This window comes from Tiliqua scincoides, chromosome 2, assembly GCF_035046505.1.
Source record: "Tiliqua scincoides isolate rTilSci1 chromosome 2, rTilSci1.hap2, whole genome shotgun sequence".
NCBI lineage: Eukaryota > Metazoa > Chordata > Lepidosauria > Squamata > Scincidae > Tiliqua > Tiliqua scincoides.
The window spans coordinates 52,444,321-52,505,268 of NC_089822.1; the positions used below are offsets into that span (position 1 = coordinate 52,444,321).

The 60,948-nt window shown below is 42.0% G+C and overlaps 1 protein-coding gene and 1 pseudogene across 1 annotated transcript; both read right to left on the reverse strand.

The window, feature by feature from the left end:
* Positions 1-9,442: 9,442 nt before the first annotated feature.
* On the reverse strand, positions 9,443-59,265 carry DTWD2 (DTW domain containing 2). The gene is made up of 6 exons (XM_066612561.1): positions 59,234-59,265; positions 57,757-57,847; positions 50,090-50,184; positions 41,116-41,305; positions 14,442-14,570; positions 9,443-10,620 (listed from the first exon to the last, which is right to left on the reverse strand). The coding sequence occupies exons 1-6, from the start codon at positions 59,263-59,265 to the stop codon at positions 10,450-10,452; spliced, it is 708 nt and encodes a 235-aa protein (XP_066468658.1). The 3' UTR covers positions 9,443-10,449.
* LOC136642532 (5S ribosomal RNA) lies at positions 32,985-33,104 on the reverse strand (annotated as a pseudogene).
* Positions 59,266-60,948: the final 1,683 nt, after the last annotated feature.

Here is a 60,948-nt window from a genome sequence, read left to right on the forward strand (position 1 = left end):
CCTAGCAATGCCACTGCACATAGCTATACCCAACCTTCTCCAAATTGCAAAAATTTGTCTCCCCTCTGATCATGCTTTTTGCTAACCAAAGATGCACTCAGGCCATTTCCTTTGCTGCTGTTGATCAACGTTATTTGTTCAATACAAGGAAGTAAAAGTCTATTCAAATGTGCTATATTGGCATTATCATGTAAACCTAGAATGAAAACTGTAGGAGAGATGTGATCACCAGACATTTTATTCCTGGTGTGATGGTGATCCATTCATAAATTGCCAGTATTATGAACAGTTTGCTGGCAGGTAAAGAACAAAGGATGAAGAGCGACTTGTAAATCTTGTGTTGAGCACAGTCAGGACTTTGTAGGGCCCCATCAAATTTGCTACTTTGTGCTGACAAGGTGCTTCAATGAACTAAAGAAGAAGCTTCTCCCAATGGAACTCCTATAATGATAGTTTCTGACAAGCACTGCTGTTGTGGCACTTTAAGGTCAACACTGCCTGGATGGACTTTCAACTTTAAAAGTCCCAGGTCTAACCCACAGCAATAAGCTGTTTCTAAAATAACAAATGAAAAAATTTTCAGCAAACAGCAGGTGCCCAGTTAATGAGTTACACAACTGTGAACTGCCGCAACTTTATTCATCTATTTTTAGATTTACACCTCCACCTTTCAATCAAAATTATCCCCGCGGCTGCTTACATGATGACCCAGGAGCACCACAGTTCTTTTTCCAATGGCAGAGTGCGCTCCCCCTTGTTTCTCATTCTTGGGCAATGTTTCAGCGGAAACAGAATTATTTTCAAGGAAGGAGGGGGGAAGCAAGCCTTGCTGCTGCTCCATTCTTTGGCCCATGGTGGCGGCCAGGCTGATTTTCCCCTTGCTGTGGTATTCATCCTGGGAGAGAGAGGGAGCTGCCACCCACAGGCTCTTGGTCTTCTTCAGACATACAATTTCATCAGGATATTTTAATAAAGTGCTGCAGGATGGAGTCTTCCCAACACCTTTGTCCAAAATAGAGCCATATCTAGTGTGCTTTCTTGAATTAGCAGGTATCAAGCTTGCCTTTGGCAACCAAAAATATACAAATCCACACCAAGAAAGTATTTCAGAACACCTTCATTATCAAGAATCAAACATGTGAATGCTTATTAGTGGCACCTACAGTTTTTCTTAGTCTTGAATAGAGTCTAACTCTGGTGTGTGACTCCTTATTCTGGAACCTGGACTTCTTATTCCAGTATAAGAGGAACGGTGGATGCCACTTGATACTCCATTATTATAAGTTTACAATGATCACATTGCTATTCTGGAGTGCAACTTGTTTGCGCTCTCAGTTTGGTTTTCTATCACCATCCTGACTTCTGTCCAGAAAGCAGGCTTGATATGGAAAGCCAGAGAGCCCCTCATTTTGGAGGAATCTTGTACCAGCCCTGCTACCAGTCAATGGGAGACAGCAGATATACAGCCCAATCCTAAATTGCCCAGTGCCCAGAGCAGTGGTACCAAAATGGCTACCATTGCATCCTATGGGTGCAGGGGCAGCTGCCAGAATCTCCTCAGGGGGAGGGGCATTTATCCCCTTCCCTGGGATACGGGTGCTGTTCCCTCAATGGGTCTCCTCCAGTCTGCACCTGCTATTTTGCTGGCACAGACTGGAGGGGCTCTGTGTCAAGCTTTTCAGCCGGACATGGAGCATGGGATCAGGCGGAGCAGATTCAACCGGTCCCACCCCCTACTACCCCAGATCTGCCGGTCTCACCCACCTACTGTCCCAGTTCTTCCCCCCGCCTTGCCCTCACTGCCCTCTTTCCACCCTTACAAACCTTACCACTGCTCTGAGCTCTTCCCTGGCTCTGGGCAGTGTCTGTCCAGCATTGGGCTCAGTGACAGTGTTCCCTACGTGGAGGATACCATAATGTGCTTTATGGCATGTTTATGACACCTGGCGCTGGTGGTATACTTGTACCACCAGTGCTGAAGAGTTCAAGATTGGACTTAGTCATTTGTAATATATTGGACTATAGTCATTTGTAAGTCTGATTAAGTCTACTGTTGTTCAAAATTCTAACAGCTAGTGTGAAGTATGGGTTATAAACATGAGTTTATGAGCTCAGCAGCAAACTCACTGGATTGCCTTAGGTATGCCAGCACCTTTCAGCCTCAACATCCTCATCCCACATAGTACTATCTTATGGGGCTGTTCTAAGAATTTTTGGTAATGTCTGAGAAACTCTTTGAAATACAAGCACACAGGACAAGCACAAGAATTTTCAGTGCTAAAGTGTACCAAGATTTTGAACTGAATCAACAGGTAGCATCCATAGCTTCAGTGCAGCAATCCACCAACAGGAGAAGCACCTTCCATGAATGTAAGGAGAGTTCCACTTGCGCAAGAATACCTTGCATGAGCAGGACTCGCTTTCCATTCATGGATAGTGTTTCTACCAACTGGGTACTGCTGTTGTGAAGCTATAGATGCCAACTATTGAACAGTGCAAAATCTGTGTGCACTTCAGAATATAAAATCTAGAGGGCATAACCCTTAAATGGTTTAGGGCTTCAATACTGTCTTATAAGAACAAAACAATCCAACAGCAAGCCTGATCTTCCCTTCCCCTGGTGATCTTCCTTGGAACTCTTAGGTCCCACCACAGCTTATTGAGGCTCCTCACTGAGAATATTGTCAAAGGTGGACAAAGTTTCATGACATGTCTCCTGAGGTACTACTCTTGTCTTGCAATGTGCAACCACAGGGAAGTGTTGGGTGCACTCTGGGACACATTCAGGCTAGGCGTACACTTGCAGCAGAAAGATGTGGAAATGAGATGGTAGACTAAACTATATCACTTCAGGCTACTGTTGGACATATCAATTTTGACTTCTTTTCCACATTAAAACAAAAACAAAGCACTTTGCAAATAGAAAATTAGCACATCATAGAGAGAAAATCTAGCCTATCCCTCTGCCTTCTACTAGTTTTCTTTTGAAAAGGTTACTATAGAGGCCCGCTCAAAAATGTAGCCTGAAGTGGCTCAAGCCATTCTACCATCTCATTCTGCTGAATGTGTAGACCAGGCTTCCGTTTCTGTATGGTGACAGTGTTGGGCCAGATGGATTGAGTGTGCACCCTGGAACATGTTCAGAAACCTTTGGCAGACAACAAGAATTGGCAGCATTCGTTGGCAGACAAACCAATGTGAAAAGGGTTCCCTGGTGGTAAAAAGTTTGAAAACCACTGCACATTCACTGATGGACAGCATCAACACATTCAGGAAGAATGCCTGGGGTTTCTAAATCCTTAATTCATTTACTTTAAAGCAAGATTTGTTGTTTTTACTATCAAGGGCACTAATTTCCAAATGTGCATATGATAACCTTAACATTATAAAAGATTTGCTTCCCCTTTCTTTTCATGTCAATCTATCACTTGCTACCACTTCAGGTGAACTAACAAGACTCTTTTGAATTCCCTTTTATGACTAATTACTTAAAGCAATTCTAATAGCTGGTATACCCAAAAGATATCTGGGAATACGCACTAACAGTACCTCTTGCCTGCCTTGAGAGACCAAGCCAATTAAAATTTAATATGAGCATTAAGTCTAGCATGCATTTTACACAGGTTGTTTGGGTTCTAGCCTGCTTTTCTCATTGGAGTCATTGACTACTCAGGCACTTGGTTGTACTTTCTCTGAATTATGCATTGGGTGTTTTCATGTAGAAATTACTCACGTAACAGGAACAACCATTCCGCAGGAAAATTATGTCAACATTTTATTTCTTTCCTTGAATTGATGTTAATCAAAATGCACACATTAATTTTCCTCAGTTTTACACACACACACACACACACACACACACACACACCCATAGATAAGACATTTATTCATGCTTGGTGGTTATCTGCCACATATCAGAAGTGGCAGCTTGAATTAATAAGGAACATCACAATTTCTTCTAAAATGGTGGTGGCCAAACTGCTTTGCTGGAATAAGCTCTATTAGGTTCATGACGGTTGTGCCAGAATAGTACTCTGAAGGCAGCAAGGAGTTCATTAATTAAATGGCAAGATTCTTAAAGAAATAGATCACAAAAGGAAGAGAGGTATGAGGCTAGGCTGGTATCCTGCTACAAAGTAACCAAACTACAAGATAGGACAACATGACGTGGGGTTAGGGAACTCTTAGGACAACTCAAACCTGAAACCCCATCTGGAAATAAGCATATGATGGTCTCAAGCAGCAAAGGAGTCCCTATCATACCAGAACCAGCAGCCCAGATTACCCAACCAGCCATCTAAGAAGCTTTCTCACCAACACATTTGATCTGATTTGACATTTGGTGAGAAACACATTGCTCAACACATTTTTTTATTCTTCCACCATTAAAACACAAAATGAAGTCCTGAATCCCAAAACAGAGTAAAGGTTCTTTAAGAGACCTTTTAAATAAATAAAAAAGGTTATTTATCACATTGTCTGCCTCAGAGCTCTCAAAGTTCTATAGACTTTGTACTCAATGGACAGTCTCACCTTGTCTTTTGCTTCCTACCTTAATCAGCCAGATCCATAATGGATCTCGCCTTCAGTTACTGCCTCCTTTTGTCTGAATCTGTGCCTTGCTCCATGGGCTTCAAACATCCCAAGACAAAACATCGACACATTCCTAAGTCAGGCAGTGCAAAACTGTGTGGGCAGAGGAACATTAGCAGGGATAGTTTTCCATCTTCTGTAACATTGTGACAGGGCATGGAAGGCAGCACCTATAAAAACTTCCTCAATATCCAAAAAGGCTCTTGCATTTTGGGCTACACAAGAGCAGTCAGCCTCTCTGGCAGTGGGCAAGGAGGCCTTCTAGACATACACTCACATTTCCTTTATTTAAAAAAAACAAAACTTGAATTGTATTTCACATTCAAAAACTGAATGAAAGAAACCAAAGCATAATGTGTAAAGTGGAATGTCAATAGTATGCTCTATGAGAGGGAAGAAATTATAGATAATGAGACTGGATATTATGGAAACCTACTGAGTTTTAATAATGGAAGAAAATTTTAAACCAAAAAATATTTCATGAATCAAATTGCTCTATAAGTGATCTACCCATACTGTCAAATAATGAAAGTGGCTAAAAGAAAATGGCTAATAATATTTCTCCACCTACCTCTATAAAACTAGGCATGAGTCAGATAAAATACTGTGAAGAGTCAAAGGAGCCATGGAAGATGACCAAGGATTTAGGCTGCAATCTTATACACACTTTCCTGGGAGCCCTACTGAACACAACTGGACTTACTTTTGAGTAGACATAGGATTACTCTGTTAGTCCAACAGCATATAGATATGACTGTGACAAACACAGTAAAGAACATTAAGAACTAAGCAGGTGTATAATGCAAGACCTTTTATATAAAATGCAAAATGAAGAGTGACAATTAAACTAAATTTTAAAAACAATGGGCAGCCCAATCCTGAGCTGCCCAGGGCGCCCAGGCTCAGCGGCACTGAGAATGGCTGCCGCCGAATCCTGCACGCCCTGGGCTACCGTGGGGGGTGCCTCGGAAGAAAGGGACTTTCAATCCCTTCTCCCGGGTAAGGTAAGCAGCCCCGCAATGGGGCTATTCACCTTCTGGTCAGCGGTAAAGGCGCTTGTGTAGGTCATGGAGCCCTCTGACTGCCTTGGATCCTGCGGAGCAGAGCTCTGCGGATCCACCTCCCTCCCTCCTCCCAGTATGCCTCCAGCCTGCCCCCCTCCCCATGTCACACCTCCTCCCCACCCTCTCTCCACCCCCCACCGGCCTCCCCCCTCCCTGCCCATCCCCGCCCCACCTACCATGCCACGGCTCACGGTCCAGGAGACCGCCGAGCCACGGAAGCTGGGTGACCGCCCTGCGCTAGGCGTTGCGCTAGCATGGGCGGGAGCCCGGCGGTGAGGCTCGCAAATGTGCCTTACTGCACATTTGTGACAGTCACAACAATCAGAACCATGCCACCGAGCACAGGATTGGGCTCTAAAACACTAAGTTTATAATTAGCAGGTCCAGTTGGAGCAGCCCCTCCTCCTCTTTCCCAGAAGCTAATTAAAATACTTATATGCTTTGAAGGGGACACAGAGGAGAACCTCATGCCAGGAAGCTCTTAAATAAAGCATTAATAGCACTAGACCAGGGGTGCTCAAACTTTCAACTTTAGGGATGCTGGACCTTTAACAAGTGTATAGAAGAGAGAATTTCAGCAGGTGCAGCTTGTCATCCCATACCGCACCCCTGCACTATACAATTCTGCTGTTTTACTGTTATGTATTTTAATGGCAAACTCCTGTGAGTGCCTATGCAGAAAGGTGACATATAAAAGAAATAAACAATATACCTGCAAGATCAACATTATTTAGGGAAGAGGCCACTGTGAAACAACACTTGCAGGTACAGCTAAGATGATCAGATGAGGGAGAAATACCTTTCAAATCTTAAGATTCAGTGAATGTGCAACTGGGGACAAATCTATTGGAAAACAACTAGAGTTGCATTATAAGTTAGTTAGTAGTGACAGGCAACCCAATCCTGAGCTGCTTGGAGTGCAGGCTTGTAGCGGCACAGAAAATGACTGCTGCTGCATCCATCATGTCACAGGCAGCCACCACTGCCTCCTTGGGAAAAGAGGACTTTCATTCCCTTCCCCCGGGTAAGGCGAGTAGCCCCACAATGGGGCTAATTGATTCTATGACAACCCACGGGTTGGCATAGAATTTAGGGTCTCCATGTTGGGTGTACGGCCCCGTCCTGCCTCCCTTCTGCCCCGCTCCTTCCTGCCAGCATGCATCCTCCCTGCCCTTTACCCGCCTTCCCCCCGAATGTGGCCCATGGGCTGGGGTTGGGAGACCCCTGTTCCAGTGCATTCAAATACACCAAATTAATCCCATTTATGTTTTTCATTATAGCTAATTGGTAATAATGCTGAACAGTGGAAAGGTCAAAGTTAAAATACTTTATTCAAGTCACAAACTCTTAATGTTCATCAATAAAATGAGACTATTCTTTTCTTAAAAGTTTTATTTTAATACAATTTAAACAAAACAAAATACTGCAAAATCCCTTTTTATACTCTGTACAGGAATTTCAGACATACACACACACAAAAGTTAGAACAATCAAATCTCTTATCAAATCAGAACAAAGTCATTGACTATGAAAAGAAAAGCTATAATACAAAACATACTGCTGATTTACCGCCCAACTTGTGGGATATAAAAATTGTTTTATGCAGATACTATATATAATGGGCATGTTGTACATGCAGAGACCCCACAGGTTATAAAAGAGCCCTATTTCTCCAACTCAACCTCAGTATGCATGTGAAGATGTATAAAGGCATTACACTGAGCTTTTTGGAGAACATCAAGTCTCTGCATATCTTCCATATCTCCACCAAGCCCATCTCCCTATTCAGTCAAGCAACACAAGCTTCTTGGTCACTTACAAAAGTCAATAAATCACAATGCAAACATACTGCAGAACTACAATGTTAACCAAATTATCACAGTGATTTCAGTGGACCAAAATGTATTTATGTTGTATGTTCACTGTGTCCAAGAGCACTCCAGAATGCTACTATAAAGAGGCATAAAAAAACCAAACTCTGCCTGTTTAAAGTTACAAGAAATTTTGAGAACAAAATAAAAGTAGTTGCAAACCTGTTTGATAAAATTAACACCAGAATTTTAGAATATCCTAAAAACACCCATGAATATTAAACAAAATGGAAAAACAGGTTTCAACGGATTTTTGTTTGAACTAGAACTGCCTATTGCTTCACATAGAGAACAAAATAAGTACCAGTTTGATTCCCTGCTGTTAGTACTCATATTGGTAGGCTAAGAAATTGGACTGGATTGAAACTGCCCTAAAATTATGAATTGTTTCAGTAGGTCTTTGAACACATAGTATAGAGAAGACAATGGATTAATTTCTAAGTTTTACTTAGTTATGACTAAGTCATCACAAGCTCATTGGACATTACTGACTTCTTTAGTCATGACTAATTCAAAGTTACAACACAATCCAATAATGAAAAACATAAAAGCAGTCTTAAAGCGTAAGTTGAAAAAGATTTCCCAAAATTTCTCAAAAAGCAACCAAGAAATATTTCTATCTCCAAAATAAGAAAACAAAAATTAATAAAACCAAGCATCAGACTGGTAGGAAAAATTAAAATGAAGAAACAAAATGATCCAACTCTTTGTATGGCAAACACAGGACAGTATCAAGCCATTTTTCAATGTTTGTGAATTTCAGGAATTAGATTTTCCTCCCTTCTTCAGTTTGAAAAATACTTTAATCAAAGAAAGATTTTGCCTTTCTGGAGGTATAGATAACCTCTATAATAAAAGAATTGTGTTGTACTGTTGTGTTATCAAATCTGAAATAAGTCATTTAAAACAAAGGAAGCAAGGCCAACCCCAGTTAATGGGAACATGAGGTTTGCTTCGAAGCCTAATTGCTAATGCTTATGGTTCCATAAGAACTATTGCTTCAATCAGAGTACATCTACAGTAGAACTGTACTATGGGTTTCTTTAAAGTTATTTTCTAATAACATTGATTTCATGTATCAAGCTAAAATACATAGTTATACACTACTGATGGCTGACATTCTTTTTTAACTTCTATCACATGCCCAATTTCTGTAACAATGGTCAGAAATGTGGGAGAAAGAATAAGCCCACTCTGTTCAAGACCCAATTAGTTTTTGATATATATGAATGCCACTAGCAACAGATAGCATAAACAAAGGCCATGTGACCTAGGAAACCATGAGTATATCGTATTTGCATTGCCAACTACAGAACCACCAAAATCTATCCATTCCTTGTTCACAGTCCTATGGGAAAAGCTGCAAATTCCACACATTTGTTGTTTGCTGTAGCAAGGTCCAAGACATAACTTTGTTATATTTTTATGAGGTGGATGATGGGCGGTGGTGATGATGGAGGAAGGAGACCCTGGACCACAAATTCTGTGGTTTAAACAGTTTCATTTTTTGCAAAGAAAGTAACAATCTTGAATTCTTGTTTCTATTACATCTTGCACAATTGACTGCATCAATATACTTCTATCCCTTGTGCCAAAATAGGAAATTTTCATCCTAGCCTATCAGTTCTCAAACTCTTGTGTAGAGTTTGAGCCGCTCTAAGTGTTTGCAGGGTTGGGGGGATGATGGCAATAGGATCGAAACCAGAAGCTTGGTTTGTACTCACTTCAATCTGCTGTGACATCCGGGTGTGTGTGGGGAGCTCTGCAGAGCCCTCTGCAGGGCTACCCATGCCTCAAAATGTTGAAGAAATGTAATTGTGACCCACTTCCAGGTTGCAATCATAAAACCGGAAGTGGGTCGTGATTGCATTTCTTCAATGTTTTGAGGCACAGGTAGCCCTGCAGAGGGCTCTATGGGGCTCCTCACACTCCCCCACATGCAGCAGACAGGGGTGAGTACTAAGCAAGCCCTGGGTCCATGGTGGCAGCGTGATCGTTTCAATTGTGTTGGTGCCTTCCCCCTTTCTGCCCTTTAAAGGGGCAAAGGCAGAGCTTCTCAGACTAGGGTGTTGTGACACCCAGTTTGAGAACCTCTGTCCTAGCCTGCAATGTATTTACTTACAGATAAATCCAATGAAGCTGGCATGAGTTAGAGTTGCTTTGAACTTTGTGGATACACTAATGTATGACAGTGCATGAACAGTATGAATGGAAGTATATTCTAAACACCATCATTGTCTGCAACTCTAAAGCTCAAGTCTGCTGATAGTTTGAAGAGGCAAATTACCCTTTCACAATTTACAAGTTTAGTGTATTGAACATTGAACAAATACTGGAGCATCTATTGTGTTGTGTGAACATCATTCAGACAGACAACTATTTTTAAGACTTGGCTATTAGTTCTATAGTTATGGATTCATTATTTTAACATCTACTATTTTTTTTCCTAAACATGACTGAAAGTCAAAATGCAGACTTTAAATACCTGCAAATTGTTTAACCAAAATCAGAGGTAGAAAATGCTCAAATTGTAGTTAACAATTAACAATTGTCTAACAAGTCAGAATGAAAAAGCCTGAACAATTCTCTGTCTCAGTTACTAAATTCTTATCATAGCTTTATAAAAATTTATTTTCCTTTTTCAGCTATGCTGAAACATGCCTTAAGAAAAATGATACTAGAGATCACAAACTGAGAAGCAAAAAGAATAAAAAAAGTAACCATGCTTCTTGGTCATACTATGGTCTAATGCAGAGAACTAGACATTCTGACTGTCATTCTTGAACTCCTGGGCAAAAAGCCACCTGAACTTGGTCCATTATCAAAAATATCGTTGTTTGGATTAAATCCATATGAAACTTCACTTAATTAGCTAAAAGGAATTTTTTAAAATCTTTAGTACTTATGTCTGCATGGCATTTTTAAATTTTAACATTATTCACTAACAGTTCCATTCTCCTGAGCTTGCGTTTATTTTTTGGCATTGGTTTGTCATATAAGCCATTTTTCAGAAGATGTTCCTTGCTGTGATGGACTTGGGCACCATGCTGGAGCTGGAAAGAACACAGGGCTTGAAGAGGACGGAGTACAGTCTGTTAAAAAAGAAAATGAAAGAGAAAAAAGGCTTTTACATATAGTTGTCAGATACTATTTCATAAAAGGTTGTAGGTGCACAAAGTAAATGACTGACAGCCCAATCCTAACTAGCGCTAGCTTAGCCAGGCTGCATGGTCTGTGCTGTATACAGCACTACTTGGGAGCTGGCAGGAGATCTATTTCCCCCCTTACCTCAAGTAACGTGCCAGCCAGCCCTATGGGGCTACTCGGATCTCTGCCAGCTTTTTAGCTGGTGCGAGTCTGAGCAGCGCCACAAAGGGCTGCCTGGCCCAGGAAGGGGGTTAGAATACAGCAAAGAAGGCCTCTGATGATCACACCCCTCCCAAGCTGGATCCACCCTGTTCCATCCTTCCCCACCCAGAAATGCTCCTCCCCGCCTCCCTCCCCACACCCTTGCTGTTCACACCTACCTGTTTGTGCCAGAGCCCAGGGGGCTTTGAATGCCGCAACGGTGGAGCGGTGCAGGCCTCCCCACCAATGCAGCCTACTCTGTGGGTGCCACGAACATGTTTTATGGCATGTTCTTGACACCCTCCGCTGACGCAGCATTTAGGATTGTGCTCTCAGTATATTTACTTCAAATTCACATTGATTTCAAATGGAAATAATATTCAAGTAATATGCTTAAGCTAGCAAACCAAGTTTAATCCCAAATTTGAATGAGATACTGAAGATTCTAGAAAATATCCTTGGTATAAGAAGGGAAGCAAAGAATCTCAATTTTAATGTAGTTAAAGCTGTAGCTTCCTGCTTGTGTGTAGACCTGATGAGTTTGCCACCATGTTTCATGTCTCTTCTTCTTTATTCCTTTAGCTGGCATTTGGGACAACAGGCCGTCTTCTAAGCCAATACACTGCTGTGAGTGCCACAAGTTTTGATGCATTAGTCACAACACGCTTCCATTCACTGAGATCCATGGCAATGATTCTGGCTGTATCAATGGGCATTTGCTGGTTCTTTAGATCTTCTTCCACGTGTTTTAGCCATGTTTTCTTTGGCGCCTTTTGCTGTATTTTCTGGCTGTCAGGTTGCTGTCGCCAAAGAAGTTTGTTTAGAATCCGGATGGCATCCATTCTGCAAACATGACCAAACCAACAGCCTCTGTGTTTTTGAATCTGTTTCATGACTGTTGGTTGATGATCACACTACATCCAAATTATTTAATTTTGATGGCAATCCTGGTGAGAGATCCCAAGTATCTGCCTCAAGCAATGCATTTGGAATGCATCTAATTTGTTGGTGTCTGGTTTAAGTATAGTTCATGTTTCTGACCCATAAAGGAGAATCGGTAGAATTAATGTCTTGAATAGGCATATTTTAGTTTTAATGGAGATGTTGGTTTTTCTCCAAAGACACCATTTCAGTGATGCAAAAGCTGTAGTGGCTTGACCAATTCTACTGTGGATTTCATTAGTAGATGCCAGTTTCATGTTTCTTATATCCCAATATGTTTTTAAACATATTTCTAGTGTTCAGGAATGTCTATAAGCCCTATCCTTATGAAATTGCTGCAAGCACAAGTCCTGTAGCATAATAAATTAAGTTTCAAATTGCCCAGTAGCTAGGCTGCTGGATAACCTTTTCAGATTCCTATGCCAGGAAGCCTCTCCCATCAATGACTACAGTCTTGGTGCAGCACACACCATGCCATGGTTTTTGTCTCTCAGGAACGTATTCAATTTGGGTGACAATCAGGTCTCTGTGCACTTCTGGAAGGACACACAAATGCAATCAAGTCCAGGAAACATATGCTGCATACCCAAAGAGAAACTGTATACCCAGAATTGTTTTTGTTTCTTTGGGCATTGTCCTATAACTATTCTTGCTCTGGAAGCAGAACCTTGTCACTTTGCCATCCCTTGAAGGTGTCCACAGTGTTCATTATTGTCACTTCTAAACTCTCTGGAGGCATCCATGATGCATATTTGAAGGTCTCTTTCCCAGTAGAAACTTTATCCATTCTAGGTCACTTTTCCTGGCAAAGTGTCCATGCTACTGAGCATCTTCCTCAACTTGCCATTCGCCAAGATGCCCATCCTGCTATGTGTTTTGAGGGTCTCTTCCCCACAGAGACTCCCTCCATTTTAGTTGTACTTTGACCCCTGCTGCTGAATTTGAATTCTCACTCTAGAAAATAACTAATTCTCCCAATTTGGTTCAGATTGAGTTATTGTGAATGCATGCATGACATGGTAGGAACACACACGTGTGTGTGAATTAGCAGTCTTGACAAGACACCTGTGCACCTGATCACAGAATGAAGCCAGGGGCTGTGGGATCTGGAGGAGACAGGAATGAAAATGTCTTACATATAGGCATCCTAAAGCCTACTTATCCTCAATGAGAAATACATAAAATGATACTATACATTGTTCTCACTTAAAACACCAACGATCACATGGCATTTCCAGTGATAGGTGAAAAAGTTGAAAGTACATTGAAGGCATTTTAGAATCTTGACAGAGTCTTCCATCACAGGCCAGTGTGATCGCTTGCAATGCAAAGGCTAATGTCCGATTATTATTCTCTGACCTAGTAGAACAAACCTAAACTCCAGACCTGTCATGTTCCAAATTCTTGTAATGCCACCTGACAGTTTTAAGCTGATTAGTAGATTGAAATAACCTAATGGGTCACACTTCGAGGCAGGAGAAATGCTTCAAATCAGTGGGATGGGCTTACAAATACATTTTAATCTTCAAGCTTGCTTCAAGGGTTGCTCAGGTCATCTCTGTAGCATGGTGTATTCCGAAATGATTTCCATGTAGAACTATTAATTGCTTGCTTGAAATTGGATTGGCAATGCCTTAGGAGACTTCAAAGTTCACCAATGATACCTTTTGACCACAGGGTAACTGTTTAACCTATCTACAAACATTCATGTATTTCAGGATCATGAAAGATGATAATTGCTTAATCTGACTTCAATGACCTTCTGTTAGGCATGCAGTGCTACTATATGTAAGAAAAATAACCTTCTCTGATCTGAAAGTGGGGGGAAGGACACAATTTCCAAACTTCAACAGCAACAGTTTCTTCATTTCTCTTTTGCAAACAGCCTCTGCTGTTACATGAACCACTGCCAGAGTATGTATGAAGTAATCAAGGTCCTACATTCAGTGTGATACATTTGTTTGTGATTCACTGTAAAGCACACTCATTTTGTTGAGCTCAGGTCTAAATATTTAGCATTTATATATAAATATGGAGTCCAGCAAGTTAAGACGAACAATCACTGTTGATTTAACAGTGCCAGTCGCCTCCCAATTTACACTATGTAGATCACACATATCAATACTATGTAGATGTGAAAACTCAAGATCATTTCACATATTTTATATAAGAAATATTTATAAGGATATGTAGCCAGACCCCATTTACAAACTATCTTCTTCAACATGAAGATATGAATAGCATACCAGAGGTATAGGTTATTCAATTATTTCTCTGACACATGTTTGTCTTTCCCCTCGCTGCCTTTCAAAACAAATTTCCTAGTTTTAATCACTCAGCTAATTATCATACAACAGCTATGATGTAACTAGTAGTTGTACACCAATTACTACTGAGGAACAACAGAGGTATAGTGTGTAAGAAAACAAGAAACCTAAGAACACATTGCTCTGTCTTTTTAATTGATCTCCAAAATGATCAAATTGAAATTCTTTATTGTAAATTAGCAGATTTTTAAAAAAGGATTTGGCCCTTGGTCAATAAACATGGTCCTATGGGTTAAATAGCATTGCTCCAATTTCTATTATTCCATTAGCAAAATAAATTACTTTAAACTACCTACCTCTTTAATAACATCATTTTTTTCCACAATGGCAAGAGTAATAGCTGCACATTCAAGTGTGGACAGACATGCATTTGTGGGTTGTGTACGAATCACATACTGACTTGACAGGCTAGTTCTCAGCTGCACCTGAAAACAACAACTGCAGGTTAAGAAATTAATATTATAACATAAAGCATTCTCTCTTTAAAGTGTTTCTTTAAAATATGTAGTATTTGCTTTCCTTATTAGATGGAAGACATAAAAAAGACACTGTGCAGTATCATCAAGTCTATTATTTTATTCATTTATAGTATTTTTACCCTGCCTTTCTCTCCAAGGAGCCCCAAAGCAGCTTACAAGCAAGTACAAAAGGTAATGAAAGTCACAATTAAAAACCAATCACATTATACTGTAAAACCTGATGAGCATAAGCACTTCCAATGTATTAATAATGCTTTTAAACATTCATTAATTAACAGGAAAATAAACAGAATTTAGAATGAATTTGGTGTCTAACTGGAAAAAAAATCTAAAAATGGAGAAGTATACCTCAAGACAGCATAATAATGCTGTTGCTGAAAGACAGATGTTGAGTCTGGTACAAACTTGCTCACAAGAAATAACAATTATGTCAGTAGCATATTTAGTATTCTTCACTGTAGGTTTTCTTCTAGTATTCTTATTAAGAATATTTGTACATCACTTTTCAATAAACAAGTTCACAAAGTGGTTTGCAGAGAAAGTGAAATAATTTAACAGTTTCCTTTCCCAAAAGGGTTAAAAAGATGCAGAAGACCACCAGCAAACAGTCAGAAGAGAAAGTGCTGGGTAAAGAGGAACAGTTATTTTCCCTTTGCTAAATATGAGCACCAATTAAAAAAGTGCCTCTTTGCTCAGTTAGCAGGGTTCATGTTCAAATGAACAGTGGGAGGTAGTTCACTGCTAGTTGCAGCAGCATCTGATGTTTTTTCATTCATTCCACCTTAATTGGCATAAAGATCTGATGTTCTGTAAACAGAAGATTCCTAAACCACTATAGGATCTGATCTTACAACATGCAATGAGAATTATAGTCCAATCCTACGTCGGAATTACACCACTGGAACTAGCATTCTGGCAGTGTAAGGTCTGTTACAGCTGTCACAAAGTGCGACATGCTGTGTGCAGCAGTTGGGCTGCTGTTGCGAGCTGTGGCCTGCTAGTGGATTATGCACTTTCCCCAGCATGGATAAATCAGCATGGGGTGGGAGGCAATGAGGCAGAATGGGGGCAGATCATGGCTTGGACGGGGTGGTACTGGTGCTGCAGATATTCTACCCACTTTCTTGCCTTGATCCGCTTTCTTGTGTCCACTCGCACTTCTAGAAGTGAAATTGCTTGTGCATGTCCAACAAGACTCATTCTGGTACTGGAGGCTTACTCCGGGGTAAGGGAACAAATGTTCCTTTGCCTGGAGGAGTCCTCTGGGACTGCCCCCCCCCCCAAAAGGATGGGTTGCATTGGAGTGGGGGAGAAAAAAGTTAGGATTAGGTCCTTCGAAGTTTTAGAATTAAATTATCTTGTAGAAATTAATATAATACTTAACATTTTGGACAGCACTTTCTAAACATGTAAATCACTTCATATGTAGTATTATGTAGTTCTTAAAGCAACCGTGCGAGATAAGCATTATTATTCCTGTATTGCTGCTGAGGAACTGAAGCTGGAGAGAGAGGCTTGCCTAATACCACACACTGAGTTCGTGGCAGAGGCAAAATACAAACCATGGAAGTCCTGATCTGCAGTTCAGCCTCTTAGTCACTGCAAAGCAATCAGTTTTGTTTTTTTTAAATGGATGATGTCTAAGTGCACATCAGATTAAGATATTGTAATGGATTATTTGCATTTTTTATATAAATGGAAAATAAAAATACAGATAGAAACAAGAAAAAAATTAAACATACTTAGACCTTAAGCTTGAAATTTATCTCCAGTCTTTAAATATGCTTGAAACAGATTAATTAGTTTTACCTAAGAGATAAGCATGTTATGCTATCTTATAAGTTAAACATTTTTCAAGACAAACAAATGCCATCCAACTATTAGGCTGGGTGTTTTATCTGCACAGACTTTATTTGCATTTGGTGAAAAATGGTATATCAGCCTTTGTGACAGTGTTCAGACATTATTCATTAGAAAGTTTCTTTAGCATCAGACAGAATCTGAATGATGCTAAATGGCTTCAGAGTCAAAATAGCACATCCTCCTAATATTCATTTCAATGAACATAAAAGAAATGACTGAGAGACTGTGAAGTATCAGAGACATGAAAAAATTTCTTATCTTTGAAGATGTTTCTTGAGCTATAACCTGGAGAGGCTCTGAATTTTAGCTATAATACTTTATCAAAGGCCACAACAAGATAACGCAGCTAGTTAAAAGCAACCTAACAGGCCTAAATGAACTGAAGTCATTTGGACCAAAAGAACAGTGAGTACTTAAAGAACTCGCTGATATACTCTCAGAAACACTGTCAATTTTCTTTGAGAACTTCTGGAAGATGACGGGCATGCATAAGACTGGATCTGGGCTAATGTTTCAGTCTTCAAAAAGGGGAAAAAGGAGGACCTGGAAACTACATTGCCACAAAAATTGCTCAGTTATTGTCAGTCAATGCTGAAGTCCTGCCAATAGATTAGGAGAAATGTTATTTAAAGAATTAGTTTATTGTGTCCTTTATCAACTCTTTTCAGTTTTTCTCTTGGCTTGCCTGTTCCAGGGCAGGATAGGATTGTGTCCAAAATGACTTAGGAACAGACTAACATATTTGTACATAGGAGAGTTTCTGTATACTTGTCAGAATGCTGCAGCCAATCCCAGAGATGTTGCAAGTGCAGCTATAAAGAACATAAGTTTGTCATGTTCCTATACTGCCTTTTCACATATATACAAACAACATTTTATGTGCACTTTCAAAACATAATGTATTCAGAGGCAGCACAGCTCAGTGACAGAGTACCTGTTTTATATGAAGGTAGTTCTAGAGTCAATTCCAATCATTTCCACTAGAAGCACAAGGACTTAGACACTACTGGACTATGTGGTTCAATGGTCTGACAATATAAGGAAACCTCCTATGTTCAAGAGACCTTGACCCTTAATTTCCTAACACAGAGCTTCCCAATCTTTTTAGCAGCACAATCCACTTCATCACCCACATTGGCTGGGTAACACCCCAGAATGCCTTGCGGTGCCACAGCCAGCCTACAAGTATTTCGTGACCACCAAAAATTGGCTCGTGATCCACTGATGGGTCACAACACACAGTTTGGGAACTGCTGTCCTAACCTGTTTTCCCTCCATTCCTGTGGTATTTGCCTTAATCTAAAAATATTATCAGTTTTCTAACTTTCCTGCTATTTGCACAATTACAAGGCAAGTACTAGCTGCTCAAAACAAGGTAAGTAGTATTTGGCTGCCAGAAGAAAACATAAAAGTGAGAAATGATGGGGAGCTGCAGAGTTCTTTTGTTTAGTTGTCCTTTAAAGTCTTGTAATAAGGGACAGCTATTAAATTCTGTACAATTCTAAAACTCTGACTTACTTTACTTGCTGGTCTCCTCAAAGTTCCTTTTCAAGTAGAAATGACATTTTAGAAAGGAGAGGCAGACAAACGAAGGAGGAAAAGCCCTCCTTGCAGATGTTTTAAAAGGTCAGTATCTGACCCACTCCCACTGTGACAGTGAATTAGAGCTAGGTGCAAACTGGAAGCATTCTGTCTACATCCCCAACTCACAATGTATTATCAGACTTTTTTTTTTTTAACCTTCTCTGTGTCAGAATAAAAACACACTCCTTCACATGGGATAGAACTGTTACTAGTCAGTCTAGTCTAGTGGCAGGCTATAGAATGGACCATAGTCGCTAACTGCGGAGCCTTCCTAGCCATGTAGTAAGTTAGGGCCCAGCCCTATTCAACTTTCCACCCCTGGTGCAGCCGCAATGCAGCCTCGTGGAAAGGGAACTAATGTTCCCTTACCTGGAGGAGGCGTCCATGACAGCTCCCCTACTGCAGGATGCAGTGCATGCCTCAATGGCATGGCTGTACCAGCACTGGAAAATTGAACTTAGTCATTTGTAAAGTCCGACCACATAGTAAGGAAAATTTTAACATCTCCTGCTACTATTCAAAAGTGTAGGGCAGTAAGGCTGTGTTAATACTGCCCTTGCTACATGGCCACATTCAACAGAAAGCCAGGTTTCCAAGTGGTTACATACCACACTAATACGTACAATAAGGGGACACAGTGTAAATGGTCATCTATTGCCACTCATATACTTGCAAATGAACAAATACTAAGCAAATATTTAGTGAACATCTTTACTGAGTGATGGGAAAGTAGTTTATTTCATCTTACAAAAATTCAAAAAAATATTTAAATTACTCATCTATTTTCTATCAAGTTGTTGGGTTTATTTACTGAATTCACAGACATGAACCAAGCCTCCAGCAAACTGTTCCTTGACCAATCCAGAATTTCCTTCCTGAGACATCAAACTATAGTCCGCAAAGAATGACTACCCAGTTTGTGCTTCATTGACTGTCAGTCAAAAATGGCAAAGGGCTCTTCTTACAGAATGAATGCCATTCATAGTGAACATTGTTAATTGTTTTTTCCCATTTCATAGGAGAAGTCCAGAAGTGGAAGTGCTCTTGCAAAAACTACTACAAGCTTGGAATTGGAGCAGTGGGAAAGGACAGCAGTGTTTAGTCTAATTCAAGCTACAATGAGCAACATGTGCTTTTATTGAGATAAGGGATAAGGACTGTAGGGAAAATGGTTTGAAATGGCTCTAAAGTATCTGAAATTTGAAATTTAGAAATTTATTGTATAACCATAGGTCATTACAATGTATAAAAGCACCATGCTACAATAAATACAAATAAACAGACAGAGACATTACAGCCTTCCAGACACATAAAGTAAAGCAAAAACTTCAGCCACAATCGGGATCTAAAGTATCTAAATCTAAATTATTGACAACTGTTGCCTGACAAGCATTTTAAAATTTATACACATGTGTATTCAGTGCTGGTCAACTGCCAGGAGAGCAAGACCAGGCAAATGTGGTAATTTAAAGTGGGAATGACAGCAAGAGGTCTTGATCAACAGGCCTAGAGAAAGACCACACTTTAAATTGTCAGAGCAATCCCCTCCCTGCCCAAGTCTATTAAAGTAGATTAAGAGGAAGCATTGCCTGATTCCTGGAAAATTCCATGGGAGGATGTATCTTGCTTCCTTAACACATTTTACCTATGAAGAAACAACACATCATGGGAGCTTCCTGACTTGAACAAAATTTACACCAAAAGAAGGTCTTCCGCCCTAGCTACGCTTTCACCAGTTCCATGCCAAACTCAATCAGGAAGTGCAAGATAACAAAGCAGCCAGCCCCTAGTGCTTGTCACTGAGTTCTCTGTTGTACTCTTGGTAAGGTGCAAGACAATAGTAGGACCTATTTAGGACTGGAAAGAAGAAAACAAGAGCTATCAGGTCACAGAAGAAGGCCTCTTGATGAGCTCACCTCACAAAAGATCCCACAGGACTCTATGAGGAAAAAGTATAAATATCGTGGTTACAGGACCCAATATGTCTTTGTTTTATGTTTGTCCTTTTTCAACCTTGCCATTAGTTTTCTTTGTTTATCCACCAGTACTACATTAAGCAACCTCCATTTCAGTCGCATCTGAAGAACTATGCCAAGTTGGCACCCAGGTAATAACCCTATTCCTTTCCAATTTTCTTTCCTGCTTCCCTTCTCAATAACCTAAAGTCACTATGCCAGTGTGGGCTGGACAGCCATCTTTTGTGCACTCCCTTGCAATGTGCCCACTGCTCCAGGAAAGTAGCTCCAGTTTCCTTGTCCTTCTTACCTCCTTCAACAGCTATGGCTAGAGCGTAGCTCTAGGTTTGTTTCCTTTTCTTTTCTGCTTCACTTCTAACCCAGGATATTGCTTGCTCTTGGAATTTGAGCTCCGTGACCCATGGCAACATAATGCACACAGACCGAAAGATAAGATAGTGTAAATCTGGACCTTAGGTGCCGCCTCACCATTGAGTCACAAACCCTTCTATCTTGCAATCAAATTGAGGACACACGTAGCATTTTTAGTACACTTTGAAATCATTTTAGTGGAAGCTTGAACCCAGTTTCAGGTTTCTTAATCAGGTAGATTCCTGTAATCATCACACCAGCTTCTGAAAAAACTGGGCTGCCCATAGTGGACCCCTGCTCAGCTGGTTAAGAGTGATTTGGTGGAAGAGACTAGCAACTAAGTGCAAAGATTTCACAGCTTGCCAAGGAGCTCACTCCCTCCTTGTATCCTTTGGTTCAGGCTACAGAGAAATGAAATAGCCAAGGCATTTTGCTGTAGCCAGAATCATGGAACCACTGGCATTTCCTTCCCTTTTCTCCCCTAGTTGTATTCCTCTTTCCTTCAGCCTCAGCCTCCGCCCCCCTCCCAGATAACCCTTCCCCTACATTCTTTTCTCCTCTTTCTTTACCCCCTCACTGTTTGCACCATCACACACCCCTTTTAAGAATTTCTTCTTCCTTCTTTTTCTCTTCTCTTTAAACACAGGAATCATATAAGTTTCAGATGTAGCTATATGAATAACCAAGAAATATTGAATTTATAATCTAAGGAAATGTTTTAAAAATAAAAGTATGTCCACAATAAACATTTGTTTGTTGCATCTTCACCCTTGCCTACTTCTCCTTTCCCCACCAAACCAATAAGCTAAGCCATTGGACACTGCACTAGGTTCTCAGCATAGAAAACAGATTCCCTCCCCCATGTGCATATGTTAAGACATGTTTAAAAAAACACTTAGTAACAACATGACACACTTAAAGGACTCAAAAAAAGGTGACTTTTGTGAACATTAAAGTGAAACACTTTTCTGCGGAGACAATAAGTAGAGGAAAAAAAGCTTGAAGTTTCTTTCTGCAAATTCACTGGCATTTTTACTTAACCATCATTTTCATCTACAGCTGCTACTCAGCACATTTCTGCAAATGGATCAACAGAGCATATGACTGATATTTTAGTTAATGCACATATTACAACTTTATAGTTAGCCAGTAAGAGATATATTACTAGTAAGTGACTAATGATCTCAAAAACAGAATACTTCATTTCTACAAAATCAGAACAAGCATCTCAGTCTTTGTACTAAATCTGTCTTCACAAAAGGGCTTGTTGCCTAATGATTCATTAACAGATTATGTTTGCTCCTACACTATGCTCAGTAGCTTACTATAATATATTAAAATATGATTTCCATACATTGACAGCTATGTGTCAACTAAAGTGAAAGAATGGTTAAAAAGAAAAGTTAATTGCTTATCTGGGGAGAAATCCAGCCCCTCCTTAGTGAGAAGAATGAATGCAATTTCAAAATGCATCTATTCAAGGGGTCCACATACCTAGTTTGAATGGAGCTATTCAGTGAGTCATTTTATTTACGTCAATGGGACTACACTCAGATAAAACAATGTTCCAAATAAGTAAAAGGGGTGGAATACAATTATTGCTTAGGAAAGACACATTTGAATATTTCTGAAAACTTTATAATCTCTCTTATAGGCTTCTGTAGGGTCATGATAAGGGCACACAAGGTTATTACAAGCTTCTCCACCTAATTGACTGGACTATGAACTCTCTTCTACTGATGGGCAATATCCTCCATGATTGATAAGGGTTGAGAACAGGACATAGTATGCAAAAGTGGAGACTTGGGGGGATCCCCAGAGTTCCAAGTTCACTTGTATTTGCCAGCCCCAATCAATCAAATCAATTTTAACTAGTATACCACATTTCTGTCTTGACGACACTCAAGAAGGTTTACAACTACAACAAACCAAACAAGTAAGAAAAATACACTATGTCAATAAACCACCATGCTTTCTCCCTTGCACTGCCCCCCCCCCCAAAGGTCAACCAAAAGGACCAACCTAAAGATGCAAAAAAGAAAGTGAGCAGTTATTCCCCCTACTCTGCAGACTAACTCTGACTTTTCATCATAGATCAAGTCAACAGGTCAAAAAGTGTCCTTTTTGGTCATCCACCAGGAGATCAGATGCAGGGCCATCCCAGTCATGAGGCAAACTGATGAGGCTTGCATCAGAGGCAGAAAGCAAGGGGGTGGCAGATTCAAAGTGACCTTCACCTCAAGTCTGCTGTTGCTGCCTCCTTCCAGCCACCAGAGACACAAGTCGCAATTATTCATCTCCTGATCACTCAAGCGGAAGATCAATCATTCCCCTTTCTACCATGCTCCTTGTGCAGTTTTGGCAAAACCAGAAATGCAGGGCTTCTGCTTTTATGTGCAGGGGACATATGAATGAAGGGACTCCATTGTTTGTATGGTCCTTTTAAATAAAGCCTGAAGTCCTGTCTTCCAAGGTTGAGAAAACCATCAAGGTAAGACCCAAAAAACAAGCCCCAAAAACCTTCAGTTAAACTGCCTTCTCTCGACAAGGAGATCCTTATCCTCCCACCCCACGTTAATGTTTAGTTAAGATAGAATTCCCAGTGAAAGGAAATGGAAGTTTTTTTTCCCCCCTTCCTAAAAATAGCATTGGGGAGAGAATATGGATCAAAACTCAAGAAGGGGCATTGTCGGAAGCACCCTTACCCTCCTTGATTTCACCACATTTTGAAATCCCCATTCTTTATTTATAAATAAAACTACTCCCTCCACCTCAGATGCATCCTTAGATGCAAGGGAGGGCACCAGGATGCAGGTCTCTTGTTGTCTTGTGTGCTCCCTGAGGCATCTGGTGGGCCACTGGGAGATACAAGAAGCTGGACTAGATGGGCCTATGGTCTGATCCAGCAAGACTGTTTTTATGTTCTTACCCCCTATTTAGGTTATGTGGTGCAATAAGACACATTTACTTTGACCATGAGAAATCTAAGGTACGTTCCAAAATAAAGGTATAAATAAACATAGATTTTGAGTGTCCTTGTTTTACAGGGGCCTGCACTGTATTCAGCACAAGATAGGGGCGAAAAGTGGCTCAGTTGGAGGTAAGGTAAACTCTTCCCCTTATCCCCGTGTAAGCCACCGCAGCCCCAATGGGTCTCCTCAGATCTGTACCACCTCTGGAGGTGGCACAAATCCAAGGAGGGCGAAGCTGCCTGCAGTCACTCCAAGCTGCTCAGGAATGGGGGCTAAGATCCGGCATATCTGCCATGTCCCAGACCAGCTGCTTGCCTGCCCCCAGGACTGCTCTCCACCCACCCCGGAATGCCTCTTTCCTGCCTCCTTCCTGCTCTCAAAAGACACTTGCGCTGGCAGAGCTCAGCTGATACAAGCCTCCCCTTTGAGGTTGGCGTGGAGGCTGGATTGAGTCTCTGCAGGCCGGTGCATGTCCCTGCTCTGGCCCAGCTGACTCTCAAAGAGGTGCAAACGTGCCTTATGGGCCAGTGTGCCTTAGTACTGCGCCCGTTTACGTTAAAACTCCTTTTCCACATGTTCTCATGTTTCTCCTTTTGCCACAATTGTAGTTGGTTATGTTTAAATGTTTAATTTTAATATTATTATTAAAATGAGAGAAAGATAATTAACAAGATATTTGTGGTGCTTTGTGGAAAAAAATAAAACCAAGAACACTTACAATTCTCTTGGCACAGATTGCTCAGGGAATAGGAAATACTGAAGTAGTGCAGGTGTTAGCTATTTGCAAGTGGCATGTATTGTTCAAAAAGAAAGCTATAACCATGCATGGTAAATATAATCTTGTTAAATATATTCTCTAAATGTTTTTTTCTGAATTAAAAGACAGATTGGAATGAATATTTTCTCTTTTTTTATATTCTATAGATCTAACCTTTTCTCTGATTGCTGCTAAACAAGTTCTACCAGCTAGCTTCTTGGCAGAAAAAGAAATGCACAGCTAAAATGAGGTTGAGCCCATTGCTGAAATTTACATCAAGAACATAAATAAGTTAGCCATTTCAAACATCTTTGCTTTAATTTAGAGTGACATTTTAAGAGCTCTATGTTTTCATATTCTACAGGGAATAACTACCATGCAACTGTTGGGAACAGATAGCCAGAAAAAGTGAATTGATGTCACGAAATCTCTCTTTTTTTATGCTCTTATGCTTGCATATGTGTATGTAATCACGCTATCTTTGCATACTAAAAGGTATTTCAAAATTGCTCACAGAGAAAAAGTACATTTTGTACATCATCTGATCTGCGTTGAAGGAAACTGATGACTTTCTAGCAGCTAGGAAGAAAACCTCTGATTAAATTTCCATTCCCCAATTTGGTCATAAATCCATTTCCCCCATAATTTCCTACATGATTGCTACTATCAAGGTAAGGAATCTGTTTATCTCATCATATTAAATGTACTTCTTTATAAAGGGAAGTTGGCATTTAGATAAAATCCTGTATTAGAGCCAATGCATTACTCAAGAGGATCAATGGGAAGTATCTTGCTCCAAAATTACGGTCAAAGAAGGATTATTAGTAAGATGGGCCACAAGAAGTGTCTTACTTGAAGAAACTTATATTGAAGCAAACTAATTCTGACAGATACCTAAACCTGCAGAACAGAAAATATACAGAGGCTGATCCTATTGTCTTGGTGGGCAGAGTTAAGGCTGATAAAAACGTAATCACAATCCTATGTACTCACGGCAGCAGAAACAAAAAATCAATGTACTACTATTGATAACAGAGTCCTGGAAACTCTAGTTTCACTCCACTACTCAAGATGTCACTTGCCAAACATACCACAATGTCATCCAATTTTACACACACACCTTCCACATAACCAGACAGGAAGAGACCACAGTGTTTCCTGAATGGTTTCGCTGCATGAGCCACCATAACTCTGCAACTACGTAGAAGGTCTACACAGGCAACCTAGGAGACTTCTTTGGAGAAGTGCTTAAGATCCATTCTGAAATCAGCATCACCACACAAATCCACAGCATGTTTGTAACAGCATTTAAGAAGTCGCTTGTTGGAGGAGATAAGGATGCCATCAACACAATATTAACCCATCCATCTCAAGGACCAAGTTCCCACTCTTGGACATCACCTCAGGAGGGTCTCCTCAAGGTACCCCATCTACCGAGGGCAGACAAGCAGTAAACAAAAATGAGACCTTCTTTGTAATGGTGCCCTGACTGTGGAATGCTCTTCTGTCATGGTCTAGAGAGGAGATTCCAGTGACTGCAAGTTGATCCAGGGCCTAGTATAGCATGTTCACTCCCTTTCTGTACCCCTCTTTTCCCCTTATTTGGACATGCAGCTTACCAGGGAAAAGTCTTGGTAGTTTGAATATGCTGCCACCAGCCCAGGAGATCAGGCTAGCCAGAGGGACTCCCTGAGCAGAACCCCCCTTCTGGAACAATACTGAACCTCAGGAGTCTCTATCAAAATCACTCTCACAGTAGCATCCGCAGAGCAAGATGTGACAATTCACTGATTTTTTCCCTTAAAAAGGCAGAATATGCTGAGTTTAATAAAATGCTGATAAAAAGGAAGAGAAAGATAACAGAACCAATTGAAAAAGAAAAGGAATCAGGAGGATTGAATTTGACAAAAAAGGGTTAATTCAAAACAGAAAGAACATTGGAGCAAGACAAGAATACCTGTCTATCAAACACAGAAATGACCAGAAAATGGTGCTGAGATGAATCTCTTGTTGGCATCCTGCAGTCTCGGAAGACTATGGAATCACGCTCTGAATAGTGGTTCTGGAACAGAGTGTCCTCTCCAATGCGCGAAGCCTCGGTAAAGTAGATATGGAGGACTGTTACCTATGCAGCAAATCCCCCCTCTCCACGTCGCTGGAATGGTCCAATGGAAAGGCAGAAGCCAATACGGTTGGTTCCAGCGGCGTCGCAGGAGTTGCCAGAATGTGACTGTGTTCAGCCATGAACTGCCTCAGGGACTCCGGCTCCGGATTTTGCCTGGAGGTTGACTCCTGAAGCCTTTTCCATAACTGGATGTAGCCACAAGGCAGTGGAGGTTTGGGATCAGAGTTTTCCTTCTCTCAGATGAGCTGCCTTCCCAGGCTAACGTGGCTGTTTAGTTGCTTCTTTTGACAAGTACAGCCAAACTGAGGGCCTATTCTTAACCCCAGCCCCCAAGGGATAGCAGCAGCAGCTGTTATCCTGCACATGCCTGATCTTATCAGATCTTGGAAGCTAAGCAGGGCCAGGCCTGGTTAGTACTTGGATGGGAGACCGCCTGGGAATACTGGGTGCTGTAGGCTTATACCATAGTCTTTCAAGACTGAAGGTTGCCAACCATGAATCTCACATATGCATGATTTAACTCAGTGCTAACCAGGAGTTTTTTGAATGAGCTTATAATGCACAGAAAGGACAGACTAAAATTTTAAAAAATCCTTACAGTTTTGACTAAATACTGTTCCTTAACTGTTTGTGCCTTTGATGATGGGGCTGCCAGCTCTTTACACTTGCATCCTGTGAGGATCTCTTCTCCTAGAGTTGACTGAGGGCGCAATCCTAACCCTTTATATGTCAGTGCTTTCCAGTACTGACATAAGGGCAATGCAGCTCTTAGGTAAGGGAACAAACATTCCCTTACTTTGAGGAGGACTCCATGAGTGACACCCAACTGCAGGATGCAGCACATGCCCCATTGGCACAGCTATGCCAGTGCCGGAAAGTACTGACATAAGGGGTTAGGACTGTGCCCTGAGTGAGGTTCTTGGGTTGCTGGAACAAAAGAAGGGCTGACTTCCTTCTGCTTGGGAAGGAAGCAACTATATCCTCAGCTGTAATGACATTATTTGTTACCTGATCTCAGCCTGGAGGAGTGCCAGCTGCCTGAAACTTGATCAGCCAGTTTGACTAGTCTTGGCTGCTTTGAACCCAAATTTGTATTTTCAGCCCACTAAGCCTTTGGCAATGGAATTTCAGCTCTGGACCACAGGCTGAATTCCAAGCTGGCTCCCATGTTTAAAAAAAAAAAATAGACAAAACCTACACAGAAATGCACATAAAATATCACAATTTTATGACGCCTCCTCATATACCTGCTCTAACATGTTTCTAGGGCCTGCTGAAAATGACCTTCATTTCTTTTTGTTCCCTCTGGGCTGTTTGTGCAAAGTGCTTTATTACCAGGTTCCAATTGCCAGACTCCACTTGTGAGCTCATAGTTCTACAGACATAAGGACAGCATGATGTTACTTCATGCTGCGTGTGTTGATATAAGGAAATCTTTGATATCTCTTTGATGTTCTGGCCCAAACGAGGAGCTCACACCATTACAAGGCTGGTGCTACAGCTATGCCCATAGAAACAGCATTGCTGTATAATCTTTTACCAACATCTTTTATCTTTGGAAACCACTGAAAAAAATTGGAATATGTTACTTTCTCAAGGACTGTGCCATGAAAACAAGCACTGCTGGTGAATCATGAGTACAAGTTGTGTAAAAACTATTTTCAACATTGAGACAAACTGACGGTAGGTACGTTTGTCTTTATAATATGCTGGATCACTCCTAAAAAACATTTTCTGCCACCAGACATCACCACCATATCTATAAGCAGTCTTGCCTTATCCTCCATCCATTCTTTCCAACAGTTGTCAAATGATTCAGGCTGCACGTGTCCTACTTTGTAGTGCATCAAATACCTCTAGACAGCCCTCATTTTAAAGTGTCTTTTACATTTTTTGCCTGGCCAAAATGTCAGATCTCAACAAAAACCAGCTTCTTCCTGAAACATGGTTCTAAACCCCTAATGCATTATGAAATGCATAATTAATGCATAATTATGAAATGCATAATTAATAGCTAGTGAAATAAAATTAACATTTTTTAAAAAATATCTTTTCATGCATTAGGAAAGTGAAAAAGCAAGCTCCTGAAAAGGCTCCTCATATTACCTTTTTGCTCTGCATATATTTCTGAAATGAATGTCAGGCAGCAGATCAATATTTTATGCAGTGCTATTCTTTTAATAATTAATGGACAGGGAAAGTGCTGCAAGGAAATGCAGGCACTGAACAGAATAAGGATCCTAAGACAGGGTCATGAAACGAAGAAAGAAAATGTAATTATGCACACTGCCACAGTCATTTAACTTTAATTAACTGTAAATATCAGGAACTGAAATACACAAGCAATACGGAACTCCCTTTAAAGCTACTAATGCTTCAGTTTCTTTAAATCATTCGTTAAGGGCACTTTTGTTGACCACCAGAGAACAAAAATTTAAAACAATGTAGAACAACATTTATAAAACAAAATACAGAAGATTGCTTAAAAAGAAATCTCAGAATTATGAATAAACTAACTAGGATCGATGGCAAACACATCTGAAGATAGGATTAGACTGCCAAATCATCTTGAACTTGTTCATTTTGATTTAGATAAATAGGAAGCATAGACTGAAATCAATAAAATGAAATTCAGTGAATACAGCTGTGAATTACGAAAGGCAATCATGGTATACGTATAAAACAAAACGGATGAGGCAATGGCAACATTGACCAAGTTAGCCGAGTTTAGTGTGCTTTCCAAACCAAATGCAAGAAAGCAACATACAGTTTGTTTTTGCACCATCCAATGAACACTCGAGACAACAGATATGGGAGAAAGGGCCACTTTATTAGCAGTTACAACAGAAGAGGAGACTGAGACCTGCAGCATCCGAGGCCACGAAGCCCCCCTGTGGTGCGGAGGTGGGACCACTGGGTGGTACTGGAACACATCTGCCCCCAGGCGGGTATGCACCCGACTCCAAGCCGCTCCCTGCTGTTAGGCAGCGCAGCTCATCCAGGTCTGTCCCTTAAGGGGAAGGCAGCCGGACTGTGGGTTATGCCACCTCGAGCTGCTGAGCCTCTGAGGCGGACCCCGTGGTCCCGGCCAGGGCCCCATCTACGTCCTCGTGTCGCCGAGCCCCTGAGGACTGTAACTGGGTTCTGCCCTGCCTGTGCCGCCTGAAGGTGCATGTCCGAAGTCCTTTTCACCCCTCCTAACCCGCACCACCTGCCCTCTTAAAGTCACCAATGGCAGCTGGAAGGGAAGAAACCCCTGGCCCCGGACAGTTTGGGGTAGGCGAAAAAACTGCCTGACCCTTGGCCAATCTTGGCAGGCAGCAAAAAATTCCTACCCAGCCCCAAATGGTGACCAGCAAAACTCAGACTGCTTTCAGGGCAGGCGGGTGGGTGTCTACACAGCGCCCACATGTAAAGGAGGAAGAGGGCTGGGCATTGTGCCCTTTAAAAGGCCTCTGTAGCCGCCAGTTCCAGCCCTCCTCCACTCCCCAACTGGGAGGAGACTCTTCTGCTCCAGGCCAGACTAAACAAACTCCGATTACCCTTTAATTGGGCGATCAGGATACTTGACAAAAATCAAAAATTCAGTGTTGACTTGGAAGAATAGCGGTGCCACAGTTGCATGTTATGATCTTCTACATCACAACTGAGATAGTTAGAATGTGTATTTTTTATACTTGATGGCTTTATCTGTGGCTATAATTCAAAATGCATATTAAAATCAAAATACATACAAAAATAAATGAAGTAGACATCTGCAAGTGTCCTGTCTAACCACACAGTGTCACTCTCAGGCATGGCACTCCTTCATTTGGAACTAAACTATGGAGAGCATGTATGGAAAAGATAAAAAGCAAGTCACTGCCCTTCCATGCAGAATCTTCCTCCATCCGTTATGCTGTTTAAGATAATCTCTTAGAGCAGGGATCTTCAACCCAGGCCTCGGGGCCAGATGCAGCCGGTGGCAAGCTTCTACCTGGCCCGCGGCCATCCTCTAGACCCTTGAGAGCCTCTGGCCCACTCAACTGAACACGACCGGAGCTGTGTGCAGCCTCCCCAACCCTCAGAACACCTTATAAAGGCCTAAAAACATCACTTCCTGGTTTTCCCAAAAAAACCAGAAGTAACGTTTTTGCCCTCTGAAGGCCTCAGAAGGCTTTCTCAGGGCTGGGGAGGCCTCCTGGCCCTCAGAACATGCTTTGAGTGTTTCCTGTGATGTGCTGGTTTTGAGGTATTTACGTCTGTATATTTAAGTAAGCTGGGAGGTGGGGGAATAGGGGTACATTTGAGTGTGTGCTTAATTTCTGTGGTATGTTTTCGTGCCTGAAGAAATCCTGCAAATTTGAGCCCATTCATTTATTCATTCATCTAAGTTCCATCTCTAATTTATTTAAATTTTATATTTAAATTTTTTTCTGGTCCTTGAGATTGTGCTAGATATTTAATGTGCCTCTCTGGCCAAAAAGTCTGGCGACCCCCCTCTCAGAGTACCTTTCTTTACCCTTTCAACAGTTACAACACCTGTAGCCTAACACTACTTTATTATCTTTGTCGCAGTATACAAGAATGGGCTGCCATGTATTTTTTATTTGCAAAGAATTTAATGTAGCCTTAGATACCATGAAATACTGGAAAAATGTAAGACCCTGCCCACAGGTATAATTACTGTTAATTTGGCAAAGACACACTTTTAAAAGTACTGCCTGCCCAGTAATGCTTTCTCTGTGTATGCGCACACACTGATTAGGTTTTTACAAATTAGTTTACGAGTTCTTTGGGGGCAGGAACCATCTTATCACATTTGCTAGGTAAACCATTTTAATACCTTTTTGTTGAAAAACAATATACAATAATATTATTACTGTACAGTGAATAAAACAGCACACCAAACCAATAGCAAATGCAATTAAGAACGGTAACTAAAAAAAATGCTTACAAGATGCCCTAGATTAGAACATAAATAGGAACTCTTATCAATTGCCAGATTTGTTTACCCTTCCTTATAAACATTTCCAAAATTGCTCTGAAGCTCAGTTGTCATGTTGCCTTCCAAATTTTAGAAGGGCTAGCCCAGGCCTCCTAATGCCTGCAGGAGTGTCAAACTCATTTCATACAGTGGGCTGAAAAGCATTCATGATGCCTGCTGAGGGCCAGAGGTGATGTCATTAGATAGGAAGTGATGTCATTAAAAAGGTCACAACCAAAAATAAGAGCTTTTTTCTCACTTAGAAACTCATTAGCTGCAAATGACAGAAGAGAAAATATGCAAATCTTGATCGTATTTCAAGATATGACAGAGCCAAATTTTTATGTGGGCTGCCCTTTCAGCAGTAATACCTTGGCATTGCTCAGCAGCTGAGAGCCTAAGGGCCAGATTAACACCAGAACCAGGGAACCAGAACCAGGGGACATCCACTAAAATTGAGTGTTGGGAGAGTTAGAACAGACAAAAGAAAATATTTCCTTACTCAGCGTGTGGTTGGTCTGTGGAACTCCTTGCCACAGGATGTGGTGATGGCGACTGGCCTGGATGCCTTTAAAAGGGGATTGGACAAGTTTCTGGAGGAAAAATTCATTACGGGGTACAAGCCATGATGTGTATGCGCAACCTCCTGATTTTAGAAATGGGTTATGTCGGAATGCCAGATGCAAGGGAGGGCACCAGGATGAGGTCTCTTGTTATCTGGTGTGCTCCCTGGGGCATTTGGTGGGCCGCTGTGAGATACAGGAAGCTGGACTAGATGGGCCTATGGCCTGATCCAGTGGGGCTGTTCTTAAAAGCTTCCGCAGGCCATATCCAGCCCCAGGTCTTATGCTCGACGCCCCTGCCTTAAGGCATGAAAAACTTCACTTCCAGTTTCTCTGTGAAACCGGAAGCCACATGTTTTGAGCTCTAAAACTCAGTCTGAACCCGGCAGAGGCTTGGGACAGATGTCTCTGGCCTTTGCTGAGCTCAGACTCCCCTCCAGAAGTGATAAGCACAGAGGTCCCAGACCCAATCTGCAGATATGGAATTCGCAGCTATGCCCCCCCCCCCCGTTCTTTGCATGCAGAAAGTTTCAGTTTCTATCATTGCCAAGATGTCATATGTGATATGTGGGGACGAACACATACGAACATTTGCTGGCCATTATGGTGTATTAATTTGAAGTGAAAGTGATTTGGAGATTAGAATATAATATATCTAGGAAAACTTTATCACACTATCTACGTGGAAGTCACTGCAGCATAACTCCTTCTCGGGCCAACCAAGATCATATCTGAGGCTGCACACTAAATGCCTCTGCTCTTTTTGATCATCACATGACACCCCTCCTTACTCAGCAGCACGTTAGCCTCCAGCTCTGCAATGTCCCCTGAATTTGTAAAGAAAGGAACGAAACAACAGCATGCTTCATTTACAGCATGCTTTGTTTTACTCTGTTTCCCCCCCCCCCCTTTCTGAATCCAGGAAGCAGGATGAGGAGGAGACAAAGGGTAGGAGGATAAAGAAGCTGAAGCATGGATCCTTCTATGTAGACAAGGTCTACTCATATTTCCTTGACAACACAAGAGGGCAAGCTGCAGCAAGAGACTTAATAAGTGAGCAGGGGAATCTTCCAACATTAAGTTGTGTGTCTTTCCAGTCAACATCTTCCATGAGGATTAGCCATCCATGCCACTCTTCCTTTAGGCTGTAAAGTCCAATACTCAAGTGGTTGGCAACCTTCAGTGTCGAAAGACTATGGTATAAGCCTACAGCACCTGGTATTCCCAGGCGGTCTCCCATCCAAGTACTAACCAGGCCTGACCCTGCTTAGCTTCTGAGATCAGACGAGATCAGGCATGTGCAGGGTAACAGTTGCTGCTTCCATACTCACACTTATTAAATTAGTTAATTCTATAATGAACATGTTTTATCAACTTCCAGAGACATCAAGAGGAAAATAAGTTTTCCATCTAATGAGCAGCAGGACAACAACTTTCATTTCCTCTTAGAATGCCACAGTCTGGTTTTGTGAAGAAAGATCTATCAGTGACAGTAAGAGCAGATAAAATCTCTTCCAGTAGTGAAAATGGCAGAAAATAAATAAAGCTGATAAAAGTCGACACTTGCAAGTGAAGGTGCTGCAGTTTTTACGGCTTTGTTCGAAATAAATAGGAAAGATTGAGAGTAGCCACAATCAGGAGTACGTATCTGAAGCTTCTAAATTTATATAGAGATATTCTCCATACATATAATCTTGCAGTAACCATGCAAACATGAACTGAAGGAAAGAAATGAGAGAAACAGCTCATAAAATCTGTACCCCTCTACACATAAAGCTGCGATAATGTTTTTGGGAGAAGGTTTAGGAACTGTTCAACTCAGTTGCAGAAATACAGCTTGAGTGTCAATGTCAATGTGTAAGATCTTATGTCCATAAGAAATCAGGACAAAGGCCCATCTAGTGAAGTGTCCTGCTTCCTGAAGTGTTCAATCAGCTGCCTCTGGGAAGATGACAAGAACAAGTAATATATTTCTTCCACCATTGTTCTCCTGCAACTGGATTTCAAAAGCATAATACCACTGAACCTCGAGGAAGCATATAGTCACCATGATTAGAGGACAATTTGCACTCCATGACTTTGGCTGCAATCCTAACAACACTTCCCTGAGAGTAAGCCCCACTGAACAAAATAGGACTTCTGAGTAGACCTGGTTAGGATTATGCCCTTTATCTAATTCCCTTTCAAAAGCTAATGATGCCATTTCCTGCTTAATTATGTTACTTCTGGTCCTCAGCAGGCACCATGAATGCGAACATTGGCCCTCTGTATGAAAAGAGTTTGACATCCTTGGTTTAGGCTGTAAGCCACCCTCTCTCACATGACTGAGCAATTGTCTTGCCAAATTTCTGTTCTGAGCTTTGCCTAAAGAACTTATGCCTGAAACTAATTAGTTCCCCCAGTTTAACTACAGCTAGATCTAGCAGACTGCAAAAACTACCACTGTACCCCAGCACCAGCAGGAAGAAGACTAGTAGGTGGCTGGCTTGCCTGTGAGTCTGCAGGGTCCCTCCTTCAAGCAGCAGTCCTTTTGGGTACAGCAGCACCACCTCAGCTCTTCACCACTCGGCAGTCTCTGTTGGATTAGTCCATTAGTCAGTGCGACAGTTTGTGGTTACAAGTCTGTCAGGGTGCCAATTAGTTGTTTGCTTGCCAGTCAGTGAATTAGCATGCCAGAAAGTCAGTTAGCCAGAGAGTCACTCCGATAAGTAGAGTCATAAGTCAATCCGTGAGTCAACAACCTAGTGGGTCAGTTTAGTCAAAGAGTCCATTCATTTAGCCAGCAAGTCTCTTCTCCCTCCTCCACTCTTACTCCAGCTACAATCCACAAAACTTTTTCTGCATCAGCTGCTCCTTATATCCCTGAAGATTTGCCTCTAGTGGCTGCAGCTGTGGAGCACACCTCTGCTGAAAGCCCAGGCCTTAACCCTGTGTTCCCCACATTCACAAACATGGTGGTGCTCTCGGTGGTGCTGGGCTAGCACCAGCGGGAGCCCAGCGGTGAGACTGACAAATGTGCCTCACAGCACGTTTGCGACAGTGCTCAGCAGCACAGAACCGTGCCATTGAGCACAGGATTGGGCTCTCAATTGTTTGTTATAAAAGGAACAACTTAAATCCTTCTAATTCTTTATCCCCAAAGAATATACATCTTTTACTCATAATATCTCAAGATTTTTAAGATATCTTAAACACCCAGTGCCCCTCACTCAGCAGGGAAGTCTGTACAAGAGTACAGGAAATTGTATATATAATGGTCAGTAGACGATAGATGGAGCATGCAAAGAACAATATATTGTTTAAATCCAATAAAGTGCTAGAGAACTACATAGTCTCTTAAATAGCCAACAATTGGATGGAACATAAAACAGCAATATGACATGATTTACTGAATGTTTAGAAGCAAGCAGTCCTAACATGACCATTTTGGTATTTTATGGCAATTTACAGAGTAGTACACAATTATACTTCTAAAACAAAAACAAACAAAAAAGGCTGGGTTTGAAAAAGGGGGAACTTGGAAGCCTGTGAAATAAGAATAAGGAAAAAAATATATAAAAGAGAGGAATATTATTTTTCAGATTTCCATTTTACCCATCTTCCAATGAGCTCAAGGTAGTATGCATGGTTTCCTCCTTCATAAGAACATAAGAAGAGCCCCGCTGAATCAGGCCATAGGCCCATCTAGTCCATCTTCCTGTGTCTCACAGTGGCCCACCAAATGCCTCAGGCAGCACTCAAGACAACAAGAGATCTGCATAATGGTACCCTTTCTTGCATCTAGCATTCTGAGGTAACCCACTTCTAAAATCAGGAGGTTGCACATTACACACCATGACTTGACTCCAAGTCATTTATGGACAGACTGAAAAGCACTGATCCCAGGACAAATCCTTGGGGCACATCGTTTTTCATCTCTCTCTGTTGTGAAAATTGCCCATTGACACCAACTCTCTGCTTCCTGGAGAGGACCTGCCCTCTAGTTCCTTGGCTGTGGATTTTTCTCAGCAGCCATTGGTGAGGGACCATGTCAAAACCTTCTGAAAATCCAGATATATAATTTCCACAGCTTCTCCCATATCCACATGCTTGTTGATATTTTCAAAGAATTCTAAAAGGTTTGTGAGGTAAGACTTACAGAAGTCATGCTGAATCTCCCACAGCAAGGCTTATTCGTCTATATGTTTTAAGATTTTATCCTTGATGAAGCATTCCAACATCTTACCCAGAACAGATGTTAGGCTGACCAGCCTATAATTTCCCGGGTCCCCTCTCCTTCCCTTTTTAAAGATCATTGTGACATTTGCTATCCTCCAATCTGCTGGAACCATGGCCGTTTTAAGGGACAAGTTGCATATTTTAGTCAAGAGATTGGCTACTTCATTCTTCAGTTCCTTAATTCTTGGTTGGATGCCATCTTGGCCTGGAGACACTGATTTTTAATTTGTCAATTAGGTCTAAAACGTCTTCCCTTTTAACCTCTGACATAATTCCTTAGTCAAGAGAGGTCGTTAGGCAGTGGTATCTGCCCGAGGTCTTCTGCCGTGAAGACAGATGCAAAGAACTCATTTAATTTTTCTGCCATCTCTAAGTCTCCTTTTATTTCCCCTTTCCCTCCCTCACCATCCAGAGGGCCAACCGCTTCTTTGGCGGGTTTCCTGCTTCTAACATATTTGAAGAAGCTTTTATTATTCCCCTTAATGCTTTTGGCCATGTGTTCCTCAGTCTCTCTTGGTCTCCTGTACCACCTTCTTACATTTCTTTTGCCGCAGTTTATGTTCCTTTTTATTCTCCTCATTCGGGCAAGAATTCCATTTACGGAAGAAAGCTTTCTTGCCCTGTACAGCCTCTCTAACTTAACTTGTTAGCCAGGTTGGCAACCTCCTAGACTTAGTCAAACTCTTCATCCTGTGCAGTACAGACTTCTGTTGGGCCTCCCTTACCATTATTTTAACAGTTTCCATGCTGGAGAGATTGGACCCTCATTACCTTTCCTTTCAACTTCTTCCTAACAAGTCTCCTCATTTAAGGAAAGTTTGCCCTTGGGGTTTTTGTGTCTGATTTGTTTGGTACTCTTCCCCTGATGGAAAAAGGTAGCACTTCTGAGAACGCTACCTTTGGGATCCTGGCTTTAAGCTTCCAACCTAGCAGCCTCTTTCATGCACCAAGTCAAAAATGCTCTAAAATATATATTTAGTGTGGATTTCTTGCACACTGAAATACAGCACAACGTGTTTATACCCAATATTTTCAAGTCAATGTTCCATCTAGTTACATAAATCACCACCACCAACACTCCGTTGAGTACAAAACATGATATTGGTAGTATACCCTGCAGTTCAGCATTGGTCTGAAAGTGCAGTTGCTTAAAATTATTCTCCCTGTGTGGAAATTGTAGTAAGTGAAGTAACAGAAAGAGTACAAGGAAGTGTTGAGGATAAATGCCCACTGCTGCTTGGCATCAACTTTGAAAGCACACTGCCCAAAGACTTTTCTGTTTGCCAGCTTACTAGAGAGAACAGCACATCAAGTTACAGATTCTGCCCCACTACTCATAGAGTTTTCTTGGATCAGACGTCAATATATAGCATAAGGAAAGTACCATAAGGCTCATTTTTCTTATTGAATCAAAAGTAAACTATAAAAACCAAGAACATGCATGGCTGAAAGAATAAAAACATTTATTCCTATTTACATTTACGTGTGATGCTATTGAGAAAAAGCTTTAAGATTCTTGTCTCTTGTAAAGTGAAGGGCACAATCCTAACCAACTTTCCAGCACTGGAATAGCTGTTTCAGTGGGGCATGTGCTGCATCCTGCAGTTGGGGGGCAGTCACGGAAGCCTCCTCAAGGTAAGACAATGCTTGTTCCCTAACCTTGGAGCTGCATTGCCCTTATGACAGTGCTGGAAAGTTGGTTAGGATTGCACCCAAAGTCTTATAAGGTCAAGTGCTTTTTAGTATCTGTTCCCACTACACCATATGCATCACTCTTCATAAAAAGCAGTTTTGCTCACAGTGCAGCACAATTGCTTCATGCAAAATATGAGTAGCTCAACTGTGCAAACATTCCTGTTGCCCAAACCAACTTGTCCTCTTCACTGACCTAATTTGTATTTGCTGGGGTAGCTTAATGCAATGCATCTTCACTATCTCCCCTGCTAACTGGGATCGCTATTGCAAGAATGTCTGCAGTACATATGAGAACCTTCATGGCCTTCTCCATTGTACAAGAACATCAGTGGGTAATGTGTTCTTGCAGAAGAATGCCAGCACATAAACACAGTGAGTATAACATCACTCATTTAAAAAAGTCATCTTTAAATATGCTTTGTATGCATATTTGTCTATTATTCTAGCCATAACCTGTCATCCTGTGATTGAGACCCATCACTTTTTATATTTAAATCAATGGAGAGACAGTCATATATCAATCAGGGTTGCAAGATTTCATTGAAAATTGATCAACCGGCTTGGGTTGAAAATTGATCAAGCTGCAGGGGCTTGGGTGCACTTACCCGAGCCTCCTGCAGCCTCCTGGAGGTGCGGGGAGCCCTGTGCAACCTTCTGCAGGGCTTCTCGCAGCTTCAGAAGTGAAAGTGGAGCGATCGCGCTCCATTTCCACAAAACCGGAAATGGAGCACGATTGCTCCACTTTCACTTTCGAAGCTGCAGGGAGCCCTACAGAAGGTCGTGCAGGACTCCCCACACCTCCAGGAGGCTGCAGGAGGCTCGGGTAAGTGCACCCAAGCCCCTGCAGCCCCCTAAGCAGTGCGATCCAGGGGTTCTCTTTGCTACCTTCCCCCCGTCCCCACTGCCTCCCCCTGCAAGAACTTAGATCGGTTTTCAAACTCCCAGAGAGTTTGAAAACCGCTGCTTTAAAGTGAAGAACTTTGGAAGTTCATGTCTAATCCTGGATACAATCATTTTTGCCAACATTTGTGACTGAAATTGAATCAAGAGCCACCAACGCTAGTGTAAATTTATCCATAAGCGCTTAGAGTCAATTCTCCCAGAACACAGGGGGAAGACTGCTTGAATAGGGCCTATGAGCATATGACTGTATAGATATAGCACTTGCATCACATTACCTCATACAGTATGCCTGGGACAATGCTACCATCAAGTGTATAGGAACACTGGACAGAAACATGAAATAGGGTCTTGTCCTAAGGCACTTCCTATGGACAACTAATGACAGAAAAACAGTCTACCTGCAGAGTTGGCTGTTTCACTAAATGCCCAGGGTCATGCAGGTGCTGTGCACTTTGTTTAGAGGGGCTAACAGTCAATGAGAGAATTTACAGCCCAGTTCTAAGCTTCCTGGCACTGCAGGCTACAGTGGCACTAAAATGGCCACTGCTGTATTTTGCAGGGCCCAAGGAAGCATTTGTCCCCTTACCCCAAGGCCCCAGCCCCCACAACGGGGCTACTTGAGCCTGTGCCAGTTAAATTGCTGGTGCAGACTTGAGAAGCAACGTGTTGGGTTGCCAAGCTCTGAAGCATAGGATCCTGTGGAGGAGGCCTCTACTGGTCTCACACCCCTCCTGGGTTGGTCCCTCCCACATTCTGCCCTTTCCTCCGCCTTCTCACCACCAACCCCACAAGCCTGTGCTGCCTGGCACTTACCTTTGCTGCACCAGTGGTTGGGCTTTCCTTCATGGTGCTGGGGGAGTGGTGCAGGCCATCCCGCCAGTGCCACTTACTCAAAGGGTGCTGCAACCATGCTTTGCAGCCAGTGCTGGCAGTATGAGCATACCACTGACACTATTTTTATTTATTTATTTATTTTAGAGATTTATATCCCGCCTTTCTATCCAATATAGGACACTCAAGGTGGCTCACTAGAGCGTATAGGATTGAGCTTAGTCCCATGTCCTTCCAAGAAACTTTCAGTTACTGCAAAATAATTGCAGCTATATTCTTCCTACTCAGCACACATTCTGTAAAAGCCGCACAAAATGTTTTTTAAAAAACTTGTAATGAACTGATTACTCATGGCATTGTTTTTTAGGAGGAAAGGCATGAACATCCAAATATCTCTCCAGGAGAATAGAAATAGTAATAGTTATAATAGTTACTCAACAGCTTAGGAATGGCCACACTCTGAACCATTCTAATCATGAAATAACCAATGGCTCCTTCGAGCATGCTTGAAAGTAGTGAGGGATCTTCCGTACTAGTAAAACACTTATCTCAACAAGAGTACATGGGCAGGAGGTCTGGTCTAGAGGGTAGAGCCTCCATTTGCCTGAAGATTAACATCCACAAGGTCGCCAGTTCGAGGCCACCGGCACCGTGCGACCTTGAAGCAGCTGACAAGCTGCAGCTGAGCCGTTCCATCTGCTCGGAGCGTGGGAGGATGGAGGCCAGAATGTCAAACCAGATCAGAGTGTAACACCTTGAATGTAGTGGTTCTTGAAAGAGAGAACCTTCTTTCAATTTGTAAAAATCCCTGCGTGGATTTAATAAGCCTGCCTATGTAAACCGCCTTGAATAAAGTCTTGAATAAAGACCAAGAAAGGCGGTATATAAATACTGTATATTATATTATATTATATTACATGGGCAAATTTTATTATGCATAGGAACATTTGGTAGTATAAGGAAAGTACTCTATATCCAAACGTAATGGGGCAGGTATCTGCAAGACAATACAGACACTCTCTTCTATTTACACCCCCACACACCACTGTACACTCTTCCTTTATTATCCGTACCTAATTCACTCCTGAAAATGGCCTTCATAGTGAAAATCAGGATAATGAGTAGATTTATTACATGAATTTCAGTGGGAAAAATTCCAACTTTTTCCAAATTCATTCCAAGTTCACTAAAAAAAAACAAACCCAAATGCCCGATACCATAAGGAAATAATAGTGTGGCATGTAAAATAGAACATTGGGGATGAGCTACCCATCAGGCAGTGCATCTCACAAGGAGGAAGGCTCCCTAAGCTGCACCCCATCTGCAAAGAGTCCTGAAGAGCTCTTTTCCTAAAGCCCACAGGAACACACACAAGAAAGGGGCCCCTTCTGGAGCTCTGGCTACCTGGGGGGAAATCCAAAATTTGATCCGGCTTCCTGGAACTATTATCTGGGCAAATTTGTCCCTTTCTCTGTCACCAGTGCTCAAAGTGGTGTGAAGGTCTATGCACTGGGTAAAGTGGGAGGTAGACCTTGCCTCCACGAGAGACCTCTGTCCTTGTTCTTTCCCTCCATTCCAGGAACATATACAAAAAATCTTATAAAGAGGGTGGTCTTAATATGTTCAGTATGGGTAAGTGAAAATCCTTACAAAGAACAAAGTGTAAAGTCAAAGTCTTACATCTTACCTGTTTAGGTATTCGAAAAAGGGAGTTCTTAAAGAAAATGTCTTTGGCCTGACTCCATGTTCCATCAATGATTATGATTACATAGGGATCTGGAGAAGTCAAGTCTGCTTCTTCCAAATCTGTTGCTCCAGCTCCAGGATACAGTATCAGGGTATTTGAATTCTTGCACACGGATGCTAATTCAGGGTGCCTACATAATGATTGGAAAAGTTACTATTGTTTTTGCCAGATGGCAAACAATAACAACAAACATGCTTCTTTTTTCTATTTCTGCTATACTCCATTTCATGTGATAGGCTCGGGATTTATCTAGGTTTAAAAAAAAAATCACAATTATGATGTCTAGATTCCACAGCCATCAACAACTGAGTAGGAAAATTCAGCCAGATGAAGACTGGTAGAGAACTAACTAAACCATAGCCTTTCAAAAGAATGAGGTTTCAGGACAGATTCAAGCAATCACCATTTATTATTATTATTATTTATTAACAGTATTTATATACCGCTTTTCAACTAAAGTTCACAAAGCGGTTTACAGAGAAAAATCAAATAACTAAATGACTCCCTGTCCCAAAAGGGCTCACAATCTAAAAAGATGCAAAGGAATACCAGCAGACAGCCACTAGAACAGACAGTGCTGGGGTGAGGTGGGCCAGTTACTCTCTCCCTGCTAAAAAAAGGTGCACCCACTTGAAAAAGTGCCTCTTACCCAATTAGCAGGGGTTCCCTCTAAAGTAGTGATTCCCAACCTTTGATTGGGCATTACCGCCTTAAGGAGGGTAGAGACCTGACCGGAGACCCATAGGTGCCATTAGCACAGCACAGTTCCTTCCACCACTGAACATTGGAAAGTAAAAACAAAACCCTTTTTACTTAAATGCATTCAGCGGCAGTGGCAGCGAAAACCTGGACAGGCCATACTAATGGGAAACACTGCTCTAAGACACACTGATATGTTTGGGTATTGCAATGGAGGTATTGTGCAAGGCCTGCACCCTCATTTAGATGGTGATGATTATGAAGTGTTGTTAGGATATGAATGAAATGAAACTGAGTAACTATAAAAAATGTAAGATAAATTAGGAAAGCAAATACAGCAGGCCCTCCTTATCCACACGTTCAGCACCCATGGATTTCATCATATGAGGACGTCTCCCTGTGACATCCTCAGAAGGCCTCCAGGATGTGACCAGAAGCCACTTTCACCTTGCATCCGCTACTTCTGGTTTGCATCTAAGAAGTGTTCTGAGACGCAGGGAGGCCTGTGGCCCACTCCATTGGCTTCCGCCAACCTCAACACCTATGGGACGTGACAAGAAGTTGAGCACGTGAACCAGAAGTGGCTTCTGGTCACATCCTCTTCTGAGAAGTTGTAGAGGCACATGAAGTGGGACACAGGCTGATGCAACCTTTGGAGGACCTAGCACAGTATCAAAGTAAGTAACTGCAGCACCAGACCCTGCCCCCACCCAGGACTCAAGAATCTGAGGATTCTGGCATACGTGGGGGATTCTAGAATGAATTCCACATGAAACTGAAGACCTACTCTTTATTCTAGACAGGATAAGCTAAGCAGTGATGTGAGACATTCAGAGACAGATTCTTCAGAAATGAGATAAAAGCATGTCCTCAAGAAGAAAAAGAAGAGTGAAAAAGTCCCTCAAAATGAGGGAGCAAAGTGACTTGCAGCTTCTCACCAGAGAGGCAAGGCTGAACTGGGAAATGAGAGCCTTCTGTGTGGAGGATGTCATGTGAGCCTTCTGTGTGGAGGAGGTCATGTGATTTGATTAGACACAAGAGCAAACCCATACTAAAGAATGCACCCTTCTTCCACTGGATAACTTAAATGTTCTCTGTATTAAAATGTATAAATCAACATGGAAAATGTTCCGCATCATCTTTTGTGGCTAATAATTGCTTCTAGGCAACCAACTTTACCCCTTGTTCATTTCACCACTGAGTGTGTGAGACTGCGCAGCAAGCTTTCTGTTCATTAAATCCCAAAGGCAATAAAACTAACAGGCTTGGGACCTGCTTTTCCCTAGCCATGTGTACCCACAGCAGTCAATCACTGCAAACAAGTACAATGCAGTTTAAGAAAAAAAAAATACCTAGAAGGTTAGAAAAGAAGACACGCCATAAAGTTTCATGCAGCTATGTAGAGAACAAGAGAGATCAGGGCAAAAGAGAATATAGAAGGAAAAACAGTGAGAAGCAGCAGAGAAGCGATAAAAGTGGTACACAGTTTTTTAGTCTGAACATGGATGATAAACAAGGATCCATCTAAACATGGATGCTTTTCCTGAACCCCCATCCACAAATCTGAGCAGAAAGAAAAATCCTTAAAAGATGTGATGAGTTTATATTGTATTTTTTTATATTTTAAGGCATTAAGGTTGAAAAACTGTGCTCTTGCGTTTCATCTACGTAAGTTTGGCCCCTTCCAGGTTTTGGTCAACACTGTTAAACAAAGCAAAGACCCATAACAAGGTCCATAACTAAGGCCCAGAGAACCATAACTCATAACAGGAGCTCCTGTCAAATGCATACATGTTGTGTTTTGAAAATCAGGATGCACTTTGATTTTCATGTTTAATGTAAAGGAAAATGTGTGTCTGACTTTAATGCATATATTACCGTCAGCATATAAATCAACATACAATTTCTGTCTTACTGCATTAATTTACACACACTACCTGAAGATGTGATTGTGTAGACAGATATTACTCAGTCTTGAGAAAAGCCTTGAGACAAAACACCACTACAGCAAAGAACAGCAGGGAATATTAACAATCTCTTCTATTTCAAGCCGAGTGGCTGCAGCCTCTTTGAAGCTCCCAGAATCATGAAGGAACTATTTTTTTAAAAATTCTTAACGATCAACATTTTTTTCCTCAGATCAGTCAGAGTTTTAAAGATCTTACATTCAAGTGTCAATAAAAAAAAATGCAACTCTAGATACAAATATGATATTTCTTATGAAGAGCCCAATTTCCTTCTGAGCTTTAGCCATTTCAAAGAGGCTGCAAAAAAAGACTGGCAGCTGCCTCAATGCAAACTGAGGGCAAAATGAAAGTTCCCACTGAGGCTAGGTACTTCACTTCTAGCATTTTTGAGCCTCTAAGGACTCAGTATTACTAAAAATAAACGAAAAGTAGGTTTCGTGCTCTTTCATAATCCTTATCTCATATAAAAAGCTAAAAGGAATTTCTTCTCACAGAACTCGTATATAGTGCACACTGGTCTACAGACAAAAGGCATACAGTTTATTTCACCTTCTTTACCACTGAAATAAATGTTATTTTCATGCCATGGGGATTTCAAGCTAGCAAGATTATTTAATTTATTCTTTTTAAAACCATAATGATTGGCTGGGGAGTTGGTTGTTTCACTCACCAAGCACCTAATTAAATCCTGAGGACCTAGCAGCTAAGGGCAATGTGCAGGTGCTAGCTCATGTCCACTGATGCATGAAAGTCATTGTGAGTTCAGAAGAACAGGATTCCAAGGACACATGGCCCCTGGCATACATTCTCTAATGCCTTACAACCAAAAACCCTTTCAGTGCCTCCAATGCCAACAAGACCTCTAAGAAGGAAAAATTGGAGTTAGAAATTGCACAGAAGTGCAACTTAGGTACTTCCTCAGATCTCAGCCATTCCAACTGCAAGTTTATCAGCAAAGGGGAATCAGTTACCTTTTATCAAATAAGAAATACTGGAAGAAGTATCCCTGAGAATTCTCAAAGGTTCCAATTTGTTATTTTATATCCCAAGGATGGGAACCTGGTGCCAAAAACATGCAGCCCTTTTTACAGCCATAGCTATCAGCAGAAGGGTTGCAGTTTGAAAATGTATATGGTTACACGTTTCTGTTTATGATTTTTGTTATTACCCCATTTTTAGTTACCACCCTGTCTGCCCTTTGCAAACTTCTAAATTTTAACTAACTGCCAAACTAATCATACTGAACTGGTTACTTGTTTCTATAAGGGTCTTGAAATAAAAAGCTTTTGCTGGCATGAGAGGCTGAAATTCTAATTTTCAAAGTCAACTTTTTATCCCACAGGATCTCATTTTCCTGTTTAGCTCTGTGCAACATATAAATATATTCACTCTAGGCAAGGCTGAGACAGACCTGCATTTGCATCTCAGCAAGGACAGCATTCATGCTACTTCTTTTCTACACACAAACTTTAAGAACTAACATTATAGCTGTGATGAAGCTCTTTAGACTATACGCTGAAACAGCCATGTGGTTAGAGCCAGAATGGTGTAATAGTTCGGAACTTAGACCTAGAAGATCCAGGTTCAAATCTCCACTCAGCCATGAAGGTTCCATGGTAACTTTGGGCCAGTCACTATCTCTCAGGGTTTGTGAGGACAAAAAGATAGGAAGGACTCCACCCCGAGCTCCTTGGGGGAAGGGTGGTATAAAAATGTGATAAATAAATAAATGTCTGACTTATTTTAACAGATCAGCATTCCATAACAATAATGGGGTTAATCCACATTATTAATTTAAACCTGAATTAACTATTTAGTACCTGGCATAGTAATAAAACTATAACTTCCAAGATTTCATCATGGGGTAACGCATCAAAGTTCAACCACTTAACCGTATGTTGTAAGGAAGAAGCAGCAAATTTCAGCTTTGATTCAATGAACTGGAAGCATTACAATGTCAGGGACACACGACAAATAATGAAAATAAGGTCACACTGCATTTTTTTTTGTTTTTTTACACATTGAACTAGTAATGAGTTTCCCAAACCTCTTACAACATTTCTGATACATTTTAGCTGACTAATGATCTGTTAGCTGATCACTGATTAATGTAAGAACTTCGGAGTTTATCGACCATTTCTTAGACTGGTTTTCCAGTCTGATCTGTGATTAATATACATTCAAAGTTCTTGCACTTTGTACATTACTGTGCTTATGCATTTGCATGTATAGTCCCCACCTTTTCAGTCATACTTCTTACTACTCTGAATATTAAGATTCTGTTTCCATGGGTATTTGTAAATAACTATGTAACACATTGTGAGGCATCCCTGAGGGGGGAGTGGAAGGGTCTGGCCCGCCCAGCCTTTCCAAGGGGAACCTTTCCAAGCCTTTCCAAGGTGGAGGCCTCAGACTAGTTCACCAGAAGAAAGGGGGGGTTGTGCCACCCAGCTCCCCCTCTTTGGGTTGGCAGTATTTGCCAGAGTCAGGAGCAGGGGCTGCTGATAGCAGATCCTCCTACCTGCTCTCCCAACTGCCTTGTCATCCAAGGCCTCCAGGTTTATGTAGGGCAGCCCCCTCCCCTTTGGCCCCTCCCCTTCCCTCACAGGGATGGTACAAAAAGGGTGTGTTTCTAGGACTGCCCTCCCCTGGGATTACCACAACTCCTCCCCTTCCTCTCTCTGTCTCCCTCCCACCTCCTCTCACCTGGAGCTGCCAGGTTTGTTCCTGAGATGGCTGGGGAGGCTGCTGTCTCTCCTCTGGTCTCTGCCTTTGGGGGGTGGGCTGGTCCTGCCCCCCTGGGTACTGTAGCTCTGCAGATGACATCAGGAGGTCCAGCAGTGGGCTCCCGATGGCCTAGCCAGGTGCCCTGCCCTGCAATGCAGGTCCCGGCTGGCTGGGCGGGGGAGTGCTCCCCTTCTCCCCCGAGGCAGGGGAGGGGTGGCTGCCCAGCAGCCGAACGGCTTGTGTTCTGTCTCCCCACTCCTTCCTCCAAGGTGGAGGGGGGAGCGGGGGGTTTGGCGCGCAGTGTTCCTCCGCTGCACTTTGCTGCTCACAGGAGTGCCCAGGCAGCATATGGGGAGGTGGCCCCATGTTCCACCAGCTTCCTCCCTGATCCTCTGGCCCAGAAATCTTCTCCCAGGGTAAGTTGGGGACCTGTGGGAGGAGGGGAACCCCGACGCACATTATAACCTATTAAAACATTATGAATATTGGAAAAAAAGGTTAGAGTTACTCAAGCTAAAGAGGGAGAGTGAACAAACAAAAAGGACCAGTGAGGCATAAACTAGCCTGAAATTATTGTACTTTAATTTAAAAAAACTAGAGATATGACAGACATTGAGAAATAAATTTCAAAAAGTTGGCACCAGGATTTCATTAGTCAGTGCCCACAATTCTCAATAAAGATCATGTACAGATGGAAGAATGGGCCATTTCTTTTTAATTTGCTGTTTCTATCTTCTTTAGAATATCTTCTACAGCTCAATAAAAATTATATTTTATGATTAAAGGGTTGCTTGCAAAATATTTATTATAATTTTTAAATCCATTATTCTGGAATTTATTCTCTTTTTTTTGTTAGAACTTGCATGATGAATAACAGAGCAAGCACTGAGTTAACAATACACAATGATTATTAAATAAATGGCTTTATTTATTTATAGTTACTTTGAATTAAGCATAATGGTAAATAAACTGCTAGCTTTTCTGCATGTTCTGTATTTAATAACATTTTTGTGAAGAGATTCTTGCCAAGAGATTACAATGAGCAATAGTAGGCACATAATAAAGGCAGAAATCTGATCACAAGGTTCATTTTATACTCCTTTACTACACCTTAGGGGTGATGTGTGCTTTATTTCATTTCTCCAAACTTTTTAAAAATCTCATCTTTCTTTTCTCTGGGATATTTGTTATCACCAACACACACACACACACACACACACACACACACACACACACACGAGTAATAGATCAATCAATAAGACATTAGAAGCTGGTGCAGACTCCACAAGTTGCAATTTTTGAGACAGTAAGTTCATCACTTAGATGAAAGTAGGATAAATGAGCTGGAATCTCACTGATGACAGAACACCAGCAAAAACAGGGAGGAGACTAGCGAAAGGGCCAGATTGCCCTGCAAATAGTTTGCTAGCAGGGCCAAAGCTCAGAGAGAAAGCTTAATGTCTTCATTCTAGTCATAAGTAGAGTGTGACAGTCCAACCATATTGAGCTAAGTCGCCTGTAGAACATGTGTTCTACAAGAGGCAGCTATTGAAAAGAAATCCCAAAGTGCACTTTGGCAGAGTGCTTAGTAGAATGCTGCCCAACCACCAATGGGAAGGTTGGAGTCTTCCTGCCTGCATCAGCAAACCAGAAGAACCAGCCATGGCAGATAGGATGGTGGGGAGAGGGCAGAGGAGAGACGAAAGGAGTCAGGGAGGTGGTGAAACTGGGTGGAAAGGCTGTGAGAATCTGGAAGGGACGCTGGATCCTATCTCCTTGGCAGCAGCCTCCCCGCCCCCTTTCTCTCCTTGGACTTGCCCAGCAAAATCAAACATTAGGAGATCAGCACTGAGAAGTCTGGACCAGGAAGTGCTAGCCCATAGCTGGGAGCAAGGGTGAGAACATTCAACCAGGGGAATGGAACACCATTGGTTATATGCCTTAAGTGAGCTGCCCATTCTTGGGGAGGGTTAAGTCTTCCCACAAAAGGTTCTTTCTTTCCTGTGTCACTTTCCAGAAAGTGGTTCAGTTTAATTCAAATATCAGTCTCAGCGGGGTAGCCAGGGGGCAAGGGGTGCAAATGACCTGGATGCAACCTTCTTTAAAGGGGAGGAGTGGAGAGTGGCACTCAGTTCAGTGGGGAACTGTGCTGAGAACGGCTGTGCTCCTGTAACTACTCTCGGCGTGGTTCCCAGTTTTAAAGAAAGGGGAGGGAAGGAGGGCAGCCCTCAGAGCGTCAGGAAGTGGCACACACCTCCTCTTATTTTGGAGGAGGTGCATGCCACTTCTGGCTCCAATGAAGGCTTTCGTGTCGCTTCTAAGTAGTGCAAAGGGCTTCATCAGAGCGTTTTGACGCCACTGGAAGCGGTGCCCAGGACAGAAGTGACAGCTGCTTCCAGGAGGTTGGCAGCGCACGCCTGTCATGGATGCTGCTTCCGGCAGTGCCAAAATGCTCAAATGGAGCCCTCTGTGTTGCTTAGAAGCGGCACGAAATTCTCCATTGGAGCCTGGGCTGCCTCCTTCTGCACGGAGGAGGCAGCTGTGTGGAAGTAATTGCAGTGAAGCTGACGTCACCACAATTAATTCTGGGTCAGGGGTGGTAGGGGCAGCAAAGACAGAGGTGGCAGAGAAAAGCCCAGGACCACCTCTGATCAGCCTCACTTGAATTAAGAGTGCAGAGGTAAAGACCTGTTCTAGATGAGAGCATAACAGCATTAGAGAAATTCAGGTTCAAAAGAGAACCATGTAACAACTGAGGAGAGGATGGGGAAGAAACAACTACAGAACATAAATTTTAGATACGTTTTTAAGTGAAGAAGAAATAAAATTTGACACATTCTTGAAATTGTTTGGAACTTTTTTATTGTTTAGGCATGTTGGAATATTAATGTACTTCACTTATTGTGAATATATTGCATTGTAAACCAGCCTTGCTTTAGCAACTCACTCAGCTGACACTGACAACTTGGAATTTCCAATGGGTAAGAGGTGGTCATGAGGTGTTTTTCTTTTTAAAACATTTTTCTGCTATACCTCTGTGGGCATTGTGGCTTCAGGACTACTTGAAGCACTGATAAGGTGCCGGTCAACAGTTTCCCCCCCCCATAATGTGCCAGAAAATGCCCTCCATCAACATGTCACACGGCTATTTCTTTGCACATTCTAGAATTTAAAGAGATAGCAACTAGCAGGAGCTGGCTGCTGAGAACGTTATTGATGCTTGAAATGATGCTGAAGCAGAACATGTACCTGCAAAAGCACACACACACACAAAAGACTTCCTGCTGCTGTTCACAGGACCCTAAAAAAAGTTTAAAAAAAAAAAGCACCTCCCCCCACTGCTGCGGCCACCACCAGTAAGCCCCCTAGAAACAGGCAATAGACATTTCCAGCAGGCAGGTTTTTAATCTTTAATTACAAGGCTGTTGAAAACACTGAATCAGTAATATCAAATACACAAAATATTTAGGTTTAGCATTCAAAAGAAGCATTCGCAAGAGAAACAGATTAATGTTCCTTACCTATCTTCACTGAAGCGCCGGCCAATCAAGACCTTACATTTGTCTTCAGGCAGACAAGCAGCCAGCAGAGGTACTGTCCGTAGTACTCTACTTTCCTTCAGTGAATATGCAAGTAAAAAAAGAAATACTTTTTACAAAGTCAGAATAGTCCAGAATCTGTTGCTGCCGTTATTAGAATATAAAATACCAAATACATTTCAAAGCAAAGACACACATCCATGATATAAATCTAGATTCAAGAGAGAACAATGACTAGCATGGTGACTCAATAAAATGGCGGACGACTTGGGTATTGTATAGTAGTCACTGTTACTCCATCCAAATAAGTTACTAATTCATTAAAGAGAAATGGAAACAATTGTGAATACTTTCCTGTAGTGATAATGAGGAAAGGGGGCAGGTATAAGGTCCTTTAGCACCATAGCCTGCCCGCCCCTAAATAGCTGTTTTCAACCTGTTTGCAAGCAAAGATATACTTGAATACAAAGGAAAAAGAAAAGTTATCAGAAAAGAAGCAGCTTTCATCACATGGAAAACAGACACTGCAAGATATGACAGATGTAGAAAAAAATTTATGTCTGGATAGAGAACAGCTGTATGTTCCATCACAATGTATACAGATAAGGCTTTGCTCCTTAAAAAAACTATTGCAAAGATAACAGTATTTGACCTTCTGAAGAGTAATCCCCAAGTTAAAACCTTAATCCCCATCACACTTTCACATGTGTTATCTGCTCCCATGCATTACGTTGGGCATGCTCTGGACCTGGTTTTAAACCTCTGGTTACCAGTTATCTATTAGTAGAGAGATTAATAACATGTCATCATAATGGACAGATCACTACCTGGTAGGGCTTATGCTTACTCTGAACTCTGACTTCTCTCCTGCCATTGCTTCCCTGCTTAAATATTCAGAGGCAAATTTGTGAGCACTACAGATAACACACACATAGTTAGCAAACAATCTTGGTTGACAAATTATAGTCAAACAAGATTTCTTATATACAGCTTTGGATTGTTTTCAAAAATTTATGGAGAATGAAGAACAGAAGTCTAGTCAATGTTTAAATCACTTTTGGGTTTGGTTTTTTTTTTAATCAGTTACTTGATTTCCTCTGAAATGGGCAATATGCAATATAAAACCTCTCAATACTTAATATTCATTGTCCAACAGGGAATTCCAAAAGTAGTAAATGAAGATCATTAGTGGCACAAGATCAAAGTATGTGAATTTTACAGTCAAAAGATATTTTATGATCATAAAAATGTCCTTCATAGGTTTTCAGATCAGCACTATTTATGCATTGTGATCACTAAGCTTTCTTTCTGCATCCTAGACAAGTAAACTATAGCTCATGTTTTTATAAGATCCAAGCTACATTCTGTTACTAAAATGCCACACAGAAAGCACAGATCCTCTTTGTTAGAGGTTGTTTCATCAGGAAAGACTAACAGAGGGGACACCATCACATCCACAGGCAGGCACACCCCAAATTACTTTCTTAGGCTGCAATCCTAATCCCTCTTTCCTGGGAGTAAGTCCCACTGAACACAATAGGACTTACTTCTGAGTAGACCTGCTTAGGATTGTGCCCTTAGCTGCTGACCCCACATAACCCCTCATTTGTTTCTCAAATGTCCCTTAAGAACATAAGAACAGCCCCACTGGATCAGGCCATAGGCCCATCTAGTCCAGCTTGCTGTATCTCACAGCGGCCCACCAAATGCCCCAAGGAGCACACCAGATAACAAGAGACCTGCAACCTGGTGCCCTCCCTTGCATCTGGCATTCTGACATAACTCATTTCTAAAATCAGGAGGTTGCGCATACACATCATGGCTTGTACCCTGTAATGGATTTTTCCTCCAGAAACTTGTCCAATCCCCTTTTAAATGCGTCCAGGCCAGTCGCCTTCACCACATCCTGCGGCAAAGAGTTCCACAGACCAACCACACGCTGAGTAAAGAAATATTTTCTTTTGTCTGTTCTAACTCTCCCAACACTCAATTTTAGTGCATGTCCCCTGGTTCTGGTGTTATGTGAGAGTGTAAAGAGCATCTCCCTATCCACTCTGTCCATCCCCTGCATAATTTTGTATGTCTCAATCATGTCCCCTCTCAGGCACCTCTTTTCTAGGCTGAAGAGGCCCTAACGCCATAGCCTTTCCTCATAAGGAAGGTGCCCCAGCCCCGTAATCATCTTAGTCGCTCTCTTTTGCACCTTTTCCATTTCCACTATGTCTTTTTTGAGATGCAGCGACTAGAACTGGACACAATACTCCAGGTGTGGCCTTACCATAGATTTGTACAACGGCATTATAATATTAGCCGTTTTGTTCTCAATACCTTTCCTAATGATCCCAAGCATAGAATTGGCCTTCTTCACTGCCGGCGCACATTGGGTCAACACTTTCATCGACCTGTCCACCACCACCCCAAGATCTCTCTCCTGATCTGTCACAGACAGCTCAGAACCCATCAGCCTATATCTAAAGTTTTGATTTTTTGCCCCAATGTGCATGACTTTACACTTACTGACATTGAAGCGCATCTGCCATTTTGTTGCCCATTCTGCCAGTTTGGAGAGATCCTTCTGGAGCTCCTCACAATCACTTCTGGTCTTCACCACTCGGAAAAGTTTGGTGTCGTCGGCAAACTTTGCAACCTCACTGCTCAACCCTGTCTCCAGGTCATTTATGAAGAGGTTGAAAAGCACTGGTCCCAGGACAGATCCTTGGGGCACACCGCTTTTCACCTCTCTCCATTGTGAAAATTGCCCATTGACACCCACTCTCTGCTTCCTGGCCTCCAACCAGTTCTCAATCTATGAGAGGACCTGTCCTCTAATTCCCTGACTGTGGAGTTTTTTCAGTAGCCTTTGGTGAGGGATCATGTCGAACGCCTTCTGAAAGTCCAGATATATAATGTCCACGGGTTCTCCCGCATCTACATGCCTGTTGACCTTTTCAAAGAATTCTATAAGGTTCGTGAGGCAAGACTTACCCTTACAGAAGCCATGCGGATTCTCCCTCAGCAAGGCCTGTTCATCTATGTGTTTTGAGATCCTATCTTTGATGAGGCATTCCACCATCTTACCCGGTATAGATATTGTTACCAAGTGTCCTTTCTAAACAATACATAACATGCACACACTGGGGAAAACTTAATTCATGGGCAGGATCCAGCAGCACCAATCTATGGTGAACGGACATAGGGTGAAATGTGCAATAAAACAAATTTATTGTGGGCATAGTTTACAATAATAGGGAATCAAAATAAAACAATGTCTTGCTAAGCTTACCCACTTGTTCGCAGCTAACTAAACACAAAGCAAAGCACCTGACTGACTATTCATTTGCAGTTAGATTGTAAGTTTAAACAGCGAGAAAAGATGGAGAAGAAAAGAAGTCCTTGAAAGAAGGAAAAGGGGGGCACATAGCAGTGCAAGAATGAAGAGAGAGGAGGAACACAGGGAAATTATGTGAATTTCTCAGAGATATCAGGGGTTAGGAAATTCCGGGTTATGGGGTGAAGGAAAGAACAGAGTTTATAGGAGTTTATAAGCAGGGTAAATGCCCCAAACCCCTGCCCCCGTCTCGCCCACTTCTGCCGTCCTTTTGTCTTTTTGCAAAGGACAACCGGCTTCTCCACTGGCTCCTCCTCCTCCTCCTCCTCTTCTTCTTCTTCTTCTTCTTCTTCTTCTTCTTCTTTTTTAAAAAGGCTGTGATTCAGTGCCAAACTGGGCTGCCCCCTCTCCTCTCTATATGAGGAGATGAAAGGGTGCCTCTCTAGGCCGTCCTCTTATATCCTCCAGAGGAGGGGAAAGGGCACCCTAGAGTGTCAGCATACAGGGAATTGCAACTCTGGTAGTCAGTTGCTCTAGGGCTCCATTTTCCTTCCTTCTGATAAAGGGGGGGGGTGCAGCCCAGTGACTAGTTGTACTTTTTTCTGCCCTTCCCCACGTTTTCCAATGTTGTTTGTGTTTTGGATTTTGAATGAACTAGTTATCTTTTGAATCTTTGCCTGACCAGTCTATGTCCACAGCTAAATCAATTGGTTGTCACATGGGATGACTTGCAGGTGCTACTGTGCTTCTGGTTTTAAATAAGAACACCTAGGTTTCTGTGCTCTCATGGGAAGGTTTGTACCCCACACAGCTCCTCTGTCTCTGTAGCCTGGCATGGTGGCAGCGGACAGAACTTCCACCCCCCTCTTCAGCTCCTTGTGCAATAAAAAAGGAAAGCAGAAAGGAGTTTGAGAGCTACTACCCTCAGTCAACTTGCTGTCTCCGAGTACCTTCTCTGACAGGTTGCCTCATTTGAATTTTGGAGCAGGCAAGCTGAGCCAGCCAGATAAAAATCTCTTTGAACAGCCCTTGCAACAAACTCTAAAATTGCTTCTTAAACTTAAATGTACAGTTCTGTATGTGTTTTTCTGGACAGCAAGTACACCATGCACTAGAATACCTCATCTCAAAAGGACATTGTAGAGCTTGAAAAACTGCAGAAAAGCACAGCAAACATTATCACTGGACTGGAGCAATTTCTCTGTAACAGAAAGGCTAAAGTGCTTGGTTTCTTTAGTTTAGGAAAACAATGTCAAAAGTTAGACATGGTCAAGGTTCCAAAAAGTATGCACTATTTGGAGAAAACAGAGTAGAGCATTTTTTTTTCTCTCTCACACAATACCAGAAGTAAAGGTCTTGCAAAGAAATCAATTGGCAGGAGAAAGGGAAAAGTACTTCACACAATGCATTAACATGGAACCTGCTACTATGGGATGTTGTGATGATCACTAGCTTCAATGGTTAAAGGAGCATAGGAAGCTGCTATATGCAGTTAGATCATTGTTCTGTATGATCTGATCTGATGATAATACTACATCAGTATTATCAACACCGACCACTGGTGGTTCTCCAGTATTTCAAACAAGAATTTTTCTCTACTCTACCTGGAGCTGCAGGGATTTGACCTGGGACATTCTGCATAGAAAGCATGTGCTCTACCACCAAACCACAGCTTTTCCCGATCTTAAATGGGGACTAGACAAATCAATGCAGGCAAGGCCTGTGATTAGTCATGATAACTATGAGGAAATAGTTTGCGTTTCGGAGGAAATAGTTTATGTTTCAGAGGCCGTATATCTCCAAGTACCAGTTAATGAGGAAGGCAATGGCAGGGGAAGCTGTGCCCTTCCTAGAACCATCTGGCTGGCTGGATATTGCTCGATGGACCCTCTGCCTAGCCCAGCAGTGCTCTTTTTATGTTCTTCTGCAATACCACACCAACTGTAGCTATGGCCAGAGATAGCTCAAACTATTCAATTAAAATTGGTTTACATTCAGTTTAAACATGCATAATTTATACAGATATGTTGTACAATGGCCTTAACATTTATGCTAATACTTTATCTTGAAAACAACCCACTTTATTTTTTCTTTTTATTCATGCAAGTCAACAAAATAACCAAACACAACAGATCAGAAGTGCTTGGGGCCCAAGATAGATGGATATCTCAGGTAAAGGCAATGTGTTATTTTTGTTAAATAAGCTGAAGTAAACAATAAGCTCCTTCTGTCAACACCCTATCCCAGCAATTTTCAACCACTGTGCCACAGCACATTGGTTTTCAGGTGTGCCGTTGGAGTTTGGGGGAGGGTCATTTAATAGTAGGGCCATTGGGAGATGTTAGCCTCCCACCAGCAGTGAAGAGTGCCTAGTCAATTGTCGAAAAACTGATGGTGTGCCTTGACAATTTTGACACCTTGTCAGTGTGCCATGAGATGAAAAAGGTTGGAAATAGCTGCCCTAACTATTCATGCAGCACTTTTGACAGCAGAACAGGAGTTAAATATCACCACTAGAAGAAAAACCCAGGAAATTCAAATCTTGCTATTTGAAAAGTTATAAGCAAACCTGCAAACCAAAGCAGTGGGAATAAGCAAATGATTTACTACACAAATATATTCATTACTTATTAATGTCTCAGTAATTTCAGTAAAAAAGAGGTGCTCCTCTTTTATTTAGCAGGGGGAGAGTAACTGGCCCACCTCACCCCAGCACTGTCTATTCGAGCGGCTGTCTGCTGGTGTTCTTTTTGCATCTTTTTAGATTGTGAGCCCTTTTGGGACAGGGAGCCATTAGTTATTTGATTTTTCTCTGTAAACCGCTTTGTGAACTTTTAGTTGAAAAGCGGTATATAAATACTGTTAATAATAATAATAATTTCATAGGCAGGCTAAAGAAAAGTGACTTTTTTAAATTTTAGAATACAGACCAAAGTCTGCTTGTTTCAGCTCACCTGAAATGGCTCACTTACTAGTTCTATAAAAGATGGCCTATAAACCTTGAAGAGGGCAAATTTTGATTGTATAATAAATTAATTCAATAGACAAGTATTATTACAATTCCAATAGCAGACAGCACTAATGATTAAAGGCTACAATTTGATACACATTTCTTACCTGGAAAGGCAATCCCACTGGAATATGGGACTTGGTACTGAGTAAACATGCATAGGCTGTAAAAGATACTCATTTTCCTAAGCTAAGATTGCAACTAGACGGACACTGCAATCTTTATAAAATGGTACCACAGGAGACTAAAGTTTGAAACAAAGAAAATGTAATTCACATTATGTAACTACCTTGAAAGAAGTAATGCCCTTTATTTCAGTTCTTTGTTAGGTTTTCCTAAGAGGCTCCATACAGTACAGACATCATCTTCATTCCTGTTTCTTTCTTTCTCCCTACTCCCCATCTCCTGAACAACTCAACAATTATATCATTAAAATTGCAATTTTAATGCTATAGGCATGGACATATAAACGAATATATGCAAATGAGCACTCTTGCTTTTTTTGTCTGGAAGATGCATCTAATTTATTAACACTGTAAACATTAACTAAATTGGGGATCATTATTAATTCAGTGGGTTATAGGATGGGGTCAAATTTCAAAGAGGAAAAACAAGGAATCATATTTAAAACTAGCAGATGTATGGTTTAGGGCACAATCCTATCCTGCACTGGAACAGGCAAACCAAGAGGCTTGCGTGGTATCCAGTGCAGGACTGTGGCCATAAGCGCCTCAGCCAGAGGCAAGGGCAGACTTTTCCCCTTACCCCTGGGTAAGGGCTGCTGGCCCCTATGGGTCTCCTCTGACTTGTACCACTTGTGCCACTCTTGAGGTTGCACAAGACCGAGGAGCGCCGAGTGGCTTGAAGCCGCTCCGTTCTCCCCAGTTATGCAGAGTTGGGATCTGCATAACTGCTGGATTCCAGTCCTGCCTCCCGCTCCCCGCCCGCCGCAGGGCTGCCCACCACCCACCTCTCCCCGCCCAGGAACACCTCCCTCCCGCCTAACTTTTGTCCTTGTGGCGGCCCAGCTGGGCCAATGCAAGCCTGAAAGAGGAAGCCAGCACGGAGGCTTGTGCCAGCCTCTGCAAGCCAGTGCTTCTTAGAGCCCCGGCCCAGCTTCCTCCTCCAACAGACTTGCGTTGGCCCAGGGGCGCCTTTGGATTGCGCCCTTAAATCTATCATATTAGGTTGGATGTTGGAAACAGCTTTAAATGCTACAAAATATCACATGATTTTTAGGCAGCTCAACTGTTTCTTTTTTCCTACTCTTTGCTGCAGAAATGGCTAGTTGAACCCTGGCATTTCACTCACCTCTGCTGGATGTTGGATGATATACAAACATGTGGAGACTTTCAAAGGATGGACTGGCAAGAATGGACACAAGCACACCTTCTGAGGACGGCTATGAGACAGAGAAGGAAAAAAATTAAACTAAAGTATTTTAATAAAGATTGAATTTTATTTAAAAAATAAAAATTCAATGAAGCTTTAGCATGCAATGTATTACTCTTTGCGGGCAATTTTACAACACAAATTTAGAGACAAAGCTTCACTGCTACAATGATTTCTAAAAGCCAAAATTGTTTTTATAGGCATTCTACTGAACCAATAATATAGACGTTTACATTAAAAATTCAGAAATTACAGATAGTATAGTTAGGCAGCAATCTTATACACACTTCTATGAGAACAACTGAACAAAATGGGACTTCTAAGTAAGCCTGTATAGGATTGTGTGTTAGAATATGTGACTTATATGCAGCCATAATGCCCTGCAATGCAAGAACATCTGACATTGTGGTGACCCTGTGTGCTTAAAATGATGACTATTTACAGCTTGCATGTGTTTGCTTAGAAATAAGTCACACTGAACTAAACAGAAGTTCCAGAAAGTATGCATAGCATTGCAGGCTTAAAGCACAATCCTATAAGTCTCTTCTAAGTAAATTGGTAATATTTTGGTCAATGGGGTGTACTCCCAGGTCAGATTACAGCCAGGCAGTCCAAGCTATCCTGAACTGGAACAGGCAGGACGGCGTGCCTGTACAGTATCCAGAGATGGTTAGATGGTAGGTCCAGCACAACTCAGAGTAATGGGATTTATTTCCCTTTACCCCATGACATACGGTAGCCAACATAATGGGACTACTTGGATCTGTGCCAGTTAAATCGCTAGTGCAGATCCAAGCAGCCCAGTATAACGCCAGGTTGCTCTGGAGGGGGGTTAGGATACAGCCTGGACACCCAGGCCAGTCGCACGCCCCTCCTGGGCCCAATCTGCTCAGTGGTCCACACGTCACCTGCCCACTCCTTGCCCTCCCCAACCCCCTGAGCCAGTCGCCCTTGGCTGTCATGACTTTATCTTTCCCCAGTGGTGCGGAGGCTGGATTCAGCCTCTGTGAGCCAGCAGACATCCATGCACTGGATCAGCTGATTCCTAAGGAAGCTTAAAGCAAGTTTGCGACGTTCCTTATGTTCCTTTTGGCTAGCCCATCTGAGGGTTGGGATTGTGCCCTTAGTTGTTTATTTGCTGGTATGGTATAGTTTACAAGCGTGATACATACATATTTTTAATTTCAGTCCAAAAAGCCATCCTGTACTTTATTCCAGATGAAAAGGCCATTTTTCTAGTGTGTTTTTGTGGAAGTGAGAGAGAGATAGAGTAAAAGCTTCATTTCCTGGCCTCTATGGGGAATGGAGGATGATGATTACCTACATAAGCGGGCTAACAATGTTTTTGCAAGTCCACTTCCTATGCCCACCCTGGCTCCCTTTGTTCCCTCCTTACCAGACAGGGGTTCCTCTGTGGAGCAACTCCATCCTTCTTCCTTCCTAGAGGGTCCTCTAGGAATTAAGACTTTACTTCCTAAATGGGGCCCTTGAGAGGAAAGGAGGAGGGTGAAGTAGCACTGCAAAGTGAGCCTTGGGGAGTAAGTATGGGAAGGGGCTGAGAGGCAGGTTGTTAACCAAGTTTCCTACCTATTGCAGTGTTAGTTAATTGGCATCCCTGCCCACCACCTCAGGCAGGAGGAGATGCCAGGTAACCGAGTGTCCTGGTTAACAAAGTAATCGTTAATGAAGCTTTTATTGTACATGCAAAGCAGTTTATAACTCATAAAACAGTAAGACCATGATACATATGCAAAATGGCATTAAAAAGCACAGCATCTCTTAAAATTGCATTTAAAAAAGTTTTAAAGTGACTTAAAGTGAGATCAGGCATCCCAGAAGGGATCCAAAAGATCTGGGATAATAAAACTGGACAAGAATATATAGTACAGTATTAAAAACATAATGTAGAGATAGGTAGGGTGCTTCTCTGTGTAGAGTATTCCATAATGGTGCTCTTCAAGCAAAATGGTTCTCCAATGGCCAGCCACCTCATTTCTAAATGCGGGAGGGGGGAACTCGAAGAAGGGCTTATCTCAGTAGAAGGATTAGTATATGTGGAAGCAGGTGGTCTTTTATACATGAGCTGAGTACTTTCAATTTATTTCTGATAGAAATGGGCTAATGTCATTTAATACTTAATTAACCATGTCAGGTCTCAAGGCCCAATTCTATCCAGCTTTCCAGCGCCAGTGCAGCTGCAATGCAGCCCCTGAGGCAAGGGAACAAATGTTCCCTTACCTTTTCGAGGCCTTCATAACTATCCTCCCATCACAGGGTGCAGCGTACACCACATAAGCATGGCTACACTAGGGCTGGAAAGTTGAATAGGATTTGGCCCTCAGACACTAATGTACCAACCTCAAACCTGTTACTTGGAATTTAAGCCCAAATCCTAACCAACTTTTCAGCACTGGTATAGCTGTGCCAATAATATTAGGGAGGCAAATATTTTTGAAGGAACAACAGCACTTACAATTCAGTCGCAAGTCTCTCAGGTCATGGCACAGGCTGAAGAAACTCATAGCCCAATCCTGAGCTGCCTGGCGCATGGGGCTGCAGTGGTGCCAAAAATGGCTGCTGCAGCATCTAGCACACTTTCGTTCCTTTCCTCCAGGTAAAGCAAGTAGCCCTGCAATAGGGCTACTTGAATCTAAGATGAACCAAGGTTGGTGAAGAATTTAGAGACTTTGTGTTGGGTGGACATCCCAACATGGAGGCTCAGGATCAGGTGGATGTCCTGTCTCCCTCCCACCCCATTCCATCCCCCCCCGGCACGCCTCCTTCCCACTCTCCCTCCACCTACCCCCACCCCGGAATGCCCCCACCTACCCCCATACCCCCACCTACCTCTCCGCTGCTCAGCAAACCACATGACCGCCAAGTGGCAGAGCTCCGGTGCTCCACCTGTGCTGGGCTAGCACCGGTGCTCTACCTGTGCTAGGGCCTGCAAATGTACCTTTGTGACAGTGTGTGTCAGCAGGAAGCCGGCATGCACTTTTTAGGTATGGGCCCTCAATTACTTCAAACACTGACTTCCACACACATGCATGAAAGAGTTCTTCTTTCATGTTGTAGCATACCTGATGAATCTCTATAGCTACTTCTTTCCCT

Excerpts from the sequence above, each read along its gene's own strand:
- DTWD2 (XM_066612561.1), bottom strand. The coding sequence starts at position 59,265 with ATGGAGTTGCTCCACAGAGGAACCCCTGTCTG. Across the intron at positions 50,185-57,756 it reads TCATCCAACATCCAGCAGAG|GAAAGTAGAGTACTACGGAC; the intron begins GTGAGTGAAATG and ends TATTCACTGAAG. Across the intron at positions 14,571-41,115 it reads TTTTTCGAATACCTAAACAG|GTGCAGCTGAGAACTAGCCT; the intron begins GTAAGATGTAAG and ends TGTTGTTTTCAG.